The sequence below is a fragment of the Oryza sativa genome, chromosome 7 (genome assembly GCF_034140825.1).
Source record: "Oryza sativa Japonica Group chromosome 7, ASM3414082v1".
In the NCBI taxonomy this organism is placed as follows: domain Eukaryota; kingdom Viridiplantae; phylum Streptophyta; class Magnoliopsida; order Poales; family Poaceae; genus Oryza; species Oryza sativa.
In genome coordinates this window covers 2,374,234-2,446,322 of record NC_089041.1, presented here as the reverse complement: position 1 = coordinate 2,446,322, position 72,089 = coordinate 2,374,234, and the positions used below count along the sequence as shown (strand labels likewise).

At 40.6% G+C, this 72,089-nt stretch overlaps 1 protein-coding gene and 3 long non-coding RNA genes across 4 annotated transcripts; all 4 read right to left on the bottom strand.

Annotated features, from left to right (window-relative positions):
- Positions 1-33,815: 33,815 nt before the first annotated feature.
- LOC4342394 (uncharacterized) lies at positions 33,816-34,576 on the bottom strand. The gene is made up of 3 exons (XR_001547442.3): positions 34,401-34,576; positions 34,239-34,298; positions 33,816-34,144 (listed from the first exon to the last, which is right to left on the bottom strand). It is a non-coding gene; the product is annotated as an uncharacterized lncRNA (long non-coding RNA).
- Positions 34,577-35,687: 1,111 nt separating this feature from the next.
- Positions 35,688-39,422, bottom strand: LOC136357366 (uncharacterized). The gene is made up of 4 exons (XR_010742688.1): positions 39,194-39,422; positions 38,546-38,847; positions 37,508-37,599; positions 35,688-37,327 (listed from the first exon to the last, which is right to left on the bottom strand). It is a non-coding gene; the product is annotated as an uncharacterized lncRNA (long non-coding RNA).
- Positions 39,423-43,946: 4,524 nt separating this feature from the next.
- On the bottom strand, positions 43,947-45,118 carry LOC4342393 (uncharacterized). The gene is made up of 3 exons (XM_015790745.3): positions 44,924-45,118; positions 44,424-44,491; positions 43,947-44,310 (listed from the first exon to the last, which is right to left on the bottom strand). Exons 1-3 carry the CDS (start codon positions 45,017-45,019, stop codon positions 44,205-44,207), a joined length of 270 nt encoding a protein of 89 aa, XP_015646231.1. The 5' UTR covers positions 45,020-45,118; the 3' UTR covers positions 43,947-44,204.
- A 1,943-nt stretch (positions 45,119-47,061) lies between these two features.
- LOC112939719 (uncharacterized) lies at positions 47,062-56,781 on the bottom strand. The gene is made up of 5 exons (XR_003243575.2): positions 56,633-56,781; positions 56,433-56,510; positions 55,341-55,560; positions 54,736-54,822; positions 47,062-47,388 (listed from the first exon to the last, which is right to left on the bottom strand). It is a non-coding gene; the product is annotated as an uncharacterized lncRNA (long non-coding RNA).
- Positions 56,782-72,089: the final 15,308 nt, after the last annotated feature.

The following is a 72,089-nucleotide window of genomic DNA, read 5'->3' as shown; positions in this document are numbered from 1 at the left end:
GAAATAAACTTTGATTTTTTTATTACTTTACACTTAACCTTTAGTTAATTAGTTTTGAATAGCGATAAGTTTTTTCAATAAACCCTACAAATTTGGTATTAATTGTGCAAATATTTTACGTGTATTTTTTTAGAGATATGGAAAGTCGGGAATGGATGTATCATTGGCCAAGGTTTTTGTCTCCATATAGAAACAAAGTGTCTAAATTTATTGGTATTGCCAAGACACACGCTGAGAAGAACAATATGAGGAAGATAATTTGTCCATGCGCTGACAGTAAGAATGAAATAGCCTGGAACTTTGACAATGCTTTTAACGTGAAGGAGTACTTAGTAACTCGTGGATTTATGGACAAGTACGAAATATGGACATGTCATGGCGAAGAACAAGTGGACGGGCCTGAAAATGTAGTTCCGACACAAGTTGAAGACATGGTGCATGACGATGGTTCTATTGTGGACAAAATCGACCTAGAGGAAATGTTACGTCATGCAGAACCCGAGGTGCTGATGGGGTCGGCTAGAGGGTTAAATAACTTTGAAGCTTTACAGAAGGCAGCAAAGGAAGTTTTGTATGATGAGTCGAAGGGCTGTGACAGTGAGTTCACAACACTCCGGTCAGTTCTTGAACTTATGAGGTTAAAGGCGAGACATGGATGGTCTGATACCAATTTCGACAGTTTGTTAGAACTTCTGCAGAAAATGCTCCTGAGGCCTAACTCACTACCATCCAGCACATATCAAGCAAAGAAACTCATATGCCCCCTTTCACTTGGTGTGGAAAAGATTCATGCGTGCGTAAATCACTGCATACTATACAAGAAAGAATACGCTTCTTTAGATGAATGTCCAATAAGCGGTGCTAGCCGGTACAAATTGAATAGCAATACTGGCCTAGAACCGTCTGACACAACTGAGGGACGACAGAGAAAAATCCCGCAGCTTGTGATGTGGTACCTTCTTGTCAAAGACCGCATTAAACGGATATACTCAAATCTGCGAGATGCGGAACTAATACGCTGGCATGAAGAAGGGCGCAAAAAGGATGGGATGATTCAACACCCGACAGATGCTCGTCAGTGGATAAACTTTGATGCTCAGTACAGAGAGTTTGCTAAAGACCCACGGAACATTAGATTTGCCCTGAGTACTGATGGAGTTAATCCTTTTGGAGACATGAGCAGCTCATATAGTACTTGGCCAGTGCTTCTCACCATGTATAATCTTCCTACCTGGCTCTGTCAAAAGCGAAAATACGTACTACTCTGTATCCTCATACAGGGACCCCGTCAGCCTGTTTTTCTTTTATGTTAGAGGTTTGAAACTATGGCCGATAGTACTAAAGGGACTGAAGAGAAAGGTTTAGTGGAGCAAGAGCAGTCCCTTACTATTGTGGTTGCTCCGGAACCAACGGTCCCACCAGAAGATAGTTCCGGCAGCGACGTAGCTCACGAAGACGATGAGTACTCATCACCAAGCGATCCTTGTCCAAGCCCAAGCCCGAAGAGAAGGAAAAAGGGCGACGGTGAAGAAGGCGACAAAGACTACATTCCCCCTAAAGAAGGGGTAAGTAAACATAATATGTAAACTGTTCACCGTGATAACTATTAGCCCGAGCTAATTTGAAACTGTCATGTATACCTTCTCGTAGGAAACGGCGCCACGGCGATCAAAACGGCAGTTCCGTCGCAAATTGACGAGGTACCAGCTAACACAACCGGCTCAAAGAAAAGCGAACGGTCAGCTAAGGCGAAGAAAAGGAAGGGCGAGAGAAGCGTGAATAGAAAGGATGAAGGGTTCCATGTTGTTACCCATGTTTCGCCAAAAGGAGAGCCGCTCGCCTCTAAGACGGCACGTGCGAAATTCAGTTCACAGTGTGGCATAATAGTAAGGGAAAAGATCCCCATCACGGTGAAGGACTGGGATCATGTATCGAATGGGGATAAGGAAGTCCTATGGAAAGAGTTGAAGAAAATCTTCCAGTTCCCGGATGGATCAGAGGCAGCAGTGAGGAATTGTGCACTGCAAACAATGGCCAAGTCTTGGCGTGGTTGGAAAACCACCTTGAACACAAAATTTGTCAAGACGGGACGCACACCATTTTCGACGTATGACAACATAACCCCGAATCAGTGGGATGACTTTCTGATGTTGAAGAACTCCCCGAAAGAAATTCAAAGGAGCCAAAGTATGCAGAGTTGGCCAAGAAGAACAAATTTCCTCATCGCTTAGGCTCCGCGGGATACGCACCAAAGGTGGAGCAATGGACAAAAGAGGAGGAGAAAATGAGGAAGAAGGGGCAACCGGTACCAATGGAGGAATGGACACAGAGATCAAGGAACTGGGTAAGAGCTAGAACTCCTAAGATCACGAATGAAGGAAAAGTATTGTTTGAAGATCCGGAGCTGTAGAGCGTTGCTGATAAAATAGAGAATTTATCTAGTTCACAGAAGAAAGGATTTTTCAAGCCTAAGAGGGAGAAAGATGTGCTAAGTACGGCGCTGGGTACTCCTGAGCATGGGGGAAGGGTTCGAGGTGTGTCGAGAAAAATGAGTTGGAAGGAAGGGTTCAAACATGACCCCCACAAGAAGCGTGAAGCGTACAATGATAAACTTAGAGACGAAGGGGCTGCGGAGTTTGAAAGGCAAATGATGGATTTCTGCGTCAAGCACATGATTTTGCCTCGCCTCGAAACCAAAGAACCTGAACCAGATTACCCCTTCGATGACCTCAAGGAGAATACGCCCTGCAGATTGCACGTTCCCATTGGACGCTCCGGGAAAACTCTTGAGGCCGCTACAACCATTGCTATCCCTGGGAGAACATACAACGAAGAGTTCATACCCAATGCGTATGCCAAGGTGCAGCCGCAAGTGGTCCACGAAGGGTTTGAGTCCTACGACATTGACTTCCTGACTGCAGATGGTGTATCCGTACTTGGGGATGCGGTCGATCTTGTAATTCTCTGGCACAATAATGACATATCCTTTGGATTGGGCACCGATGCCACGGAAAAACCTTTGGTGCCAAAACCGGGGTTGGGAAAACCTCTGAGACCTCCTAAGAGGAAGGTGACTGATAAGGCGGAGGAACCCGAGATGCAAAAGGATAATCTAGTGCCGGAAGTGCCACCGGAGATTGTAGTGCCAGAGGCAGCCATGGAGATTCCAGTGCCGGAAATGCCCATGGAGATTACAGTGGCAGAACCAGAGGTGCAATTTGTGGCATCAGTCGGGTCAGAAATAGAAGAAGTACCAGGATTGGAATGGGACGGTACAGAGCCAGAAATATTTGAAGACCCTTCTCCTGCGAAAGACCCCGAGGTGCAAGAGACCACTGTCCCTAAGAAGGCCACTACCAGTTCTGAGGTGCCTAGAGTGCTTAGGAGCCACGACTCCAAGTCCAAAGATGAGAACAAGGAGAAGTTCATGGTAACCGTCTTCAGAGGGGGTAAGGAACGTGCCAAGCTCAGAGATGATGACCCCTAGAAGACCGCTGAACTAGCCGGGCCAACATACTTCACAACCGATGATTGCCCGGAAAAGTACCAACATGGGAAAGCACTCTTGCCTGAATGGGCACTGAATGAAGGACCATGAGAGATGAAAAGGTTACATACCTTCTACATGGAGGCCAGCAAGAAAGGCTTGGGCAATATAACAGCTCGATTACCGGCAGATTGTTTCGGCGAAGAAGGTTATGTATGGCTAGATTTCTCAGATCTCCACGCCATATGTCGTCGGGATAAGATGGACGTCAACTATGTCGGTGTTTGGTGCATGTGAGTATGAGTTTTAATTAATTATATGAAAAATATGTACAATACAAATCCATGTGATTGTTACTAACAAACTTCTTCTGTAGGATGCAATACATGGATGCTAAGAAGAAAAAAGAACCTATCGGCTTCTTGGATCCAACTCGGATCTGCCAAACACAACATACCGTGAGGCTAGCACCAGAGTCTGACCAGCTGAAGGGCATGAATCCAAAAGAGATAGCTGAATACAAGAAAGGCTTGCACAAGGAGAAATTGATTACTGTCGCACAGTACATTGGACAAGCCTTCTTGCACTTTCAAAATAAGAGAGTCGTCATGGCCGCTTATAATTTTAAGTAAGTCCGGTACATTTATCTTCTACACATATGTCTTATTTTAGCTGGTACTAACTAACTATGCTGTTGTTAATATGTAGCGATCATTATATCTGTTTACTCATCCACCCTAAAGACGGAACCGTGGTAGTCTTGGACCCTCTCGATTACAGACACCAGTCATACAAAGAATTTCTAGCAATCTTACAGTAGTAAGTGATTATGACTCTTGCATTTTTATATGAATGTATTATAAATAAATATCCTCCTTAATGTGAAACGGTACGACATCCATACAGTGCGTACCAGTATTACAAGTTCAAGGATGGAGAACAGACCCGAACTAGGGAGAAGCTGCTAGTACGTACCTATTGGCCGGTAATACTCCACTCACTTAATGTATACCAATTATTTCACTAATTGCAAATTTTAACTATTTTTTTATGATATGTCCTGAAGTGTCACAAGCAACCGTGAGGAACGGTCCTTTGCGGGTATTACGCTTGCGAATTCCTTAGAGTTAACGGGAGGTACAAGACTAATGCGGAGGATGTAAGTCTCTATACTATATGCTAGACAGCTTCACATATTTATGATACTAATATATTGTTTATCTTCAATGCATGCAGTTGCCAAGATTAGAACGTCGAACAAGCTTTGACGATACAGGCATCAAAAATGTCCAGCGTGATCTGTGGCACTTCATCCACCATGAGTGCTGCCATGTGAAAGGAGATTTCTTCGACCCAGAGGGTGCCCTAGCCACAAGTGACGAATTCAAGGATCTTCGGGAGTGGAACAGTGCTATGCCATAATGTATTAACTGGATGGCGTATTTGAAGTGACAATGTAAAAAAATATTGTAATATATATATTTTGGCAACACTTTTAAGTAATGTAATATATGTACATTTATCAGTGCCAAATGCTTGATAATCTTCCAATATATGTACATAATAATCTACCTGCAAGAATTTCTATTAAATAATTTAAAAGTAATTTACGGGCAAATTATTATTAAATTTCAATATTTTCTACCTATCTTCGCATGCTGAAGTTTTTTTTTTTTGCAAGCGGCCGATTCCTATTTTCGCAGGCGGATCAGACTAGCCAACGTCCGCCTGCGAAAATTATCTTCGCAGGCGGATGGCCGCCCCGCCTGCGAAGATCGGCGATCTTCACAGTCGTTGGCTTACAGGTGGACGGCCGCCCCACCTGCGAAGACCCTTTTCGGCCGCTTGCGATAATGCTTTTACTAGTAGTGTGCGATCCTTTACCCAATGGAGCTTCTGCTGAACCTGGATGGACAAACTCTCCCATGTCTTGTGCCCTGTAACGTCTTCAAGCAACTCTGATAAGCTGGAGTAAGTCATCAACAGGATCTGTGCTACGAAGAAAAGTGTATGGAGCACCATGTCCTTGGCGCCTGCTCTCTGGTGGTACTTCATCATATAAGCACTGTAAGCACAATTCAGAAAACGTGTTATAACTTTGTCTCAGTGTTAGTAGGCAAGCAGCTAAAGCAAATGATTTGCATCAGTAATAGAATCACCTGTGTTGTTCCAAGGCCTCCACAATCTTACCCACTGCTGCTCCCAGAGCTTCACCTTGATTGACTTTGCCATTGACATCCATCACTCCCGCGGCGCGCAGCTCCTCGGCAAATCGGTTGGTGGCGGAGGACGGGAGGGGACGCTGAGGAGGCATCAGCCGCACAGAACCATCGCCAAACAAGAGCTTGTGCACCCTTTTCAGGGCAGCAACGACAGCCATCCTCTCCGGGGATGTCGTCGGCCCCAGCAGCAGCCGCACAAGCCGCTCGCCGGCAAGCGCGGCGCCGGCGCGATCCAGAAATCGAGTCTTGGCCGCGTCCTTCACGCCGGCGACCGCCGACGTGGACTTGGCTCTGTACACGACGAAGGTCGCCGCCTGGAGCAGACCGCCGGGCACCTCCGAAGCGGTCCACCTGCTCCTGCCGCCGAGGCTGCCAGGCATGGCCCGGAAGGGGACGACCCAGACCGCAGCCGCTCCCCTGCTGCCGCCGGCGGAGAGAGCGGACGGCAGGGTCCAGCGGTCGGCGACGAGGCCGCCGGCGCCGGGGTGGTCGGTGGTGGCGGTGAAAAGAGAGCTCTTTATCTTGACTTGGACGGGAATCGGCTCGCCGAGGACGCCGACCTTGCCGCGGAACGGCACGCCGTTCACCGCCGTCGCCTGGAACAGCGCGCCGCCGCCAGCTGCCTCCGAAGCGGTCCTCCTGCCGCCGTGGTGCTCGACGACGACGACATCCTTCCCCTTGCCAGGCATGGCCCAGAACAGGACGACCCCGACCGCAGCCGCTCCACTGCTGCCGCCGGCGGAGGGAGCGGTCGGCAGGGTCCAGCGGTCGGCGACGAGGCCGCCGGCGCCGGGGTGGTCGGCGGCGGCGGAACGGGCGGACGCTGCCCCGGCCGTTGCGATGGTGCGCGCAAACGACGGCACTGCCGCCGTGTTGCTGGCCTTGGCCAACACGCGGATCATTCTTCGTCGTCGTCGTCGGCGGCGGCGGCGGCGGCGGCGGAGGATTGGGAAAACCCTAAGTAGATAGTTTGGCGTGTAGCGTAGCCTGCCGGCGTGGGAGAGGAGGGAAGTGTTTTGGCGTGGGAGGTGGGAGACAGTGGGATGGACAGGTGGGAGACAGTGGATGGACTGATGGGTGTTTGGATGGGATGTACTCTCTCCGTTCTAAAATATAAGTATTTTTAAACTCTAACACGGTTTTTGAGATATTATTTTTGACCAAAAATATCTACAATAATAAAATGTTTTAAATAAAAAGATATGTATATTATGATAGTTTGTTTAATGATAAATCTAATAACATCAATTTTACATGATTAATCTTTTTTATTTTTTTGTCATTAATGATTAAAGTTAAAAATATTTGACTTGTCACTATGCTAAAACTGCTTATATTTTGGAACGGAGGAGGGAGTAATTAATTAAGTAAATCAACATCTATATTACTATTTTTCTATATAAAAGTTAAAATACATCATTTGAACGTACCAGCAACAACCAAACAACCACGAAACATTAATATTTTAGTGTCATCTTAAATCATTCTACGCAATACAGATTCATCTAACGTTCTATTAAGTCACCATGTGTCACATTTTAAAACTAGAAAAAATTCTTAGAAATTCGAGCATCATTAGTTTCTACTTAAATCGATAGCCTATTATTTTCAAGCACTATAAACATATCATGTCTTGAAAAATAGGGGGAAAATGAGAAATCTGAGAAAAAGGACACCTGATTATTGGATTTCACTTAAATCATTCACGAAAATAGAAATAGAAAGTCACCTTCACCTCCCTCGCTCATATGCCCACAACACTACCCACCCCTCTCTCTTTTGGCCCGAACTCTACGCTCTTCATTAATCATAAGCTATCAAAGTGAAATAGTCAATAGTTATAAGATACATGTGCGATGTCTGATCTAACTTTTATTGTATTATAATGAAAAAAAAATGCAAGCATATGCCTATATTTTGTTATATAAGAAATATGAAATTTGGGAACAATGACCCGTGCACTATCAATAATTATCAACACAAATTACGTCTTTATACATCAAAGTATAAAACAGTATTTTTTTTTTGACGGACAACATCCCTGCCCTTTTTACATGTCATCCAAAGATAAAATAACTATGAAATAATTCAGCAACATAGGATGCACCATCATATATTATTCTGTAAACATAAAAACTAAATTAAATATACAATGCCTAAGAAAAATATATCAAATAAAAAAATCGGTGGGACATATACCATTGGCCTTTTACATGTCATCCGAATTGCCATAAAAGAATTATAAAATAATTCAATAATACAAGTTGAGCCACCATACGTTGTTTTGCAAACATGAATTAAATTAAGAAATGAAACTTTAACTCAAATATAAATAGTCCAAATCACTTCATAAAAAATCCAGTGGCTTTAGTTATAGAAAACAAATCGAATTACTTTATGTTTTTTAAAATTAATGTGGTCAAATAATTCGAGTAGCCTAAGCGCTCTAAATCATCTAATAGATTTTTTAAGGTACCATCTAATTGATTTTAGATGGTGTTTAATGCACTTTGGTATATCCGTAGATATTCAAGCATGTATTCATAATAAATCACATTAAAAAAATGTGTGCACAATTATATTTAGCCCTCCGATTGTATTCACGCTAGGCTATAGAGAGCCTCGCACACTCTACATAAAACGTCCACATATAGGTTATTTCCCACACTATGCAATCACTCAACAAACTCATGCATTCAGATAGGTTACATTCAATTAATAGTGAGAACCTATATCGGTCTTACATGCTTATACAAAAGGTAGCCCATTTATTTTTCAAAAAAATGACATAAAATGTGTAACGCACCGTCACTATTTAACATATCACAAAGTTTAAACTTAAAATAAGAATTGTATAAAACAAAACAGAAAATAGAAAAAAAAGGGCCAATATGAACTGCATTAATTGAACTAATTGGAGAAAATCTTATTATTTCTTTTGATTCATACTTGCACTTAAATTGAAACAACCATTGCCATAACCATTGCATCATTTTTTTTAATTAAGTGCTTAGATATTAATATTTTTTCTCTATCCTACACCATGGTATTATGATTTTCTCCACATATTATTGCAAGTATAAGCAAAAATATTAAGGTTACAGTATATAGTTGATTTAGAAGTTATATTCATAACTATTAAATTTAATTTTTAAGGGTCAAGCTGATTAGATTTTTCTTTTTAAAAGTACAATGGATCACACATATCATAGGGAATCGAGACCTAGGATGTATGTATATATCCTCTGTCTTATTCATATATAAGTAGTAATTAAAGTGCATCAATATAAACCAAATAAAAGGAGGGCTAGCTAAATGGTATAAATAAAACACATTTGTTAGCAATAATAGTCTTTTAAGATTTGATAGAGAAAACATAGCTCCTAAACATTCATTTTTTTTAAAAAAAAACACCTACTTTTTAATTTACATTTAATTTGTTAGATATGTTTTCTGAACAAACTAAGTCTGTTATATTTTAAGTGATGAAGAAGATTACATATAATTGCTTAAAGAATGATTAAATATTATACCGAAAAAGCTAACAAACAGATTAAAATTTTATCTAAGCAACACATTCTACAATACATGCCCGCGCAAATGCGTGGGCTACATTCCTAGTTTATTAAAACTGGGATACATTACCTATACGTATAAATGTATCCCTCATCTATTTATAAACTTGTCGATCTTCTTGGCTGAGCACATATTTTGAACATCCTTTTTTTTTCTCCCAGTGGAGCTCGCGTCCAAGGATTTCTGTACACATCCACATGATACCGGGCATCACATATTCACATCGATGTGGAGATTGCTGCTCCCCCCCCCCCTCCTCCGTCAAACAGAATCCTGTCACTATTGGAGAAACCATTTGTAGTGCCGGTTGGGAACCCCCTGTAGTCCTGGTTTTCTAACCGGGACTAAAGATGCACATCTTTAGTCCCGGGTGAAATAACCGGGAGTAAAGTTGACTAAAGAGAGGGTAGCGCCGTCCCGGTTGGTCCCCTTTTCTTTTCTTTTTTCATTGTTTCTTTGCTACTTGCTAGGGTTAATCAAACCCCAAATCCCCAAATCAATGTAACATCCCAAATCATTCACATCATAAATCCTAAGTTACTTATACACACAAATCAAATACATCACAAATCTTAAAAAATTTACACACAAATCAAATACATCACAGATCAATTATACATCTATAAATCACAAATTATCAAAAAAAAGAAAGAAAAAAAACGACAGAGGAGAACTAGCGCGCTGTCGCCCGCCATGGATGCTGCTCGCCACGGCCAGCGCCTGCCACCTGCGGCCCCGCCGGCGCCGCCACGCGCTGCCCCGCCAGTCGCCGCCGGGCGCGGCCCCGCCAGCTGCCGCTGCGCGCTACCCCGCAGGCCGCTTGCCCGCCGCCGCCGGCCGCCGGATGGGAGGAAAGGGGAGGAGAGGAGGAAGGGAGGAGGAGAAGGGAGGGGAGGGGAGGAGAAAGGGGAGGAGATCCGAGGGGTAGGAGGTGAGGGGATGATTTGATCTTATCTAAATATCTCGGTGAGGAGTAAAGTCTCGTCTGGGACTTAACCGATCAGAGATGGGAGAGAAATATTTACTCCCTCCAACCGGGACTAAAGATAGATTTTTAATCCCGGTTGGTATTATCAACCGGGATTAAAGATCTAACCAACCGGGACTAAAGTGGTGATCTTTACTCCACTAAAGATCCTCGACCTCCTGACAAGCCTCTGATAGGGGATGAATCGAGACTAAAAATAATATTTAGTTAATGTGGAAAACAACCAACCTAGCAAAGATCACTCTTCCCAGTAGTGTGTGCTTGCTTTCCCTCTCCTCGATCCCCGTCACCTGGGCATGCATCGCGACTGATGGAGTGCATCGCCAGAAGCTAGCTAGCCCACGCGCTGGCTGCTTCTTCCTGGGTTAAGCCACAACTTGCAAACCATGGCTCACGGTTATGGCGCTCGTGGAGACGTGGTTGCTCATGGCCGCAGTTGGGGGCAACAGCGGCGAGGCTCGTGCACGGCCATGGAAGCACATGGGGATAATATGACGGTGGTGCACTGCATGGAACGGAGTTTACTGGTAGTGACTGACTTGTATGGTTCTTGGCGTGCGTGGAGTGAGCATATCTAGTGCTATATATACACCGTACGTACATTTCCGAGCACATACGGTCTGCATGCGATGGACGGACCGGGTACGTACTACTGTTACACTCCACCATTTCTGATTCTGAGCAAAACTCCTGCTCTGTGCGGTATACAGCATAGGATTAATTAGAACATTGAGAGGATAGGTGAACTATTAGCGTATAATTAATAGAGTATCAATTATTTCAAATTCAAAATATATTAGTTTGAAATTTTAAAATAACTTTCCTACAGAAAATATTGGTAAAACACAAAACGTTTAGTTTTTTTCTCGATCAGTTGTTGCCGAACGCAGCCGGATTATCTGATTTTTTTTTCAGCTTGTAGCTATTTGAAGGTACTACTATGAACATGCCCTCATATTCGAGAGGAATGAGGAGTACTATGAGATATTTCAAAACATGGCCAATATGTAATGGATATATACAATGGCGAATCTAAGATGAAAATAGAGATGGTGCTAATGCATAGAGCTAAAAATATAACTCAGTACTAGAAATCATATTTCCTGAAAAATATGAACTTAAAAATATCCATGTTTCATTTTGGAAAAACATGTATGCTCAGTTGAATTAAACCCTCCAATTAATGTGCCCTAATCAGATACAAACCAAGAGCTCCTTGTAGATGGTAATATCTGTGTTGTCTTGTCCTCGCCAGTTTGGTAATTGAATTGGTAATTGTCCTCACCGGTTTGGTAATTGAATTGGGCTTGGTATAGCATTTAGCAATTAATAAACACTGGATAACAGATTGAGCACTAATCAAACCGCAGAGCTATAGGCAAGTTTTCTTCCTCTCTAGTCGCTGCAGGCCCCAACATGTATACTCTAACTGTCCCAGTGTCTTCTACTAGCTTTGAACTTATTGGGAGAACACTTGGGGCTAGAAGCTGGAGCTAGGGCTTGCGCTCCAACAAGCCCAACAGTGAATCCGCCCCTGGATATATACATAGCAAAAAGAAACTTTTGGAAAAAGACAAAAAAACAACTCTCTTGATAGTATGTTGTGATGCACATTTGATCAATGTATGCTTTTAACTTGTTATTTTTAGGGTATTTTAAAAATATATATACAAGTTAGATAACCTATATAAAAATTCTAGATATGTTAGTGAATAAAGTTCATTTGTATTTCTAGTACACCGTATTAATAGAGAGCAACTAGTGTGGATCAAGTACAAAGCTAAAAATACAAGATTACAACCCTGGAGGGTCGTAACCAGGAAAAAAGAAAAAATATACCACCACCCACACACCGACAACGCCAACACATAACCCGGGAGAAGACTAGCACCGGACCGGCCGCCGCTAAGCGTGACCGACCGCCGCTAGACCAACAAAGGTACACAGACGAGATCGCCCCCTAGGGGATGCTAAAACGACGTCTTCAAAAAGAGAAGCGACGGAAAAACCACCGCCGCCGTCCGTCGGGGCTCAAAGAAGCCAAAGACTAGGCTTTCGCCCGGCAACCACCCTTAGGGGGTGAGACAGCACGACAACGCCCTCAGGATTTTCACCCGCCGCTCACCACCTGCGAATCCACGGCTGACGCACCGATGCTCCATCACCACTCAAGCTCTACTGACATGTGGGACCCCTACACCGATGTCTTCCGCTGGTCAGCCTTCGAGCGCCGAAGACCACGCACACCCACTGGCAACTCCTCCTCACACCGAGGTCACCTCCTCCACCACCGGCCGCGCCTCTCGCGCTAAGCCGGCCTCCTTCACCGGACGCGCCTCTTGCGCCGATCTAGCCTCCCTCCATCAGCCGCGCCTCTCACGCCAAGCCGGCCTCCATCTCCGCCGCCCGCGCCTCTCGCGCCGAGCCGGCCTCCGCTACCATCGGCTGCGCCACTCTGCGCCAAGCCGGTCTCCGACCCCTCCTCCAAACGATACCGCACTGACCAGATGCAACCGTCTGCCACACCCTCAGCTAGCCGTCCGAGGCCGCCATGCCTCCGGTGACCGCAGTCACCGCCACCGCAGCCGCTGCTGCCGAACACACCACCGTGCCTCCTCCCACCGTGCCACAGCAGTCACCGGTCAGCCGCTGACACCACCGCTGCGCCGAGCTCCGAGGCCTCAGCCTCCGCACCGTCAGCCACAGCCGCCGCCACCACGTGTGTTGCCGCGGCTGCCTCAAACCACAACCGCGGCAGCCACCGGCACCGCCGCCGTCGAGCCTCGCGCCGCCGTCGCCGCCATGTTGCCGTTGTCGCTCGCCCCGCTGCCGCCCGGCCCGGCGGCGCGAGCTCCGTCTCCCGCGCACATGTCCTCGCCGCGGCAGCTGCCGCCAGCAGCCGTGCAAGCGTCGTCACCGCCGCCTCCGCTGCCAACGCCGCGCCGTTGCCGCCGCCTTGTCGCGCCGGTGCTGCCGCCCTTCACGCGCCGCCGCGCCACGGCCTTGTCCGCCACCAACCACACACCCTCCGGCCGGATCCGGCCAGGAGATGGCCAGATCCGACGAAGGTGGCGCCGGATCCGCCGTCTCCTCGCTGGGATGGGCCGCCGCCGTCGCTCCCCCAACCGCCGCTGTTCGCCACCTCTCCATGCTTGAGAGGGGTCGCCGCCCTGGAGGGAGCCCCGTCACCGCCATCATGGCTCGCCCGCCGGCTTTCCAGCGGCGGCGAGGTGGGGGAGGGGGGAGAGGGAAGGCAGTGGTGCTGCTAGGGCTTTCGCCCCCCGTGTCACCAGTGCGGGGGCAACGCGGGGGGGGGGGGGGTGGTCCACTAGATAGTGCTACAGTACATGTCCATGTCCCATGTCACTACTCTTTTCGAAAATTATGGAATTTATTACTTTTAATTTTCTTAAAAAAAAGGAAGAGGGGAGACCAAGTAGGAGGGGAGGGAGGAGGCACGTACCCACGTACACAATATAAAACTACAATTAGGTATTTGGGTAAAGAGGATAGAGAGGTGAGGTATATGGGGCCTTTATTTTAAAAAAAATAAATAGGTTCATCAATTTATTAGAGTGCCACGTAATAATTTAGTAGTATGTGGGAGGGTGACACAGTCGTTTTATCCAATCAAAACATCACACACTATCACATCAGCTGTAAACACAGTACTCCTCCCTTAAGCACTTCCTTCGTTTTCAAAATAAACAAACTTAATGGGACACATTCTGTAACGAATCTAAATATATTATCTTAATAACTAATTTGTTGTACTAAGATGTATCATATATATCGTATCAAATTGTTTATTTTAGCTTAGAATGAATGGAGTAACTAATGCGTTTATTACAGATGGCTCTCACACAACGCCGATTCGACCGTTCGACTCAATATTCCTTACGGGCTTGTCCCAGAGGATAAACCAGTGCATTCTCCATAAAAGTGGCCAGCTAGCTCTAGCCAAAAAGCATTACGAACTATGTTGATTTTTCATGCTACGAAAAATGATAGTCATGTCATCTGTAGTAGACAGTGTAGCTAGTATCTACAATAGAAGTACTGTTACACAAAAATTCAATACGTTTTATTCAGCGAGACAGAATGAATACTACGCAACTAGGCTCTCCTTATCTACTTGTAATTAAGCTCATGAGCCACATGTAAATTTTGAAACTTAAATTTTAGAGTGATTTTTTTGTCGAAGTATATTTTTTAGATTTAAAATAGAAAGGTTGTTTTGTTTATTTCTCTAAGGTTTATATATTACGCATTTCCACCAAATCAGAGCAGACAAATATTTAGACTCGATCTAAGGGTTCTTAATTAAAAACTATTGATTATTCAGGACCGTTAGATATTAGTCTATACTAGTAACGGTTAATGGGCTCTTCCCATTCGAGCGGTACGTAGATTTGCTCGCATGCAAAGATTGATCTACCCATACGATTATGCTAGCCGCATGCAGAAAAATGTATTTCATAGATATTTTTTTTGCATGCGGGATGCCAACCGCATAAGAAAACTGGTTTTGTCCGTCTACAGAAATAGTTTATGTACGTAGTTGTGCTAGTTCTTAAATGAGTTTTTTTTTAGCACTGAGAGATTAAATAATCCTAAACGATTCTATTAAAAACCATAGAGGTTAGAGGTTAGGCCTCAGGGGTTACCTGGCTATTAGCGGTTTTTTTTTACAGTAGCAGTGAAGGTGCTAGAGAAAATAGAGAAACGTCTTACCAATTTCGCAAAACAATATATATACTATATATATATATATATATATATATATATATATATATATATATATATATATGTTCTTTTCTAGAAAAGGAGTTTAAATATTTGAGGTTTAGCTAGAGGCCCACGACCAACCGTAATTTGGACAACCGGCGTCAATCACAGGATCTCATATTTTCGCTCATGGTTATACTTATCAGCTAAAATTTGATTTTTCAACATTAAATTTGATGCTGATTTTGGAGTTTTTTTTATTCAAGTTTATTTTTCAGTCTTTGCTTTTAGATCGCTAAGAACACATATATAAAAGTTTAGCCATAAATTTACTTTTCATTTGTAAATATGTTGTTTAGTTTATTTCATGAATAAACGAAACAATGGGACCTCATAGTGCCTCGCTCAGCACCCAAGACAGCCATAGTATTCCGTATTTTGGATTGACAATTACAGTTACAGCAAAGCATGATAATATGATACTCCCTCCCTCCCTCCGTATTTTAATGTACGACGCCATTAACTTTTTAATAAACGTTTGACCTTTCGTCTTATAAAAAAATTTATGTAATCATCATTTATTTTATTGTGACTTGATTTATCATCAAATATTCTTTATGCATGACATAAATATTTTTATATTTATACAAAAGTTTTAAATAAAACGAATGGTCAAACGTTGGTTAAAAATTTAACGGCGTCATACATTAAAATACGGATGAAGTATATCAACATCAAGTATTAGATTGGTTCTGTATGTAACGGAGAAAGTACTGTACTATAGTGGTAGTAGATAAACTTGTCAACACTTGATGCAAGGATACAGTATAAGCGATTGGACTCGAGAGGGTGCAGAAAAACAACGCAGACACAACACTTGTTAACCAGACCAGCTACAGACTGATAGACCGACTGGCTACGGATATTTGTCCTAGGATTAATCCGATACATGCCAATATACCATTGCATAATCGTTATATTATAAAAATACTATTACTATCCGTAATATTTGCTACTCCTACATGTTACTGAATTTTTTGTAAAATTAAGACCGAGTTTAGTTCCAAACTTTTTCTTCAAACTTCTAACTTTTCCATCACATCAAAACTCTCCTACACACAAACTTCCAACTTTTCAGTCACATCGTTCCAATTTCAACCAAACTTTTAATTTTAGCGTGAACTAAACACACCCTAAAAACAATACCATCACAATCATATTTTCTATCATCACCGTTAGATTCACATCCTCTCCTCTCTCTGCGCCCGAGCCTTATCAACATCTATGGCTTTTTCGACTTTCACGTCATCGTTGACCACCAAGAAGCACCGGTATGCTCTACGAGCTGCTCCACTCCAACTCGTGCCCGCCACGGTAGCCGTGCCGCATCCGCCTTCATTAGACTTCTACTTCAAATAAAATTATAATATTTAAAAGTAGCATGCGAGTCAATATGACATGATTAATTGAATTTAACTTTGTAAACTTAAAAATAGATTTATTACTTGATTTTTTTCTAAAATAAACTTTTCTATACTTTTTTAATATTCACCATTTAGCGGTCCGGAGAACACATTCACTAGCAAAGTGGTTAAGCTGAATACCAGAACACAATAGAATTAACCCAGCCTTGAAAGAAATTAAAGGATGTACTTATATATTCAGCTAATATAGACAATAATATACATTGATATTATTGATTCTAAAGAAAATATGGCCAGATAAATACAGACTACTCCTGCAGCTGATTAAATTGTAGTAAATTTTAAAATTTGCCGTGGTCTATATATATAATTAGTTCATGTTATCTCCAAACAAACGATCGTCTTTTAAATTTAAAATGTACAGCAGTTACTAGAAGTTTCACAAGCTAGCATGTTCCATGTCAGTGTGTGAATAAAAAAAACGAAACTTTAGCTGGTAAAACAACATGGTTGTGTTTAGTTCCACATCAAAATTAGAAATTTGACTGAAATTGGAAGTTTGAAGAAAAAAGTTAAAAGTTGGTGTGAGTAGTAAAATTTTGATGTGATGAAAAAGTTAGAAGTTTGAAAAAAAGTTAGAAGCTAAACAACTTCGAAAAAGGTTTATTGGTAAACATTTTTATATAGGAGTATGTATCTCACTGCACCATTGCTTCGTCGGGGGTGTCGCACGGTGCGAGACTGCGAGCTAGAACAGTCTCCTGTCAATTTTGTAGGTCTCCTGTCAATTTTGTAGAGTACTGTACACCTAGTACATCACATGTCACTCACTAGCAAGACGTGCGATATAGGAGTAGGAGTACTAATTTTTCAACAATAGTATCATGATCACGTAGAGTAGTATGGTACTCCCATCGTCAAATAATATAATAAGGGATTTTAAGTTTTTGCTTACACTGTTTGACCACTCGTCTTATTCAAAAAAATTTAAAATTATTATTTATTTTTTTTGACTTACTTTATTATCCAAAGTATTTTAAGCACAACTTTTCGTTTTTTATATTTGTACAAATTTTTTAAATAAGACGAGTGGTCAAATAATACAAACAAAAACTCAAAATCCCTTATATTATGGGACGGAGGGAGTATTTAAGAGAGATTAAGATAAATATCAACTCAGCGCGTATACATGATTAATTAAGTTTTAATTATTATAAATTTAAAAACAGATGTATTTAATATTTTAAGACAACTTCTATACATAAATTATTTTTTAAAATAGTTTGTAAAACGTGCTGATGGAAATTGAATAAGATAATCATCTTAATCAGGAAACGTGTTAACAGAACTCCAGTAGTATATAATAATGTACTGTAACTGTTTGAGAGAAGTTTATAATTTGGGCTCTGTTTAGATTTAAACTTTGAACTAAAAACGTCACATCGAACTTTTCTACACACACAAACTTCCAATTTTTCAGTCACATCGTTCTAATTTCAATTAAACTTCTAATTTTAACGTGAAACTAAACACACCCTTGATAGTATTTTAATTCATCAACATGAGCCTGGCCCCCTAGCTTGTCCATCCGTCCATAAAGTGCAACCATAGAATAGCCTATTTTCATTTTTATCCGCGTAGTACTAGCATGTGGAATTGCTACGCTTCATTCAGAAGAACCCCTGATGAACTACTACTCCTATACCATACCAACCATGCATGGGACAGACAATTTAAGCTACAGTATTACATGGATACTAATTTATTGGTTTAAAATCTTATTACTCTACGACCATAAATATTCAGCTAATATAGACAATAATATACATTGATATTAGTGATTTTAAAGCAAATATGGCCAGATAAATACAGACTACTCCTACAGCTGATTAAATTGTAGTAAATTTTAAAATTGGCCGTGGCCGGTCTATGGTCCTGTTCGGCTGCCCAGGCTACCGCACTCACTGTGCGTAGCTGCCGTCGCAGCCGCAGCCATCGCAGTCGGCCTGCCAAACAGACCCTATTTCTAAGTTCATGTTAGCTCCAAACAAACGATAGTCTTTTAAATTTTTAACGTACAGTAGTTACTCGAAATTTCACAAGCTAGCATGTTCTATGATAGTGTATGCTAACAGGAAAAAAACGAAACTTTAGCTGATAAAGCAATGGCTTAACAACTTAGAAAAAGGTTTATTGGTAAAAAAATTATATAGGAGTATGTATCTTAGCAATTTAATAACCAATATTATAAAAAGAAGCTTTAATTGAAAAAAATCAAAAAATACATTTTAAAATTAGTAAGCGGCTCAAAAGAAACTACTCCTATAGTGGGGATTGTAGGATCGAACAGTAAGAACTAAGCCAACCAGAGGGGGGGTGAATGGTTGGAACACCCAAAAACCTAAACTTTTAGCGGAAATAAAAGTTACCCTCAAATTCGACTAGATCGGTCTAACCGAAGATGATCCACCGGTCTGACCGCCCTGATGTCGTCGGTCTGACCGGTGTAGATCGATCGGTCCGACCGCCTGAAGATGCCTGTCGCGCCTGGAGTCGCTGCCGGTCTGACCGCCCTTAAGCCACCGGTCTGACCGCCGCTTGTCGCCGGTCTGACTGCCGGTGAGATGCCGGTTAGACCACAGAAACCCGGTGAAACACAAATCGAAGAACTCTTAAAGTGGATGACGACTTTATTGATTATCTCTGTGTTTACAAAGTACATCAACAACACTCTTTACAAAAATCTCGAGAAAACTCGAAACCCTAACTAAACTATCAACTCAATTGCTCTCAAAAGCGATACCGGGAAGCCTCACGCTCCCTCTCTATTTATACATAAGGTAGGCAGCCTAAAGCCACGAACCAAACTCATACTAGAAGTCCAAATCCCCATAGGAAACCTTCTCATGCAAGAAACAAACTTTACATAACCACTCATACCAAATTTGGACTCCTTCCAAATTCGACTCCGCATCCTATACGCACACAACACCTCCATCGTATGCCATATGGAATCTTCACCAACCACGTGCATCAACTCTAGCCTAAGTATCCCGCATGATATCTGACCACCACGGACGTCGTCTTATCCCCAAGCCGACTCCCGGTCCATCACCGCAAATACTCTCTCGAGACATCGAGTTACCTACACATGGAACAAACAAAGAAACCATATTCCGAGACCAAGCTATCTCCAACTTGACTCAATATTAGCAAACAACAGTATTACATACGCATAGTATCCATCTAGAAGACATAATCATGAAATAATCACGGATATCCAAACAAACAATCCGAAACCGAAACCGACATAGTGTCGTCCGGTCAGACCGCGCAATACACGCCGGTCTGACCGGCAACCACTGCCCGGTCTGACCGGTCCACATAAAATAACAACACCTGCAATTCATCTGTAAATCCAATCATCTCCAAAACCACTTCATAAATAAATTCCAAATAATAAAACCGATAATCTTCAATGCCAATTGTTCATCACAGAAAAATAATCAAAAACATCTTTGATTTTACAGGGATAAGAGCATCCGAGCATGGAGATTCTTACTCTCCCTATCCATATAGGGGATTATTTCTAATTTAGCACTCATTAAGGAAGAGAAAAAAGTGCATCTATAGACATCTGGAAGTACACATTGGCACATTCAATGAACTAATTAATGTACTTATTTGGAGAATATACTGTTGCTTTTGGTAGGTTGGGAATGAACTTAAAACATCTGACCAAGTTAACATTAATGAGTTTACAAAAGCATATATTCTACCGTATCCGCATTATTGACGCCACTTACAAACATGACAGTTTGAAACTCAAATTTTAAATATGCCACCAAAACTAAACAACAGTACTATAAATAGGCCTGGTTTAGATCCTAATTTTTTTTTACCAAAAACGTCACATCAAATGTTTGGACACATGCATGGGGCATTAAATGTGGGAAAAAAAACAATCGCACAGTTTGCATGTAAATTGCGAGACGAATGTTTTGAGCCTAATTACGCCATGATTTGACATTGCGAAGCTACAGTAAATATTTGATAATGACGGATTAATTAAGCTTAATAAATTCGTCTCGCAGTTTACAGGCAGAATATGTAATTTGTTTTGTTATTAGTCTATATTTAATACTTTAAATGTGCGTCCGTATACTTCAAAAACTTTACACCCAAAGAACTAAACACACCCATAATCATGAGCTTATTTGCCCTAACCTTTCTCCTCCTTGCTCCCTAGTTCTAGCACTCCTATTCAAATTATACAATTAGCAGCAATCCTATTTCTAAGTTCTGTAGCATAATAACGACCCATCTATTTTCGAGACAGAAGTTCCAGGTAGTCCCCGTTCCTCGATTCGGAAGGAAATTCCCGGAACCAGGAACACACCCATGTGGCATAGGGGTGCAGTGCAAACAGTACAAACACGCCTATAGCTAGCTCTAGCTGTGGCTCTGGGCGTGGCCAGGCTGCAGCCTGCAGCTGCTTCAGCTTCAGAAATACAGTATGTCTCTCACACCTGCACACCCTGCACGTATTGTTGTTTTTCGGCCTGCAGCTTTCCGCTCTTTCCTCTTTCGGTAATTTGTTCTCCCTCATCCTCCTCATCGGCCACTACGTCGGGATATATATGATGGGCCCGACCTGGCATGTTTTCTTCATCGAATTTGAATGTTTTTTCAGATTAAGGCTGAGTTTAGTTACAGATTTTTTCTTCAAACTTTTAATTTTTTCATCACATTAAAACTTTCCTACACACACATAAATTTTCAATTTTTCAATTACATCGTTTCAATTTTAACCAAACTTTTAATTTTGACGTAAACTAAACACACCCTAAAGCAACCGATTTTTTTTTCATAAATCCTGGTACTGCCATTATGTAATTAGATAGGCAACTTATTAGGATATTTTTTACAATAGAAATGGTACGATGTTTTAGTATCTCATCAGGAACTCTAGAACTATTCTCAAAATGTATGAGTTATCCCCTAAATTCTTAAACCCGACATTCTACCAACAGAACTCTTCATACTAGACGAATTACCTAACATTCAAAGTAGTATTGGTCCTAGCTGCCACCTGCACGATGACAATTTGGTCACATGGCAATCTAGTCAACAAACTAAAAAAATATATTTTTTAAAAAAATTTATGGCTGGCCCACTCCCTAAGAAACATATACTCTCTCCGTCCTACTCACTAAGACGTGATCAAACATAACTAAGTCTTTAAAACTAATATTTAACTTCAGATTTCTTATATACTACAATATTTATAGCAACAAAATCATAATCATATAAAAGTAAATTTAAATAATAATCCAATGATATTGTTTTCATTAAATAAAATCTAATTTATAATAAAATATTTACTAACCAAATATTTTAAAAGTTGAATTTTAAAATATGTATACGGAGTGGGAACGGAGCAATATTATATACTTCCTCTGTCCCATAATATAAGGGATTTTAAGTTTTTACATGCAACGTTTGACCACTCGTCTTATTTAAAAAATTTTGAGATTATTATTTATTTTATTTGTAACTTACTTTATTATCCACAGTACTTTAAACACAACTTTTTGTTTTTTATATTTGTAAAAAAAAATTAAATAAGACGAGTGATCAAACGATACGAGCGAAAACTTAAAATCGCTGAGACAGAGGGAGTAAGTCATAGCTGAATTGTATTCGTGGACATTCCATCCAGCTACTCCGATGCGAGTATTTACAGTAGCAAACATTAATTGCGCTGCTTGCCGATGGGATTGATCAAATTAAATGCACCTGGTATATGCAGGGAGCGATTGCGAGTCAAAATTATATTTTGATTGAAAATGAAACGATATGATGGAAAAGTTGAAAGTTTATATGTGTTGAAAAGTTTTGATGTGATAAAAATGTTAAAAGTTTGAAGTAAATTTTTGGAACTAAACACGGTGTACATTGAACGGAGTATGGTTCTTGGCGTGCGTGAAGTGAGCATATCTACTGCTATAGATAAACCGTACATATCCGAGTACATACAGTCTGCATGCAATGGACGGACCGGGTACGTACTACTGTTACACTCCACCATTTCTGTGCAGAACCAATGGAGGAAGTCGCCCTCCTGCTCCTGCTCTGTGTGTACTGTACGTGTGGGTGTGGCCACCAACAACTCACCCTGGCCTCGCCGGTCTGGAGGCAGTCGAGACTCTGGAGTGTGGACTGTCTCGCTATGCATGCGGCTGTTCAGACAAAAGTTCTGGTGTCACATCAAATATACGACACACTATTATTAAACATAGTTTAATAATAAAAATAAATTAGAGATAAATTTATTAAGCCTAATTGATTTTTATTAGCAAATATTTACTGTAGCACCATATTATCAAATCATAATGTAATTAGGCTAAACTATTATAATCCTCCCGAACACATGCCCACTTAGTAAAAGCTGTAAAAAAAAAAGACATTCAAGGAAGCTCAATTTTCACACCTTTACACTGCAAAATTTGTAAAAATATCACTAATTTGTGAAAACATAAAATTTGCCATTTTTAGTACAGTGACAGAAGTGCTATGGCACACCTTAAACATAGAAAATTTCCATTTTCTATGATTAATAAACACAGCAAAAATAATACACAATGCATGACAACCAATTCAACAACTGCGCACATTAACAATCAATATTTTTCTCTATAATTAAAATGAACAGAAAAGGCAGAATACCAGATTCCACATAAAGGTCCATTTCTTGAACTTCTAAAGAATGAATTAAATGCTATAGAAATGTAACAATTCTATTATATCAGTATTGTGATAACGTTTTCTGCTATTTTCAGAAAAAACAAACAGGTAAATTGATTTTGGTTTTTATCTGATCTTTCTCTAATAGGAAACTTGAAGATGGTGACATTGTAAATGTCGACGTAACTGTATATTACAAAGGAGTTCATGGTAAGTTCTCTGCAGCCTGGTATTGTATTTCGCTGCTGAAAGTTGTTGGTTTTTTTGACACAGTATATAACTAAACTGCAGGTGATTTGAACGAGACATATTTTGTTGGAAATGTTGATGAAGCTTCCAAGCAGCTTGTCCGTTGTACCTATGAGTGCTTGGATAAAGCTATTGCAATAGGTGATTCCTTCAGTTTCAGTCTAGTGTTAGTAGCAATCTACCTTGCTTTATGCCTTGGTTATGTTTCTCTTCAGTTATTATTTCTAAACTCCAAACATATGATTGCTCATTTATCTGAAGTTTTTGTTACATTTATTGGAACATCAAGGCAAGTATCTGCACAGGACCACAGGTATACATACCAAATATCAAATATGAGTATTCGTCATAAAATAGAAGAATTAAGGCCTAACTGGATCCTGGCGTCCTGCAATGACAGCACACATGGGAAAATTTATCAAACCTAGGAACCACATGTCAGTGAGCAAAAAGTTAATATGCTTTTCAGAGTGCTAGCAGAAGGTAAACACCAACATTTTTTTTGGCAATATGCTAAATATTCTGATTCGGAATAACCTAATAAATACCATGAAGAAAAACATTAGTGCTCATTCCACTACAAGTCATCGTCCAAACCTGTACATGGTCCAGGGCGGCATCATGCCCAGTAGGTTGCCTCTTCTTTCAAATATGAAAAAAAAAAGCCTTTCAGCAGCTCGTTACAATGAATGCAGCAATCCCAGATCAAATAATTCTGATTAGCCATAACAATAAATGAATGTCAGTTAATTCCTCTAATGACACAAAGATCAGATAAGGTGCTCATAAGACTCCTTCCTAGCTACCTTTCCATGAATTTGGGCTAAAAACATACTGTAAATCCAGTATCAGTTTCATGATTACATTGTAAAATCAAACGCAAGATGATCTGGTGCAGCAGAGGGAGGAGATACTCAGGCGCATCACAACGGTGAGGAAGCTGTTGGCGACTTGGCGGTGATAACGGCTGCGGTGAAACCATATTGATTAGTTAGTCTTAATAAATTTGTCTCGCGGTTTAGAGGCGGATTCTGTAATTTGTTTATTATTAGACTACATTTAATACTTCAAATATGTGTCCGTATATCTGATGTGGCACGCCAAAACTTTACACCCCTGGATCTAAACACAGCCTAAGATCTCGTAGATAGCAAAGCAAATACTCTCTCCCTATCTCTGTTTCAGGTTAGATGTCTTGACTTTGGTCACTTTAAGTTTGACCAAGTTTATAGAAAAATAGTAATAATAAATTTATTATAAAAATATATTTAATTATTAATTTAATAAAACTAATTTGGATCAGAGCATGTTGCGATGCAGGCGGCCTAGCTAGCTTGTATGACGATTGCGTGGGTCTGAAACTAGTACTACTTCGGCTAGCACAGCTCGATCGTCGGGTCTTGTCAGAGCGCGCGCGCCCGGCTCATACTTATCCATGGATAACAACCCGCTTTTCTAAAAAAACTAGCCGAGAAGTTTTAAGGTGCGTACAACTTGGAACCTGAAAAATGAAAATAGAAGTTTTAATTAGAATTGGGTTGCTATAATATAGAAGCAAATAAGTATTCATCTTGTAGTGCTCTTCCTCAAATCACTGTCAAGATCACCATTTTCTTATTCACTACTCTCTCCGTTTCAGGATATATATAAGACATTTTAATTTTGGTCAAAGTCAAACCACTTTAAATTTGACTAATTTTGTAGAAAAAAATAGTAATATTTACAACACAAATATAGCTTCACTAAATCTATAATTAAATAAATGTTCATAATATTTTTGTTTTGGGTTAAAAATATTACTCCCTCCATCCACAAAAGTTACACATATTTCACATTTGAGCTTTTCCAAATAAGTTGTTCATATTTGTAGTATTTATGCATTCAAGAGTTAAATGAAGAGATAAATTAAATGTTTGATTAGAATCTAAGGAGTAATCTAAATACTCATTGATTGCATGCTTACATTCACTCCTTGATTTTGTAACATCCAAGATAATTTAATTTTTCCTTGATCTTGATGACAAAGTAATAGGTGCAACTTTTGTGGATAGAGGGAGTACTTTTTTTTTATAAAATTAGTCAAACTTAGATTAGTTTGACTTTGACCAAAGTTAAAATGTCTTGTAACAACGGAGAGAGTATCATTCATTTTAAGATGTAAACATTATCCCTTGATGATTTAATCCAAATGAACCTGCTGCTACTCCCCACATAGAGTTTCACTCATTCATTCAAGCCTTCCAATAAACAAGTGGCATGAACATGGATTTCAATAATTTTCTCTCAAGATATGTATGAATGGAAAGCATAAATCAATAGTAATTAAGAATGGCATGACGACATTAGCAATATAAGCTAAATTAAACTATTATATCAGTCGATAACCTCAACCGCAAGATCCAGTATGATCCGGTACAATATTGCAAACAAAAGCCAATAGATGTTTACTGACCATTCAGCTAGGTGGTGACTAGTGACTAGTGAGAGGGACAAGTCATGTTGGCTCTGCAACCAAATTGTGCTTGTTCTCCATGGCCCTGCAGACCAAAAACATACTTACAGCTTATTAACGGACATGCACCTAGAAGCCAATCAGGATGAATATACTCAAGCATAATGTGCTACCAAGAACATGCTCATTTGAATTTCAAAGATTAAATTTCCAATCATGAAACAAATTAATTAACATGGTATAAATCACAAATGATTGATACATCCAGGACTCATTAATACCTGATTGGAAAACTGAACTATTATGACATTGTGAACTGAACTGAAAAGCTACAAATATACTTACTGTAACTATTCCATGGAAAAGAGCACATCTCATATAAAAATTTGGTAAATTGCACTAAGAAAAATCAGTACTGAATTGCATGAATATTGATAGGGAATCAAAAGGTGGAAAATTCTAGAAACATGCCGTTCTTAAAAATAACACTTAGGTGCACACAACTGCTACCATTGAAATCTCACAGATTGATGCAGAAAAATTTAGCTCGAACACACTTGATGTCTTGATGCAGCACGATTGGAAGAGTTTGGGCCCAAATTTGATTTACGTAATGATCCATTGGAGAAAACACTGACAAACCGCCCCCCCCCCCCCCCCCCGGCCGCCTACTAAATCCTTAACTCCTCCTCGCCTTTCTCTAATGTGCAGACTCTTTCTCTGTATTACTAATCTGAACTATTATGTTTTGATTGTGATGAGATTTGGCCTATAGGTTGCGAGCAGAGGGGAAGCAGGGAACACAGAACTACACAAGTTCCTATCTATCCCCATGAGGTGCAGTTGTTTAAGAATTGAATGTTTGCAGAGCTTGAGCAATCGTTTTCACGCTTCAAAGATTTATCTTTAACTGTTCTGGATAATTTATTTCCTTAGAGCAATCAGAGCACATATTGTTCATTCAACCCAAAATTTACGCTGTAACACTACAAACTGGCACATAGGCATATTAAAATTCATTTCTGAATTTGGCCACTATGCTTTGTTAATGTTTAGGGCTAAATTTGAATATGCTCAAATGTATAATATTTTTTATGTGAGGGAGTGAAGCAATTTTTACAAGCTTATAGTGATTAATAGGCTGATAGCGCTAGAATTGGCAATGCTGAACAGTTTACGATTAGTTTTCCAATTGTCCTGGTGTTAAGTGCTTATGCACATAAGGTTCAATAATACTGTGATAACATGAAACTGGAAGTCTAACAAACGTGGCATTGAGTATATGGATAGGATCATATTGTATCTGGTTTGTTATGGTAGGATAGGATTAGTTTCCATATCTATCTTTTTGAGTTTAGTTAAAATCCAATCCATGTAACCTATATGCATCGGCCCTCTGAGGCTCAATACAGCGTGGCCTAATATTCGCAGTATTCCTCTCTCCCTATACTATACTATTCATTGGCGTCATCTTCCTCAATGACTGTCGCGATTGCATCACTGTCATCGTCTTTAGCATGTCCTCGTGCACCTCACTCTACGGTGTCCCATGCGCACCTTGCAGCTGGGCTACCTCGACATCATCGGCTCCCTGACTTCGGCTACATCGATGACAGCTACTCTACGCACGGCTTCATCGACCACGGGTCTCTCACACCCTTCGTTTCGGCTACATCGACTATGGCACAAAGGGCTATCATCCGTATTGAGCATTCTTGCTGGTTTCTTCTTCAGTCCAAGTGCCCGCGCTGCTCACTCTTGGACTGCGGGGGGATGTTAGAGTATATGGATAGGATTGTATCGTATCCGGTTTGTTATGGTTGGATAGGATTAGTTTCCATATCTATCTCTTTCAGTATACTTAAGATCCAATCCATGTAACCTATATATACCTGTTAACAGTGAAATTTGGTAAGCCCCTAAGAGAATTATCACATCGCCAATAGTCCGATTCCTGCTATATTCGGTTAAGGAAATTAATCTATTAAAGAAAGCTTATCCAGAAGTGACCGAGTTCAAGAAGGATGCGGCATGGCAGTTTATCTATTAATTAGGAGTAGTTTGTTAGTTTCCTTTTATCTTTAGGAAATTGTGTTTAGTGTCCTATAAAGACTTTATGTTTTCCTTTTTATCTTTAGGAAAGTTTCTTTCTTGTCCTACAAGGACTAGTATCTCCCCATGGGTATAAATATGTACACCCTGGGTCATTGTAAAATATCTCTCGATCAATACTACTCTCAGCGCCGTTGGTGTTGTTCAAGGATGCATCGCTTCGATCTCTTGGATTGCTCTGGTTTGGTCGATATATTTGCCTACATGATATCTTAGTCCTATCTCTAATTGCATTGTGTTTAGAGACGTATCAGTTTAGTTGGAACTGTCTCGGTTAGGTCTGATCTTCTGTCTTAACCGAAATATCTCTACAATCACAATGCTGTTCTAGATAGATTTGTTATATCCATCACATTAGACAGATCTATCGGCTCATCGAGTATTAGATTATCATATGCATTCTCGTGCTCTATCGGTTAGGTTCGACCTACTAGATTGTTGTTGATAATATAAATCTTGTTAAGCCGATAGGTTCATGCTAATGTTTTATCGGGGTGTTAGCCGATAAGTTATCTGGACGTTGCATCGGCTTACAAGGATTGCATACATATTGGATTTAGCCGATCGCAACAAAGATTTTACTGTTTATCTAATCGTGTGGATTTTGTGACATCGGACCTCCAGCCGATGTATGCTTTAACCTTCGGATCAGTGCTTACTCGAGCATGTCATTGTTAGCCGATTGGTTTCTATTGGATTATCTTGTTGCTTTCTTGCATTATCACCAGGCGATTGTCTTCATATTGTTATTTACATCAAGCGTCAGAATCTACATCAGAATTATAGCCGATAGCTCAAAACCCTATCGCTATCGGCTGGTATCGGCATCGGCTGTAATTAATCTATCGGCTTGTCAGCCGATCGGCTCATTGATCTGCTATTTGTATATCTTATCAGTTGCAGGGTCAAACTGACTAGCACGCCCGCATCTCATCAACCTTTGGACCTGCACTTGATCTAAGCAGATCTCCCGGGCCAGTGTGTATTTTTCGCGTCAACAATACCGGCCCCTGAGGCTCAATATAACGTGGTCTAATATTCGCTGTATTTCTCTCTCCCTACACTGTTCAACATGAATGTTCTATGTTTCTGATTTAAAAATGCTTTCTTCAGAACTCTTTCAGGGGTTCAGGTAAAAGAATAATTAATGCAAATGCAGATCTGATCTATGTATAGGAAATATATGTTAAAGCTGAAGTGTTTCATCCAACATTAATCATGAAAATATTTTATTCAACAGTTCATCTAGCATCCGACTAGCTTAGTAGCTTGTCATGGCTAAAATATATTATGTTTCAAAACAACACCTTTTATATTATTTCTCAACTGTGTGAAGTCATTGTTGCTTTTTATTCCTAGAAAAAAGCTTGCCTTATTTCTCGAATAGTTAGTTTTTCTTCTTTTTCCCCCTTTGTTTACCCATGCTGTTTTTCTTCTAGACCATATACTATTTGTCCTGGCTAGGGAAAAGAAACAAAAGAATGAAGACCATACTATTTATATCTTAGATACTTTTATTTTGGATTTAACTAAATCTACAGTGAACTCCTTTATTTGATGTCCTGTATATATGTACTTTTTTTTGTCAATTTCTATGGTCTAATATCTTCATCTTGGTGAGGTGCAGGTACCATTACACATTCATCAAGGTTTTGTAAGAAGTAACCAGGCCAAATGTACATGCAAGTATATGATTAGTTTAACTTGGGAAAAATATTGTTCAGTGTTCATCTCATGAATGGATCAAGTGACAAATATTGATCGTCCCAGAGTCATATAGACATTGTATTTCTTATAGAATCTTGCTATAGATTTCTTGTTATAGATTGATGTAAAAATATTATTTACTGGTTTCCTATGTAATACAACTTGTCATGTTGATTCTATGTTATTTTGGGGGAAAGGTACGAATCCCTGAACTATCACGGTCGACCGAATTTCCCCCCTGAACCTAAAAACCAGACATCACTTACCCCGAACTTAATACCGGACGAATTACCCCCCTCGACCCAATTCAGAGCGGTTTTGTCCTATGTGGCGTACACGTGGCAACCCAATCAGCATTTTCCCTTTTTTTAAAACATGGTGGGTCCCACCTTTCATACTCTATCATGTCATCCTTTTCCTCTTCCCCTCTTCCCCTCTCTCTCTCTCTGGCGTCGACACTCCTTAGGCGCGGCCGCGCGGACGGTCGGCGCGCGAGGGCTGGCGACGGGCGGTGTCGAGTTGGCGGCCGCACGGTCTCAGCTCGAACGGCGCAGGGGTCGGCGCGCGTGGACGCAGATCGAGCGGCGCGCGAGGGCCGGCGATGGGCGGCGTCGAGGTGGCGGCCGCACGGGCACAGGTCGAGCTGCACGGGCGGTCGGCGCGCGAGGGTCGGTGACGTGCGGCATCGAGGTGCTCCGCGACGACCTCGTCCGCCTCTTCCCCCGCCGCGCTGGTGCGTGCCACGCTCGCCACCACACGTCGCTTCCGCGCCTCCTCGGCTTCCTCTTCGTCGTCCCGGGCCGCAAGCCGCCGCCTCCACATCTGCCTCCGGCCTCGTTCCTCCCCGGCGGCGGCTGGGCCTCCACCTAGTGGGAGCTCCTCCTGCCGCGACGGGGTTCTCCTCCTCCTGCTCCGCAACCACGAAGCCACGAAGAAGCTTGCCGTCGCCGACCCCGCACACCGCCCGCCCCCGCGCCGTCGCCATCCTCCTTTCCCCGCACCACAGTCCACCACGAGCTCCGGCTGCCTCCTCCGCGGGCGGCCAAAGGGGAGAAGAGGGCGGCAGCGGCTGGATTTGGGGGAACCGGCTCTTCTCCGCCTCCACCTCCGCCCCCAGCTGCGCGAGCGAGCTCCGCCGCTGGTCGTCCGAGTACGCGCACGAGAGAGACAGCAAGGGGGCTGGGAGAGGTTGGGTTAAAGAGAGGGATGACAGGTGGGCCAGGGATTTTTTTTTTGCTGACTAGTCAGCCACGTTGGCGCCACGTGTGCTAGCTCAAGTCAAAACCGCTCAGAACAGTGTTCAGGGGGGGGAGTCGTTAGTCCGGTATATATAGTTTAGGGTGTAAAATGTCTGATACTTGAGTTTAGGGGGATAATTCGGTCGACCGCGATAGTTGGGGGGGATTCGTACTTTTTCCTTATTGTGGACATGTGATGCTTATCAAAGACTATAAAAGTATGTTTGTACATTTCTGAAAATTATAAACGTGTTACTGCTGGAGGTAGATTCGTTGATTTTGTGTTACTCGTGTCTATATTTGTATGTGTTACCGATGAAAGGGCATGTAGCCTAGTGGTTATAGTGACCTGAGTAGTACCCCAAGGTCCTGAGTTCCTTATTTCAATGGCCGTATATATCCGGTTGGATGTAGAGGCCGGGTAAAAAAATACCCTTCTCTAAAAAAAAAAAATATTTGTATGTGTTACCGGCTCTAAGCGATTGTGTGTTACTGCTGCCTATATATGTGTTGCTGCCTCTAAGATAGGTCTTACAGGACTCATGGGAAGCTGCACGAGCTATGCTCAAAAAGGTGTTACTAGTGTATCTGGTAACACTAGGTATGTGACATGATTGTAACACATATTTCTTGTATGTCGGAACACTAGTTTTGTGCTACTGTAGTGTACATAAGTAACATGGGCTATAAGATCACTTAAAATTTGTGTTACCGAGAACCACAACAGGTTTTTGAGGTTGTAGTAGCACATAGCTGTGTTACTAAAGCCTTGATCTGACGTAGTGAAAGTATACCACCATATTTTCATCCAAACGGAACAGTAGACCACAATATTTCCATTTCATCCTCAACAACACATCAAACCAATCGAGCAAAACAGGAATTCATGCATCTTTATCCAAAGCAAACATCAATTTGGATGGAGGCGATCACTGATATCATTTTGTTAATTTGTGATAGCACCAAGACCAGAAACTTTAATATATGTGATTTGTGAACGAAGATAAGTGCCAAAAGAAGAGATCACCTTTCCCCTGGACAGCAAAATATATTACATCCAAAATAAAGTCACCAGAATAATGGTGTGGATGTAGTAGTGAATACACATTCATATGCTTTCTTAGATATAGCATGAAAAGAAAAGGACAAATGGTTTGAAAATCTAAATTTTGCACTGGAAAATATAAGTGAATTTGACAATTGGCAGAACAGTGAAGCACTTTATTCAATCATCCAGATCCATTTCACCCCCAATCCAATCATTTTGCTTTTCTATCAACCTACCAAACGGTCACAGTGCAAGGCTTCATAATGGCACATCGTCATATCGACCACATTTTTTAAATTTCATAGTGGTACCCTGTTCAACGATGCTATGTCCTGGCTCCTGATTCTGAACATTTATCTAAACCCTCTTACATTGACTGCTGCCATTTCAACAATGCCATGTCCTGACTACTGATCTGAAAATTTGTCTAAACTATCTTACATTGACTGATGGGATCTTACATGAAAAAAGATCTGCAAATGAAAGCTCTTTAAAGGAAATAGGAAGTGAAACAACTCTAGCCAAAGGTGACCCAACAAATCTACGTTCCAAAATTGTGTACATTCTATCAAATACTACCTGATTACAGTCTGCGAGAGATCTGATATCGAGTCAAACAGTACAAAAGTAACAAAATCTGCGAGAAATCTGATATGGAGTCTAACAATGCAAAAGAAATGAAATCCTGTAGAAGAACATGACTCCCATACATATCAAAATTTGAAATGAGCTAGTAGTATAACGCTGGTGGTGGACAATCAAAAAGTTTATTGCTCATAAAGTGTTCACCATCTGTACGTAAATAGATCCAGAAAGCACATGGTTTCCAATTCCTTTAGCATGAGCAAATTAATTTCAGCAAACAATCTATATGTACCACTCTTTAAGATCTTCAGAAGATTCAAGGGAATTAAATCGCTCACCACTGTCTCGCTGCTTGAATCTGATCCAGTCAATCTTAATAAAAACATAAAGTACCTAGGTGGCCATGGCTGGGGGTTAACGGCGAGTCAAAGACGTAGGTCAGCTCTCGAGGGCGATCTAGACCTTCTCGGCACTATCAGCAGTTTCGGTGACGGAGACCAGCACTCCAGCAGCGCATACGGTCTCGCCATGGATGAAAAGGATGCAAGCAAGCCATACAGCAGGTTCATCATGGCCAAAAAGGACAGTATGTTCATGGCCAAACAATTCAACATGTTGATCAGAATATCGTATGATTTAAACAGGTTCATCGTAATCTTCAGGACCTTTAGGCCATACATAACAAGTGCATCATCAAGCCATTCATTACAACAAAGGCCACTAGTTCGAAACCATCGTCTAGTAATTTGTTACCTTCTCAATTCAAAGTTCCTCGCCCCAAGTGCCTTGCTAAAGCTCAAATTTGCCACAATAAGGTGCTATTACAAGGCATATATATCGCATAGATGCTAGAAAGTTCTTATTCCACAAGAGCTGCCACAATATAATCAGAGTGCTGTCACGCTATCACATAACATAAAAGGAGCCAGATACGTAGATGCTACATCGATAGTTGTTAGCTCCCCTGACTTCGTCCAGCTTGGAGGCGAGACCAAATGCCACTCTTAATATATTTCTTACAGATTTGCCATTGGAGAGAATTTCTGTTAACAATTTGCCAATTTCACTACTGTGGTGAGACATATCAGCTTGCCATCATGGTGGGATGTGGAATGACAAGCGTGCCCTGGCCCAGATAGGCAATGCTATTTGCAGCTTCATACTTGATTAAAAAAACACAAGCAAGCCATAGCAGGTTCATCATGGCCAAAAAGTACACAAACAAGCCACAACAGGTTCATCGTGGCCAAAGTAAAGACAAATTCAACATGTTGATCAGAACATAGTAAGATTTGAACAGGTTCATCATCCATACAAAATAATTAGACATGTTCATCAGCACATACTAGGCCATACATAACAGGTTCATCTTCAGGACCTTTAGAAGATACATAACAGGTGCTTCATCAAGCCATACATAACAGGTTCATTGTTGAACCCGATCAATTTGCCAAGTTCTTGGAAACATCGTTGACAAGATACCAAAAGATGCCATACCCAACTAAATTACCAATTGCTTGAGAAATCATCATGTTCCGCGCAAACCTGTCTTGATGTGCACGAATCCGTTCCAAGAGTAGCCTTGAAAAGAGAAAAAAAATAAAGGAAAAGACATGAGTCAACAAACAAAGGAAAAACAAAGGAAATTAACTAAGCATAAGCATCTGCATCGTACATTTCCTGAAAATCGAGAGAACTTTTTTCAACAGGTTTTGGAGGTGGCAGAGAGCTTACGCTGCAGTTGCATATATGAGGAAATAGAAGAATAGTTAGTAAAACGTTGCAAGGATTGTAGATGTCAAACAGCTCGATATTAGGGGAAAGAGTTGAATTGGACCTTAGGAGCGGTGGAGACGGGGCGAGACGGCGGAGGAGTCCAGCGGGGAGCGGCCGCCGGGATCCTCAGCTTGGAGGCGAGAGCACGAAGCGCCATGCCGATTGCCGATCTGGAGGAGGAGGAGAAGGAGGAGGAGGCGGCGGCGGCTAGGGTTTGATCGCTTGATCGGTCCTCACAAACTGGGAGAGACGCCTCCCCTTCCTTTTTATTTTAGGCGCACGCGAAGCGGAACCGCTGCTCTCTGGGCTTGGCCCATGCATGGCCTCGATGCAGCGTCAACCCAAGGAAAAAGTCCACTTTGAATCCCTTATTGATGTAGAAATCGATGGTTTATACATACGAATTCCACAACCAACCATAAAAATTTGTTTTTCCAGATTTTGAGTTTTTTTTTTGAAAAAATCATTAGTTTTGACTTAGACACCAAGAACTTTTGTTAGAATAGGTGTCGAATATACTAATTCTATTAGGAGTTAACTTGAAGTTGGAATATGTGTAGGATAGAGTTAGAGTTTCACTCTGTCATAGGCTCTCTCTTAAATATTTTTTTAGATAATGGAAATTTATAAAACCCGGCTTCTACACCAATGGAGGCTCTCTCTTAAACATAGAAAAGGATACCACAAATATAACCATGGCGATTACAATGTAGCAGTGATAATTAAGGCCATGTACTCGTAGAGACTTGGTGCTATATTGGTTGGGGAGGAGCACCCATTATCACAACCCTGGAGATGTAGGCTTCGGTTGAATTTCGTTAACAAATATCGTGTGTTCATGTGTCATCATATGCGCTTGTTTTTGGTGATCAATAACCAGAGCCAGCCCCGAGGGGCCCCCATTCCTAGGGGGCCCATCTATTTGCGCAAAGAATAGTAGGTTTAGCGATCTTCCGCCGAGCGATGCGAGGAGAAAACACTTCTAATTGAGCACAGGGGTAAGCGGTGATGGCAGGATGGAGTACTCTCTATGTCCAATTGAGCTTTATTTTCACAATAAATTTATCTTGGGTTAAAAATGTTATTATTTTTCTCTACAAACTTGGTTAAAGTTAAAGCAGTTTGACTTTAACCAAACTCAAAATGTCTTATAACATAAAACGGAGGGAGTATATGGAAAGCAAAATAAAAAAATTCATATTATTTGATAAAATTAATTAAAAACCATCAACAATTATATATAAGCAGAATAGTAGTAAGAGTTGGGAACAATTGTTTTAAGAAAATGGCCATTATAAACTAAAGAGATGATGATTCACTGCTGAAGCTAATTGACCAAGATGAAACATGCAAAATCAGACGTAATTTTGCTGTTCTTTGTAAGGAATAATTTCGCTTTCATCAGTCCACCGCATCAACACTAATATTATTGCAGAAATGCACCTCATTTAGTGAATCAGAGGTCTCATAAACAACATAGGAGTGTGTACTAATTAAGTTTCAACAGAAAATGCCAAAATGTGAAGTTATACATGCATGCAACAATGAACAATGTATCTTCACTGAGAACAATTCTTGAACCAGCAGTTTCTTGAAACGTCAATTCAGAATTTTCTCAATCTTCTCAACATGTACAAAACAAGGCCAAGATGGCTAACAAATACAAAGTCAGTAAACTTGCACGAGAGAGGTTCCCTTTGTCTATCCCAGCCTACAACAATATACAAGCTTGAATTTGTAGTACTTACACATAACAAATGACAACCTTATTGCGTAGTATATGTACAAGGTGGCCTGAACCAATATTTCGGGTCAAACTTTGATGGGGTGTTTCCACCTCTCTATTCTCTGAACCTAAAACTAAACTAATCTATCTAGTAGTATACCCGTGCTAATGCTACGGTGGCATTTGGTAATACAAATGTTGTACATCCACGTCATTGAAAAAATGCTTTTCATTGTTCGCCTAATACAAAATGTTGTACATAAAAAACTCGGAGTCCATTTACAAATAAAATGAATCGCTGAAAACAGGAGTACTTATACCAAACTTTAGCTAAGCATCACAATATAAAAACCAAGGTAATGCTGATTTTCATCGAACTTTATTCTTTTTGTTGAATATACAACTCAATAAATAGGTCAGCCTCTTTCTACTATGAGGTGGTTTGGTCCTCCATGCACCAAGAAATAAGTATATATGGTTCAAAAATTAAAGAGTAAATTTTATAAAACTACAGATACTTTACATGATCTATCACAAAACTACAGATTTTAGAACTAGTTTCACAAAACTACAGATTTAATGTCTTCATTTATCACAAAACTACAGGTATTTTGAACACTATATTACAAAACTACAAATTTAATAACTTGTTTCACAGAACTACAGGTTTAATATCTTCATTTTTCACAAAACTACATGTTTAATATCTTCATTTATCACAAAACTACAGATTTAGTGTCTCCATTCTCATAAAACTACACGTTTTAACAATGCTAAAACATTTAGTTTTGTGAGAATGGAGACACTAAATCTGTAGTTTTGTGATAAATGAAGACACTAAATGTGTAGCACTGTGATAAACGAATACACTAAATTTATATTTTTGTGAAACAGTTCTTAAATCTGTAGTTTTGTGATAGATTGAACAATGTAACTGTAGTTTTGTGATAAATGAAGACACTAAATCTGTAGTTTTGTGAAATAAGCTCTTAAATCTGTAGTTTTGTGATAAATTGTGCAAAATACCTGTAGTTTTGTGAAATTTACTCAAAATTAAACATGGACATTTTCTTCTTGTGATGTTATGAAGCAATCTGATATATACAGTGTCCTTCCTCCAACCATAGCAGGTGCTCATGTTTTGTTCTTGCAGTCCATTTCAAGATCAGAGTAGAAATTACCTCTAGTTATTATAAGCCCACCCAATTTCAGGCTTCCACTTATAGGAAGATATACGTACCCTCAAGATCACCCAGCAATTTCTGAATTTGAAAGAGTGTGAAAAATAAACCTTTTAATCATTGAAAAGGCAAAAGAGTATAGAGCAAAATACACTATCTGTAAGGAATTTTGGGCATATTAAAGAATTAAGGGCTATCTGAATTAAGGGCATAGTAAAGATTAAAGAAGCAACGATATGCAATTTCGTAAGGAAAACATACTTAGCTTAGCATATTTATGGAGATCTTTTATCGCATCAAAGCTTGAAAGAGAAAAAAAAGCATTACTGGGAATGTTTAGTTCCAAAAATACCCTGCATTAAAAAAAGTTCCATAAGCATCTGGCTGCAGATTCTTAACATGATTTAAACTGTGTGCAAAGGAGAATTGTATTAAAATTGGCAGCAACACAAATTAATACACTTCGCTAATATACCAGTATCAAGTTATTTTAAATGCTTACCATTATACAATTGACTTTTTTCAACAGAAAAAACTATGTGGAGTGTACAGTGTTTTCTCATTTTAATTTCAGATATGAAAACTAAGAAAGACTATCACTCATTGTCAACCGCAGTTCATTAATAACAGAAAATTGAGCACGTGACCAGTTAGAATCTGTAATCTTGTACCCAAATTAAAACACTGCTAAACAGCTAAAGTAGCTCCAAGTGTCCCAATCAGTTGAGACTGCAAAACTTTTAGTAAAATACAGGTGCATAATAAACATAACTGCCTTTTCTGTCCTCTATAATTTCTAACCGGAAAATACAGTGTAAGCCACCATCGCACTTAGCTAAACGGTTTATAGGTGAACTTAACAGCAATTTCAACATAAATGCCCATGTGAAACATCTAATGGAGCTCAGCTGGTCATCAATAGAAATTTCAGACATTACACAGTAAAATATTTTAAGCACCTAAATCCGCGAAAATTAGGCAAATGTCCTTCTATTTCAGTTTTTTATCCTGAACTTTATTTCCGGAGAATTTGACAATGAGGCAAACTTCGTTCTTTTAACCTCGTTCCGATGCAAATGAAGGTACAAAATCATTCATTTGTTGAATTGCAGACTGCAGTGCTCACTTTGCATCAATATTATGCAAAGAATATCTTACTAACAGAAATGCTATCGTGAACTATTCCAAAACATGCATAAAACTAACATAGCTATAAGCCACCTCCGTTACCAAACAAAGAAGACAATATTAAGCAGAACATTCATTTTAGTGCAGAAAAAATAAGGTAGAAAATTGTACCTCTCATGCCTCAAAGATCATCTTGTTGTGAGGCATCATCATATTTCTTGAGCACCTGGTATGCAATGGCACTTTCTGTCTTCTCGTTGTCACATCTCATTTTGCTCAATTTTTGTCAAGAACTTGGAAAATATGATAATGATGACACCATGCATGGTATAGCCCCTTAGGCATAACAAAAGCCAGTATCTGATCGAACTGGAAGATGTTGATCAAAAACCTTTTGGGACAGCAGTAGAATGCAATTCCATCATTGATCTGCTCTATTTCTGTTGCTGAAAGTAAGCCAAATATGCCCAGGTCTACACAAACAAAAATTCACAATGTAACTGCTTATATAACCAAGAATATAAACTGCAAATTAGTAAAGAACGACATGTTGCGTCAAAAAAAAAAAAGAACGACATGAATTTTATTCAGATGACGACCATTATTACAGATCACAGAAATCTCCATTAGAAATTTGCTGACATGAAAGTGCCTCATTGAAGAAACAATTTGTATTTTATATGCACAATGCCATGTAAAAATAATCCAGATGAAAGATAGTAGTAACACAGATACCACTCAATTCATTTTTTTTTTGGCAACCCTCCATTCAATTTTCCAAAAGTATCCATGGAAATTTTTTGAGAGAGACCAACAGACCTGGAGAATTGGAAAACGGGAACGAGCGAGATCGGTGGCGGCGGGGATTCGATCGGTGGTGGCGCAGCGCGAGCATGGGTGTTCCGGCGGAGGCGCTGAGACCGGCGAGGCAGACGTCGCTGGCGATGTGGGTGGGCGAGATCGGCACGGGCGACAGAGCGGACGAGAATGAGCAGCGGCGGTGGGCGACGATTAGGGTTAGGGACATGCGGAGAGGACGGAGGCAGGCAATGCGGCGGGGTGCCGTTAGGGGAAAGATTAGGGAGAGAGATCATGGATTAGGGGGAGAAGGTGGAAGCAACCTGAGTCGTTGGATCCGATCCTAACCAATCAATGAGGAATAAGATGTAAGACGCAGTTGGTGGATTAGTATAGGGTACTATTAATTTGCCCGCGCTAACACTACGGTAATATTTAGTTATATTTTGACAATGAAGTATATAATGTTATATTAAGATTCACATGGAAAGAACACATAGAGTTATCTTAACTAATAATTGCATAGCCATGTGTGTAAAATAACATTCCAACTTTTGTATATTTAGAAATCATCTAAATCCTAATAATACCCGATATATTTAAGAAATTATTGTATAAACACAAATTCAACAGACAATATTACACATCAAATTCTTTTTAGTTGACTTGTAGCATCGGCTTATATTTAGGATTATTTACTTGGACCTCATGTAAAAAAAATACATGAGCCGACATAATTTTATTTGAAGCAGCCATGATCAATTAAGAAAAGCAGATAATTTTTCTGCGAATTTGCCAACCAACGACATGAAAACAACAATACGATCAATACCAGCATAATTTCAATCACGAGTTGATTTTGGAGAAAAACAAATATGTCCTTAGTTTTTCCCATAATATGGATCCGTTCCCGCAATCAAATCTTTTGGAAGTAAAAAGGGTTTCATTTAATAACATGTTTATCCTCATATACCAAATTTGAGCCACCATAGTCGTGGGCTTACATTGAAGAAAAATATTTTTACTGCTTTAGCAGAGTTGCATAGAAGATGAAATAATGCTAACAGCTCTTACTACCTTGATAAGGACAACCTTCACACAATATCAGACGCATGACTCATTGACGATTATCAAAAGATCATGTTGTTTTCACCATTGATTTCATGGAAGTCATGGAACATATATATGATCTCTTGACGGTTGACACCATCTGGCAGCTGGTCTCACACACATGAATCTGTATTCATGTTGATTGTAGGAAGGAGTAAATGAAATAATGTAGCTTGAATAACTTTCACTCAATCTCATTGATAATGTTTCACACAGATGTGAGACTACTTTTACTTTTAAAAATATATGCCCGTGCCAACACTATGAAAATATTTGGTAAAATAAAGCAAACAACAAAAGACGGCGATATATCTAGGGAGATATTTGTTAATTTATTTGGCAAGTATGCAAGAGCCATACACCCTAAATAAGTCTAAGCTCATGTTTGTGTTGACATTGTGCTGATTGCACTATAGCTTATACCTTATCAAAATGTAAGCTTGGTGTCAACAAAGACATAACCATAGTGTATAGCGCTTAACTTTATCTTGCCAATCCTTTAGAAGCCCACCGATCAGCCGATTCTGAAAATGTGAACACTTAAAAACCACATGCTTAGCCTAAAATTATTTCACTGAATCTGTGAGTTCCCCAGCTAGAAATTCAATTACCTGTGCTGGTGTTCTTCAGCTTCATGGATCGATTCTTGAGAATCCAAGGTCTCATGATCTTGAAGCTCCCTGTAAAGCATGGCAATTGTAGGCCCAAACCTGCACAAAGCAAATCTTGATCAATTAGACAAAATTCACTTAAAAATCAACATTACCAGTTCTTGGAAAATCAAATGACACCATAATCTAAATGAATGCTCAACAGATCTATGAAGTACAATTACAATAAAATGACATCATGGTCAAATGTTCATGTCCTAAACATTGATCTACTATTGCCTGGGATCTGTGAAGTACAATTATAATTCAGCAACAACTCGTGGTTCTTAAGCCTCCAGTCGACTCGCCATATTGCAGAACAGGAAATTCAGGTAGGATGCTGTAAAACACACTCCAATCATTTTCAAAAGAGTGACTTAGATCAGTCTAATAATCAAAAACTCACAGGTGACGTAGACATAAATTAATAGGCAAGCACCATTGTTGATTATTTTCTGAAACCAGCATGCTCGATCTGAGGAAAAATAAAATTATCTACAAGAATCAGAGAATTCGAAATTTCTAAAAAAAAAATGTCTATATTGTGTACAACAAATCTGCTAACCAATGGTCATTTTCAGGCTATTTTGATCATTTTTTGATCGGAATAAATAAAGTGAATGAAGATGGATCTACAAAACAAATGTGACACCACATACCTCTAAATTGACATATATGTCACAGATCCACAACCATTTCCATTTTATATCACAAAATCCAAGAGAAAAAGAAAAAGAGAAATGGGGCTTACCTTCAGTGATGGGATCTGAAGAAGTAGAGATATGTCGCGGCCAGTAGCGGGATTCCAAACAATGTCACTTGGCAGAGGAGGCCGGGCAGTAAATGAAATAGAATCGAATGCACTTATTTTTCCTGTAAGCAAGAAAAAAAGGCTCAGGTAAAACAAATAGAACTTATGAGAAGAATTCTTAAATTGCAAGATACGGTAAATTATGATATAGGATAAATCAATCTGAGTTTTTGGTGGGATGTAGAACTCATTCAGTCTGTCAGTCATAGTAATTTCCTCAATCTTCCTATGAGATATATCATAAAGGAAAATAATTTATTTGGGAAAGGAGATGCCAAAAAGCAACTTCTGCACCTTCCCACCCTGCAGGATTCTAAGATGAAATTTCATTAGTTCTCCAGCTTCTATTTGAACGTTCGATAATTTCAAGGAATTTGATAACACTTAGATTAGTATTTCTGGGGGTAGATAAGAGCACAACACCTCAACCTGGCTAGCGAGTTTTTTCACTGGGAAGCTGTGCAGGGACTGAATGCAAGTATGAAAACGTGGCATTGACATCTAGTAATATTATCTGCGATTTTTCTTCACCTGATGAAAATAAATACTACTCACTTGCAATGACTCGTTTTGATTGTTCAGTCACTATAACTATCAATATAGACTGCATAATAGATTTGCAAATAAACCACGGGCTAATAATAATGAGTAGGCTCTGTACTTGCAAATGCACATGTCATTCTGAAACAAGCGTTGGAAACCAAACACAAACAGCACTAATTCCTGCACCAAGTTGACTGGAACAATCGGATCAATCAATCAATGTCGTGATTATCAGGGAGAGAGGGAGGGAGGAATCCGCACCTGGGCTAATACGGTGATGGCAGCGGCAGCGCCATCAACCCCACTCCGATGTTATTCCCAAGCTGGATCAGGGGATGAGGCTGCGACTAGCAATGGAGTGCTTCGGAGAGGCCCCTGCCCACAAGGAAAATATAGTCGGTGTGGCTACACTCTGGATCGGGGACGGCAGTGGCGTGCTCCTACTCCACGCTGCTCGTGCATGCGACGGAGATGAGGAAGAAGACAGCAGTCGCTGTCAAAGAAGATAGTGATGGCAAGCAGGAAATGGAGAGCCCTCCTGGAGCCCCCGCGCACTCTCACACTCTGAAACACTGCCGCATGTGGAAGAAGACGTGGGCGTGGGCGTGGACGATGGGCGGTGGCGGGGGCGGTGATGGCGGCGGCTGAAAGAGATGGCCGAGGTAGAGCGCGGTGAGAGGAGGGAGCGCGTGAATGAAGAGGAGACGGAAAGGAAACGGAGGGAGGTGGGAGCTACGTGGTGTTGGATCTGATTGAGACGATCCTCACCGATTCCAACCGGACACGGAAATTAGAATTGTCCATTAGCGCGTAATTAACTAAGTATTATTTAATTTTTTTAAAAAAAGTATCAATATGTTTTTTAAGCAACTTTCATATAGAAACTTTTTTTTAAAAAAACACATCGTTTAGTAGTTTGAAAAGCGTGCGCACGAAAAACAAGGAAGATGAGTTGGAAACCTGGGGTAAGAACAAAGGGCATTCGGGAGAGAAGTCAGAGAACCCAACAAAGAAAACTACAGATTAAGCGAGATTTTCAGCCATTGTAAAGATATTTAATGGTCTAAACTGGCATGATGCTACAGTATAGTTGCTAGGTCTCCAGTCTTGATAAAATTGTTGTGAACTTGATGAGCTGAAATTCCTATATAATTTTATGCCATTTTTCAAGATTCCAAAAAAAAATAGAGAGATTTGAGATACAGGTATGATACTCAATGAACCCTATGACTCCATGTGCTGTTCAAAAATGTGATAAACACAAACCTCTCGTTCGTTCTATCAAAAATAATAGGGGGTGACGCCACGTAAATTTCGGCTGCCAGCTCCGGCAACTCGTCTCCGGTGGCCACGAACATACACGCAGCGACCGCACGCCGGTTTTACAGGAAGAAACACCCTGGAACCATGGTGATCCTGTGCCATGGAGCACGCAGCAACGGTGTGGGTCACCGTCGACCGGGAAAGCTCCGACGGATGCCGCATCGTTCGTCGTTCGCAGGCGCTACAGCGTGGCGGCCACGGGTGACAGTCGAGGAATAGCAGCCACGAGTGACAGTCGAGGAATAGCACAACCGCACAAATTAATCTGATACCCATTTCATCTCAAATTAACCGGATCACCACAACGCCAGCAAGGCACGCAAGCAAAACAGAGACATATAAATCCTGCGACTTTCCAAGATGTTTCTGCTCAAGGCCACATGGATAACATTCGTACTCATACATGCAAACATTACTCATACATGCCATTGAGAGTACGTGTGCAGTACTTTGGTGGCATATGGATACATAAATAGAGTGACAATCAGAGTACTAAGTACGTACTCATACATGCAATTGAGTGTTCAGTACTTAGGTGGTATATGGATACATAAATAGAGTGACAATCAGAGTACTAAGTTTGCTCCTCCTTAGCTTAGGTGTAGTGGTAGCGATAGAATAAATAAACTGAAGTGTTGAACCCAAGGAAGTTGCCAAGGGCTTGATACCATCGCAGCTTCCTGTAGAACTTCTCGACCTTCCTGTCGTTGAGAAGCCAAAGGTTTGTGAGTTAAAACATGTGTGCTTGGGAAAATTAAAACGGCAAATTTGATTCTAACTAATGCTGAACTAGAACAAAGAATCTGCGTCGTACCTGCTATTATCAGAAATTGGAGTCCCTTCTTTAGCGGCAGCGCGTGCAGTAGTTCCGCCAACCTTATCCTAAAGTTGGATGCATGATAGAGAGAAAAATCAGACGGGTGGTGTAATATCAGGCGCAAATCAACTACTACTAATGATTAATAAACCACTGCAAGGAACACTGTGTAGGTACTGATCTAACATTAAATTGAAGCACCGGTTTAATCATAAAACTAACGATAACAGCCAGGATAGCGACTATCATATGCAGAAGATTAGGGGCTTTAGATAGATAGTATGTCAAAAAAAAATGTTTTGTTCAGCTCAAAGTTAAATATAAAAAAGCCCCAATTTATTCATGTACGAAAACTGGTAGATGATGGTGAGATAGAAGATAAGGCGAACTAAATCACGCAAGAAGGATGGTGATTGAACGGGAAATAGATGAACAGATCGCATCAGAAACAAGCAGCAAAAGCGAGGAAGAGGGGAGGGGAACGAATCGAATTGAACCTGAGAGGCGGCGGAGAAGGATCGAAACGGCGGAAGAGCCCGGCGGGAAGCAGCCGCGGGGACCCTCAGCTTGGAGACCAGAGCGCGCATCGCCATGCCGACGGCCGGATCTGGAGGCGGACGCGGAGGCGGCGGCGGCGGCGGCTAGGGTTTGCTTGGTCGGTTCCTCTTCACAGACTCACCGAATCGTATCGTATCGTACCTTACTTCCTTCCCTCCCTTATAAAACGGAATAAATCCATCCGATACCGAGCTGGTATTGGTTTGGGAAACCGACCTTCTCTCTGGCCCATGGGCTCTCCCCTGTCCCCATGGTATAACTCTAAGCGCACCTGCAATGGTTATCTATAGGCTCTCTACAAGAGATTCATGTCAGCATATTTTCCTACTTGGAAGAGATTAAATGAAGAGAGCGAGTAAAACTATCTACTAACTTGGAGATAGTCTATAGAGAAAAACGAGGCAATGGATGAGAGAGCTATAGATACCCATGTAGACATACTATTGAGGTGGTTTACTATTAATCTATTCTATTGCTGAGTTGTACATGTTTTATAAAGAGCACCTTACTTTACCATTACGGGTGCTCTAACCGGCCATTATTAACTTTTATCAATTAATTAAAATTTTAATTACAATTATACAATCCTACTTTAATCCTATTGTTTAAACACAAACATATCTATCTATCTATATTACTAAGAGCAAGTATAATAGAGTACTATAGAAAGGCTAAATGCTAGTGGATGAGAGAGGAGAGGAGAGATAAGAAGCGGGCTGTAAATTTACAGCCAGTTTAAGCATAGGAACCAAGAAAATATGTGAGACAGACAGGTGAACTATATATTTATTATAGTGAAGAGTTAACCACTATATAAGTGAGCTGAGAGATAGACTATAAGGATCTATACAATAAGCAACTGGTTGTATTATTAGCCTTGCTCTAAGGCTGGCGGGTCACCCCGCAAGCTAATTGGTCCTGAGCCGGCCTCCTTTATTATGCTGACACGTGTCACTAGGCTTATGGAGAAAATGGCGTACTTTTACGCATGCAAATACTGAGTTAACGTCACTAGGCTTAGGGCCTTATTTAGTTCTAGGTGAAAAGTTTTGTTTAGTTCTAGGTGAAAAGTTTTGACTTGTCACTTTGGATATATGGACGCGTAACACCCACTCCACATAAGCCTAAAAAGCTACTCTAACGTAGCTTTTGGCTTAATAGTGTAAGGCTGCGTTCGTTAGGAGTAGTTCCCAACTCCTCCTCGTTTTCCGAGCGCACGCTTTTCAAACTACTAAACGGTGTATTTTTTGCAAAAAGTTTATATATAAAAGTTGCTTTAAAAAATCATATAATCTATTTTTGAAAAAAAAATTAGCTAAAACTTAATTAATCACGTGCTAAACGCTGCTTCGTTTTACGTGCCGGAGAGTGAGGGTTCCCAACCCTCACTCCCGAACAGAGCCTAAGAGTGGCTTATAGCTTAAAAAAGCCAAATGAAAAAGCTGGCAGTATGTTTAGGCTTAGACTTTTCAGCTTAAAAGACAAACTTACAAGCCTAGACAAAGATGGCCCTAATTAGAATTCAAAAAATGTAAAAAAAAAAAAAGTTGCCTCCCTGGCCATCCTCACCTAAGAACTGAACCATCTCAAAAAAGCTTCCACAAACAAATGGCAGCTCCTTCAGCTGAAACTGTAGTCTACTTCCTCGTTACAACAAAAATGTCAGATTTCTCTAGAAGGGCACAACAATGCTAGTTAGAAAAAGAGAGAAAAATATAGGTGCCTATTATTGATGTATGTTCTCTGGACTAGTTTTGTTTTAGTAAAAAAGGACTACATATCATCCCTTGAGAATTTTATTAGAAGTCCTGGGTATGCATGCATGTGCAGAACTTCGATATTATAGTTTTTAACAACTTATATAAGTTTATGCAGTAGCGCTTTTTTGTTGAGAAGGAAACAAAAAACTGGAACTCGCCAAAAAAGAATGTCAGATAGAGACCAACAGGTTCACATCCTGCAAGCTCTTCAGGAAATTTAGAAAGAAACCATTGACACAATCAGGAGCTCCATTCACAGGAAAAAAAAAAGAGCTCCAAAATTATGAATAGTCAGCACAATCTCAAAAACAAAGTTCTTTTTCTCAATACAACTGAGAACTTTGTTTTCATTCCTCCGACAAATACTTGTTCATGCATCAATCATCTCATACATGGAGCAACATAAAAACTTATCTACAGCCTCAACACGCAAGCCCCATCTAAAAGAACTAGTATATTTCTATCTTGATACGTAAGTACAGATACATATACATGTATGTGCTTGCATGGAAGCAAAATCGATTGAAACAAAAACTGGAGATTCAAAAAGTCATTACCAGCATGGACTTGGATTCAGCTTGCAGGATCTACAGTATCTCCTTATCAGGGTTAGTACCTCGCCTGCACATTCATCTCCATGGACTCTGAATCCAGAAAAACAGAAAGCAGAAAGCAATGGTAGAGATCAGCGGCAAAACCTCCCAATCCTTCCCGAATCAAAAATAGCTGAATAAAGATTAGAAAAACTGAAAGAAATGATGGGCCACGCCATCGCGCCGCCATCTATTCCCGCCTCCAGATCAATGCCGCCGCCGCCGTTGATTCCGATGCCCCCACCATCTCACGTGATGCCGCCATCGCACCCCGTCGATTCACGACTCCAAATCAATGTCGCCGACGGCGCCTTCACGCCGATCGCGCCATGACTCACACACCGCTGACGCCCCACCATCGCGCCACCGTCGAATCACGCCTCCAGATCGATGCCAACCTTGCGGTGACTCGCAACTGTTGGTGCTAAATATTTCCTAAGCAGGGGATCAGAGAAGAGGAGCAGAGAAGCTTGTGCTAGTTTTAACTGGTTTCTTTACTTGCTTGCTTGAGGGCTGAACAGTACACTTGCTTGTACGTTGGGCAGCACACCATCATCAGTCTATACACATGCACTGGCTTTCTATTTATAGGCTTGATAAACCGACATGTAGGAAGCTTCAGGACCTAGCTAGAGACTTATAGTACTACTACATTGTCAAACTTCACTGGTACTAGTACTACTGTAAAATCACATCATGCATGTCTACACACTACACTGTTCTAGAAAATTTACAGAGCAAGGACTTCAACCTTGACTTTAGTTTCACGAGTAGTAGAGAGGGTTAGAGAGTAGGCTGGTATGTTCTAGAAATAAATTAACTCCAACAAACTCCCCCTTAATTTATTTCTTGCAAACTCCGATGAGCTCTCTGTCGCGGATAAATTTTTCTTTGGATAAAGCCTTGGTAAATATATCTGCCAACTGCTCATCAGTTCGGCAAAATTCCAATTTAACTTCCTAGCGATCAACTGCTTCCCGGATATAATGATACTTGATAGCAATATGTTTTGTCCTGTCATGACTGACTGGATTTTCGCTGATCGCAATTGCAGACTTACTGTCGCAATAAATTGTAGTAGGTTGATATTGCTTCTCGCCCAGATCTTCCATAATTCTCCTCAACCAAACAACTTGTGAAACAGCTTTTGATGCTGCTACATATTCTGCTTCGGCTGAAGATAAAGCGACAATATTTTGTTTTTTTGTAGACCAGGAGCACATACCTGAACCAAGTGAGAAAGCGTAGCCTGATGTGCTCTTCATATCGTCAAGACATCCAGCCCAGTCACTGTCCGTGTAGCCAATTAATTTTGATTCTTTAACTGGCTTATACCATATACCATAATCTGCGGTCCCTTTGATATACCGCAAAACTCTCTTTGCAGCGGTAAAATTTAATTGACTTGGGCTAGACATATATCTTGATAATAAACTTGCCGCAAACATAATATCCGGTCGTGTTGCGGTCAAATATAATAAACTTCCAACTAAGCTTCTGTAAATTGTTGGATCTGCCTTATCAGCTCCATCTCTAGCCTTTTGCTTTTCATTTGACAACAAGGGGGTTGTAACTGACTTGCAGTTATCCATCTTAAATTTCTTCAGAATATTTTCAGCATATTTCCTTTGTGATATAAATATTCCTTCATCACTTTGATGCACTTCCATACCGAGAAAATAGTGGAGCAAGCCCAGATCACTCATTTCATATGTATGCATCATATCTTTTTTAAAGTCTTGCATCATCTTCTCACTATTGCCAGTATATATCAAATCGTCAACATAGAGTGAGACGATTAGGATATCCGTACCTGTTTTGTTGACATATAGAGTAGGCTCACTTATGCTCTTGGCAAATCCTTTCTGAATAAAGTACTTGTCAATTTGACTATACCACGCTCTAGGCGCTTGCTTTAATCCATATAAAGCCTTCTTGAGTCTGAATACCTTATTTTCTCCCCCTTGGACTGAAAACCCTTCAGGTTGTTCAACATAGATTTCTTCATCAAGATAACCATTTAAGAAAGCCGATTTAACATCAAGTTGATATATCTTCCACCTCTTTTGAGCTGCTAGAGCAATTATGGTACGAATTGTCTCTAGCCTGGCAACAGGAGCATATGTCTCATAATAATCAATCCCAGGCTTTTGCTTAAAGCCTTTTGCCACAAGTCTTGCCTTGTATTTCTGAACTGAGCCATCTGGATTTAATTTTGTCTTATAAACCCACTTAACTCCAATAACTTCTCTGTCCCTAGGACGATCAACCAACTCCCATGTATTATTTTTCTCAATCATATGAATCTCATCTTCCATGGCCTTTATCCAATTATCATGTTTTTCTGCTTCTTGGAAACTTTGTGGCTCAACAACTGAATAATTGCAAAATTCATGTTGTTCTGACCCTCTTTGTTGAGAAGTAGATTCTAATAATTCAACCATACTTCTTACCCGTCTTGGAGCTGATTCCGGTGTAGAAATTTGCTCTTCACTGCTCGGGCTTGAATCTGAACTAGCACTTGAGCTTGACATTGGACTTGATGGCTGTGGACTTGGAGTATGATCTTCCACTTCATGAGTGCCATGCATATGTGGTTGGCCTAGTGTGATGGTAGTGGTTGGCAATAATGGAGTACTAGAGGCTTCTGGAGACTTCCAGTTCCATGTAGCACTCTCATCAAAAATCACATCTCTGCTAATGATAATTTTCTTTTTCTCCAAATTATAAAGTCTATAGCCTTTGATACCATCAGCATAGCCAACAAATATGCACCGATCACTTTTATTATCAAATTTTACTCTCTTTTGTGCTGGCACTTGAGCATAGCAAATGCAACCAAATACTCTCATATGACCAATGACAGGCTTTTTACCATACCAAGCTTCAAAAGGTGTACGGTTTGGTACTGCCTTGGTAGGACTTCTATTTAAAATATAAACTGCAGTATTAACTGCTTCAGCCCAGAAAGATTTAGGCATACCTTTGTCTTGGAGCATAGAATTGGCCATATCATTGATCGTCCGATTTTTCCGTTCTGCAACTCCATTTTGTTGCGCACTATAGCCTGTCGTCAGCTGTCTTCGGATGCCAGCATTTTCACAATATTTCTCAAATTCTTTTGAGATATATTCTCCTCCTTGATCACTGCGCAATACTTTAATTTTTCGATTACTCTGATTTTCCACCATGACCTTGAATTTTTTGAATGTCTCCAGGGCTGCAGATTTTTCTTTTAGAAAATATACCCAGATCATTCTTGTATAATCATCAATAAATGTGATAAAGTACCAATTTCCTCCTTCTGACATTGTTGGCACTTTACCAACTATATCAGTGTGCACTAGTTCGAATGGTGCACTTGCTCTCCAAGCTCCACTGTGTGGGAAAGAAGCCCGGATTTGTTTTCCAAATACACAACCTTCACATGGGTCAGACTTGAGAGTAATAAATGGAAGGCCTTGAACCATACCTTTTGTCCTGAGTAGCTTCAATGCTCTGTAATTAAGATGACCCATTCTTTTGTGCCATAAATCGGAAATATCAACTTCACTTCTGAGAGCCATTTGAGTTGTATGATTCATCCTTAATAGAAAATTTCTATTCTTCTCCATATTTATTTTAGCGACCAGACGATTATTTTTACGGTCCAATATTTTGCAAGAAAAATCTTCAAAATAAACCGCGTACCCGTGTTCTAGAAGCTGCCCAATACTTAGCAAATTTTGCTTTAAATCGGGTACCAACAAAACATCTTTTATAAATTTTGGACCGTCTGCTGTTTGAACAGCAACCGTACCTTTGCCTTCACTTTGGGCTATAGAGCCATTTCCCATGTGGATCTTTGCATGATACGATGAATCCATTTCTCGAAATAAATTTGGATCAGCGGCCATATGGTTTGTACAACCACTGTCAATAACCCAAACATCATCTTTTTCTTCTTGAGCAGTATGGCAAGAGAAAACCATTTCTTCAGATTTTTCCTTTTCTTGTGAAAAATTAGCCCGATTAATTTCTCGAGTTCTGCAATATTTTGCAATATGGCCCTTTCTTTTGCACTTGTTGCAGGTCATTTTCTTCCAACACATATCTGTAGTATGACTAGATTTTTGGCAAATGTCACACCACAAATTTGAACTGGACGTACCTTTTTCTCTTCTCTCTTGACCATCTTCCTTCTGCCTGGAAAAGCCATTTTTCTGAAAATAACCACGGTCTCGCATTGGAAATCCATTTTTTTGAAAATTTCCGCGAAACCTTGAGTTTTGAGGCCTGAAGCTCAACTTTGACTGAAATGCATTTTCAATAGAGCTCCCTTCGCGCTGAAGCTTTCTTTCTTCGTGAGATTCCAACGAGCTCATTAGTTGCTGAATTGTGAGAGTCGACAAGTCTTTCGACTCCTCAATAGCAGCAACAATGTACTCGTATTTTTCAGGCAGACTGATTAAAATTTTCTCCACAACCTTCTGGTCGTTTATATCTTCACCATAGAGGCGCATCTGATTAACGATCTCAATAACTCTTGAGAAATAGTCTTTTACCTTCTCTGACTCCTTCATTAGCAAATTCTGAAATTGTCTTCTCAAGGTTTGAAGCTTCACCGCAAGTACCTTCTGAGATCCTTGAAACTCCTCCTTCAACTTGTCCCATGCTTCCTTGGATTTCTTGGCGCCAATAATACGCGGAAATAGACTTTCCGCAACTCCTTGTTGGATCAAGAACAAGGCCTTGGCGTCCGACATCCGATCCTCTGCCAAAGACTTTTTCTGTTCCGCCGTAAGAGTTTCTCCAGCGGAATACTCTTGATAGCCATTCTCAACAATATCCCACAATCCTTGAGATAGCAGCAGCGTCCGCATCTTGATGCTCCATATATCATAATTTTCTCCTGCAAATACAGGAACCATAGACTGCGCCATTGTGGCGCCCGAACTTGAAGCCATACTTGTAGCTTCAATTGACAATACCGATACGCCGTGCTACTCCGTCACGCCCTACTCGAACCTGGGCGCTCTGATACCAGTTGTTGGTGCTAAATATTTCCTAAGCAGGGGATCAGAGAAGAGGAGCAGAGAAGCTTGTGCTAGTTTTAACTGGTTTCTTTACTTGCTTGCTTGAGGGCTGAACAGTACACTTGCTTGTACGTTGGGCAGCACACCATCATCAGTCTATACACATGCACTGGCTTTCTATTTATAGGCTTGATAAACCGACATGTAGGAAGCTTCAGGACCTAGCTAGAGACTTGTAGTACTACTACATTGTCAAACTTCACTGGTACTAGTACTACTGTAAAATCACATCATGCATGTCTACACACTACACTGTTCTAGAAAATTTACAGAGCAAGGACTTCAACCTTGACTTTAGTTTCACGAGTAGTAGAGAGGGTTAGAGAGTAGGCTGGTATGTTCTAGAAATAAATTAACTCCAACAGCAACACCACCGACAGAGTGGGATCCGCTCTGATCTGCCGCGCCAGCCCTCCTCATTGATTCATCACGCGTCCCAGCCAACGGGTCCTCACTGATGATCTGCAGGCCCTAGCCAATGGTCCTCACCGTGCGCTTTGCTCGGACCAAGACGGGTCACCGCATCCCCGTCCGTCCCACGACGCTCCTCCGATCCCTCTCTGTGAAGGTCTCCATCGGCGTTGGCGTCTGTTCCTGCGCTCCGCCTCAAGTCCAACGCCCATGTCTCCTACAACGAGCATGGTCGGTATGGTTTGCTTTGATGCTGCGTGCTTGGGTTATTGATGGCTTTATACGGTTGTGGCCGGTGGGTGCAGCGCTGAGGAGGATCGAGGTGAGGGGGTGGAGGTGGTGAAGCTGACACAGCTTCTAGGGCTCCAGGGGCTCGACTCGCTAATCATTCCCGACAGTGAGAGCACTGCCATGGCCATGTTCGCCAACTACCCAACCCGGTGTCTTGGTAGGCTATTCTGCTGTGTCTTCTCGTTGCATAAAGCTATATCTCATATTCTGGTTATAATCTCTGAAATTGAAATGGAATGGATGCTGGAACCTTTGGAGTCATGCATGATGTTCATTGGGAGGAATATAAAATGGATTAAAGTGATAATTTCTTTTTGGTTAGATTTTTGTCCAGTCCCATGAAAGGGGTCAATTAGCCATTAGGCCTCTAAATGCTTGATTGGACAAACTAATTTTCTGAAAAAAAATGGTTAGTAATGCATTCTGAACTTCTGATCAGACTGAAGAAACACTGTCTTATTTGAATAAGACAACTCTTCCACCTCAAACGTTGGCCGCCTTCCAGTCAGTTGATAATTATTCTTCCTCATCCTATCAGGTACTGTCCTGTATAGTTGTTCTTTCACTGCTTTTGCCATTGCATGTATTGGAAGAGGGAATTTCATGATGAATGACATGATGGAAATCTCAAGCATTTGAGCATCTAATGCATTTTTTTTTTTGTTCTGTTCAGTAAGATATCCAGTCGGGCTCATTAATTTGGGAGTTCAATACTGGTTGAACTGATTAATTTGAGATTATAAGAGTTTGTCAGGGAAAAAATAGTATTTTTTTTACAGAACTATTATAGAAGAGCATGAACACTAAACTTTTCTAAAAAATGGTCCGACTCAAGCTTTTCTGCTTGCACTGGTTTTTTAGCTTCTTATTCATAACAATAGATAGCAACCTAGATTTTAGGATGATAGTACTTGAGGATACCATATACGGATATATAGCATGTTTGGTGCCTATTGAACATGTCCATGGTAACATGCTTCTTGTGTGCTCTATTGATTTGTCTCCAATGGGCCACTAAGCTTTTCTTATGTTTTCGGCTTTTCGCTGCTTTGGTAACTTTAGTTTGGATCAATACTTCAGTTAGCATATGAGTAACTTTTTCATACTTTTGAGTTAACGAAATGTGCAGATCCGTTCATATTTTCAGTGTAACAGGAAGGATTTATACTCTGCTGATGACTGCTTGGAAGATTACACTTGCCCTAGCTGCTGGGTGTACAGCAGTATTAAAGCAGCTAGAGCAGGCTTCCTATGTCTGAAAATATGTTTTAAACAATGGCATGTTTAGAGCTTGGTGGGATATGTATAGAAATCTAACTACATTCAGGATTCTTGAAGAAATCGAACTACTGGTCTGGACCCTGAAGATGGTGCTCCGTTATCTTTCACGGATGTACTAAACAAGTTCGTTTAGAATGTTAGTTGCCATCATGACATCATCGTCATCTACAGTGATAGTGGAAGCAAGTCGCTGAAATACATCTTCCATATTGCATCATTCACACAGACTGATGATGCAAAAGAGCACAAAACCAAACAACAAAGCAAGAAAAGCTCAAAACCTCAACAATCATTAATTAGTCAACTCATTGCAACTGATATTGTAAAGCTGCGTATTTACCTTTGGGTAATCTTCGCTAGGAAATAGAGTTGGAGGGAGATGTTGGGGCATGAATGGAACATCTTGTGGCCTTTAATAGTATCCGGCCTATCAGATTTCACGGATGTAATTAGATTCTGTAGAGGGATGCACAGAAATAGTAATATGCTAATATCTGACTGTCAACCTAGCTGCAACAATGTTGGATTTTACATTGATTGATTGAAGTGTGACGGTTTTAATAGGATGTTGGGTAAGATATACAAGTTTCGTAAAACAAAATTTCCCATTTAGTAAAGTAGCAGAAAAATAGTAAATAACTTATGTTGTCTATTAATAATAGAGGATGGTATGTTCTTTCTCTGTCAACTTGTCGAATGATCCTTCAACGGATGTCTGTTTAATAAAACACATGATTTACCTACACATGTAACTCTCTTGTTAATATAAACTTGATCCTATTTTGTGTGTCCTTTGAAGGTACTCAAAATGATTTTCTTAACATAAGAAGGTACAGCAGCCGTACCTTATAGCCATTTAGTTGATAGAAATAATAAGTTAGAACGTTACATGATTAAGGGGAAAATGAGAAAAAGAAAAGGAGATATAGAGGTGAGGTTACATACATTGATAGTAATGAATTCATCAAGCCAACATAACCTGGAATGCAGCATGATCACTACCACAATGCACATAATCGCATTTTACCCTTGGATGCAGCCTCTCAATTCATCAGGATACAATGGAGACCAAAGGTACATAAATTACAGCCAATAAAATAGCCTGTAAGATCTGTGACTGAATTTCTCAGAGGAATTCTTCAACCATGAGTTTAATCTAAGGCGTCTGATAGAAAGGCAGCCAAACTATAGATCAGAAAGATTGGCCTCAGAAATTTCACCAGGAAAAAAAATATATTCATGTACAAGTTTGAGAAAAAGGTTAGAAAACTACTGATACAATTCATTGAGAAAAAGGTTAGATGGCTACAATGAAACAAATATTCTACCAGTGATTTCAAAGATATATATATTTCAACTAAAAGTTTATGTTATTAGCTAATCCAAAGAAAACACTGGAAATTCACATTAGAATTCAGTTACTGCAGGAGTAAGGATGCTGATTCTCTAAATAATCTAAATGATCAAGCTTACTCGCATCCAGCACTTGGCACTCAGCACCTAAGTCCTCTAAATTTAAAAGCGCTCCAGATAGTACTGTGATGCAATCCTTTTAAGTCTGTATTTCAGGGGGAAAAAATTGTTTTGGGACAGGGCAGTCAAGATTGTTTAATCTATTTTTTAGTACAGTTTTATGGGAATGGGTGGGTAGTTGACTAATCCATCCATTTCAATAAGTGGACCTTCACATTCAGAAATTACATGGGTTTGAGAAAGTTCTAAAAATATGGCTTTGATAAATTCAGAGATAAAAAAAAATCTTACACAACTGCAAAAAATAGTTTCATCATGTGTATATATGAAATACATGAATTTCTCAAGTGATTCCTACTACAGTGCATTTCGTTGTCAAGATTAAATTAGCCAAAACCAAGTTAAACTAAGACATGTCACATTGTCACCTTGTTTTCCTGTACAGAACAGAAACCAAATTCCACTTTGGTTGGGAGCTAACTACACGAACTATTGGTACATAGAAAGTTTGCCCAGAATTGAAGACTGATCAGTGGAAGTAATAGATGAAGAAGAGGTCCTCACCAGACACAGGATGACAGGAATGTGTGAATTTTCTTCCCAGCACTGACAAGCATGAAGCACACCTCTAGTGATCAACCCCTGCAAGCCATGGAGCAGAATCGAAACTACCCTTCCGTAAGGAAAAACTACAAACACCTGGAGTGCAAACGCGAGAGAACTATCCTTGCAAGACAAGCACGGTAATGGATTCATTGACCTACCAGTTCTTTTCCAGTAGATGCCCAATCGCAATGCAGATGCATTGTAGCACAACCAAGATGTTGGTTGTGGCGATTTTGACATGGTCCAGACAACTGTGCCCATCGAATTTGGGAACAAGGACACCCCGCAGCCAAAAGCACCCCTGCACATAAAACTGTCCCCTTTTTTATTCCAAATCCTATATAAACTACTGTAACAAACACAAAGGGAACACGCACGTCCTAATACAGATGAATGCATCTCACCAAGCTTCACCCTCCAATGCACATATAGTCCCCTGGTTTGCTTTCACTGCTGACAAAAAGAAACAAAAAAAAAGGTATGAAGAATCAAACACAGGGAAACAATATGAGCAATCTGATTATCTGAAGGGATCCATGCCATAGGGAAAGAGGTCATTTTCCCATCCAATCTGCATGATAAACAACCGCGAGAACACAGATTTCTTACCTCAGCCTGCGGATGAACCCTGATGAATGCCACCGACGGCACAATTGGTAGCGAATCACCCATCCTGATCTGCTTCTGGGCATCCATGTTCACCAGCCGCCTCGCTCCGTCGCCGTCACCTCCGGCGTCCCCATCCTTCCCCCCCAGCGCTGCCGAAGTGACGTGCGGCGGCACCGCTTGAGCTCTCACGTGGCGTGATCCCGCGCTGCCGCCAGCGCCGGCAAGGAGGACATGGAGGCGACGTAGAGGATTGCGCGGCGCCGTGGAGTGAGGATTGCACGGTGCTAGGGTTTGGCTGCTCATTGGAAAGAGGAGGAGGCGTCGCGGCGTGTGAGGGAGGGGATGAGAGGAGGAAGGGAATGCGTCGTCCCCAAGACTAGAGATGACAATGGAGACCCGATCACCGATTCCCCGCGGTGATTTCACACATTAGGGGACGGGGATGATTGATATCTACCACCCATGGTGAATCTAATGGTCCAGAACCTATCACTATCGGGGATGGCGGGGGCGGAGACGGTGCTCCATTCACCGTCCCCATCCCCCGAGGTGACCAGCATTTACTGTAGCTAGGGAGCTATTTTAGACTTTATAATCGTTTTGGTCCATAAAATTGAAGCCCAACAACAAAAGTGTGTGTGTGTCTATATATATATATATATATATATATATATATATATATATATATATATATATATATATATATATATATATATATATATATATATATATATATATATATATATATATATATATATATATATATATATATATATATATATATATATATATATATATATATATATATATATATATATATATATATATATATATATATATATATATATATATATATATATATATATATATATATAGTTTCTAACCCTAGTCAGCCCTTCCATTCCCCAATCCCCACTCCACCACACAGCACACACCATTAGAGTCCTCCACTCCACAGCGCCGCCGCTGACGCTGCCGCTGCTCTAGACGCGCGTGCCGTGCGCCACCGCGTCCCCTTGCGTGGGCGGGGTCCCGACGCCTTTGGCCGACGCCGTGCCGCCGGTCGCCTCCAACCATCGACGAGCGCGCCGTCTCCAGCCCTCGTCGCATCGCTGGCCGCCTCCAGACGCCGTCACGCCGCCGGCCACCTCCAGTCGTCGACCCGTTGTCGCGTGGCTTGCTGCCTCCAACCGTCGTCACGCCGCCCGCCGCCTCCAGCCATTGATGAGCACGCTGCCTCCAGCCTTCTTCATGCTGTCGCCTGCCTCTAGCCACGAAGCTAGGTCAGCACAATGCTACAATCCCAAATGAAGCAAAGATGAATGATCCTATGATTTGTTGATTTGTTGAGTGAAATATTTTGGATATATATTGATATGGTGTAATGGTGATTTGTGATACTGTGGCCTACAGTTGTTGAGTGAATTATTTAGAAAAATATTGATGAGATATGTACTCTTGATTTGGAGATGGATTTGTTGTTTAAGCGGGGATGGGATAACTGCGGGGATAAATTCACCGCACGGGGATTGGAGATGGGTAAAATGTAGCCCCATCGTTGTTGACGGTGACAGGGACGGTGAAATTTTATCACCGTGGGGACGGGGACGCAGACGTAACCCCCGACAGTGAATTCCCCGTTGCCATCTCTACCAAGACCCCAACGCGTGATCCCGGAAGAGCGAAGGACGACCCGTCTTGGTCATGATGGGCGAGGTTGTTGTTCCGTGCTGGTTCTTACTATTTCTTTATTGGGAGAATTTGAACCATACCACACAAATTTTACAAAATTTGTAATATGCCACCCTGAACCACATGTCATTGACAAACCCTTTATTTTACTGGAGTAGTATTTACCTTTTTCTTAACTGAGAAGTAGTACTACTAAATCTACCAATTAATGTAGTCAAACACACCGTAAAATTACACTGTCAACGTGGCATGTCCGTTGCTCGCCTATGCCGCTGGCCTTGAAGAGGTACATGAGTTGCTCTAAGAGCATGTACAATAGCAGGCTATAAACCAGCTATAAATATATTTTAAAAAGATAAAAAAAAGAGAGAGAAAAGCAGCGGGCTACAGACCTGTAGCTAGCTGCAGCACGGACTCCAAGACAGGTAGGATTAGATATTAATAGTATAGTAAGCAACTATTATATGAAATAGCTATTACATTAGCTATAGATGATTTGTAGCTATTAGTTGGCTATACTATTAAACTTGCTCTAAAGTCCACATCCTGCCTTGCTCTTGCACAAATATCAGAGGATCAAGCGGCTGAAAAATCGGCTATAATAAGGTCAAAATTCTGTCGACATAATTTTTAGCTTAAACCAAAAAAATAGCAGAAAAATAAAGAAAATAAACATTATTGATCAAAAGAAGCCCAACAAGAAAGCCTAGCAGGCTGGCTCCCTCAAATTCAAACCCAATTTGCATGGTTGCCTAATTTGTGCATTAGCCGTGCTGTGATTGATGCTAATCGATATATACTTGGTTAGTAGATTGTACTGCATATGTTTTTTCACAAAGTATATCACAATAAATCAAGGAAATTGCTAAAAACCATGTCGCGAGTTCTAATTCAATAAGCGTTTCATATTATAAGACTTTCTAGCATTACCCACATTCATATATATGTTAATAAATCTAGACATATATGTGTGTCTAGATTCATTAACATTTATATGAATATAGATAATGCCAGAAAGTCTTATAACCTGAAACGAAGGTAGTACCATGTTATTGATCATACGTACCAAATATTGTGTTCGTGTTGTAAAACAGTTTTTTTTACCCTTTTTCATTCCGAATACCCAATCTCAAAATCCTAGGCCCGCCCCTGGGTCCGAGAGTTCCACGCCTATATTGATCCCAAGTAATCCAACAACTCCGTTGTATGCATTTTACTTCGTTGGTTGAATGTGAGATTGTGTAGTAATACTACATAGTATTACGGTGTTGGAGAGGCTATGGCGCTCTGCCAATTGTACCTACCATGGCTAGCACCACCGACCAATCTACTGCTATGGGGCCAGTGCCATTGCCGTACGTTCAACCACGCCTCGCCGCCGGCAACGTGCCGGCGGTGAACCCCAGCCTGCTGGAAGAGTACAAGAGCATTATCTCCTCGCTCCCTAGCAACCCCAAGATGCGCCTCAATTGCTACCAAAGTGTGGGTGCAGAGGACGTGGGTGCCCGGGATCATCGCCATCCAGCGCCGCGGCGAAGTCGTCCTCGCGAGCCCGCCCAAGTGCGGCACCACGTGGCTCAAGGCCCTCGCCTTCGCCACCATGGCGCGGCGCGCGCACCCACGCCGGCCGCCGCCGACGGTGTGCAGCATCCGCTCCTCCGCCTCAACCCGCACGACCGGCGACCGTGTCCTGTTCATGGAGTAGCTTTTCGCCGCTGGGTTGGGGAGCAAGATCATGGACGCGCTGCCATAGCCTAGACTCATGGCCACAAGCCACGCACATGCACTACTCGATTCTCCCAGCCTACATCAGCGACAACCCCGACTGCAAAATCATCTACATATACAGGCTAACAGCCACTATATATACATTAGAATAACATCGTCTAATCATCAGTGACTGGCTATATACTAATACCCGATTGAGATAACTTAATTTTATCGGACAGTAACTAAAGCCTGTCACCGATGAGTATTTTTTCATTTTTCATATAAAATGTTTATATTTGTAAGTTGAGCTATAGCAAAATAATTAACTGCACTATAATAATTCATTTTATGAGTCAAAATAATTTTATGGGTAGTAAATGATTTCAAATGAAAAAATTGTCAACAATAAAGTTGTATAACTTATCAAGATTTACAACTTTTAGTTTGGTCATTTTTCTATATAACATTTAATTTGAATTTAAAAATATAACAACTTCAAACAATATTTTCAAATACTAAATAATTTCAACTGAAAAGTCATCAACAACAGAGTTATATATCTCATCAATATCTATAACTTTTAGTTTGGTCATTTTTCTATATAACATTTTTTAAACAGTTTGAATTTGAATTTAAAAATATGATAACTTCAAACAACATTTTCAAATATTAAATGATTTCAGCTGAAAAAGTAATCAACAACAAAATTGTATAACTCATCAAGATCTAAAACTTTTATTTTTGTCATTTCTTCATCCGATAAAATGTTCATAACATTGTTCACAAATTTTACATATATGTGTTATAGTTTATAAAACCAGATAAGAAATATGTCAATTTTGTGAATAATGTTACTATCACTTTATCGGATGAAGAAATGACCAAAATAAAAGTTTTAGATCTTGATGAGTTATTCTACTCTGTTGTTGATAACTTTTTCAGTTGAAATCATTTAATATTTGAAAATGTTGTTTGAAGTTGTGATATTTTCAAATTCAAATTCAAACTGTTCAAAAAATGTTATATAGAAAAATGACAAAAATAAAAGTTATAGATCTTGATGAGTTATACAACTTTGTTGTTGATGACTTTTTCTGTTGAAGTCGTTCACTAACAAAAAATTCTATTTGAATTTCTCAAACTTTGAATTTCAAATTTCAAATTGTTCAAATTGAGTCAGATGGAGAAATGACCAAAATAAAAATTTTGCACCTCGATGAGTTCTACAACTTTGGTTATGATGACTTTTCCATTTAAAATCATTTATTAACCTCAATTTTTGTTCGAAGTTGTCAAATTTTGAAAATTCAAAATTTGAATTGTTCAAATGAACTTATTTGTATAAAGGACCGATACAATAGTTGTAGATCTCGATGAGTTATACAATTTTGTTGTTTGTGATTTTTGCATTTGACACACAAAAATGGCCTAAAATTAAATTTAAAGTTCTCATAAATTGAAAATAAAAAATACCACATAAATTGAATATAAACATTTCATATGGAAAATGGAAAAAATACTCATCGGTGACGGGCATTATTTAATGCCCGATAGAAATAGGTCATCTCAATCGGGCATTAGTATAGGGCCCATCACTGATGACTCATCTGTGATGGGCTTTATTTTTGACAGATCTTAATGAGTTCTATAACTTTGTTTTTGACAGCTTTTTCATATGAGTTTATTTAGTATTATAAAATTCAATTCGAAATTCATTTTTCCTAGAAGTCTGATTTGCCTCCTTTTGATGATAATACTTGCTAAATATATATTTGATCCAATTAACTCGGTTTTGCTAGTGAAATATGTGAATTGATGTGAAATATGTGATCAAAATGGATGTTATGTGAATGTGGTTGTGTTAAATATATTGATGGTTGTGTATGTGAATGAATGTATATGAATGGGGAATGTTGGGGTGTGACATCCTGGCCCAGGGCTTAATAGGATTAATAGAATAATCATACCAACAAGTTATAACTACTTTTTCGGAAGCCGATTTCCAAAGAACTTTAATGTTAAGCATGCTTGGCCTGAAAAAAAAAGACTGGCCTGGGAGAGGCGGGACGGCATGGCATGGCTAACAAAGGCCTAAGGCTAGCCAAAAAATAAATTTTTTTTTATTATACTCATCTGTGATGGGCTATAGTTAATGGTCATCTGTGACGGGCTATAGTTTAGGCCCGATTGAGATAAGTGTCATCTGTGACGTGCTCTAGTCTAGGTCCGATTGAGGTTAGTAGTCATCTGTGACGGGTGATAGTCGTGGCCCGATTGAGATAGGTCATTCGTGATGGGCTATAGTTTGACCGGTCGTCTGGGTCAAAGTTATCGGGCTTTAATTGAGGCCCGATTGAGATAGCTTCATGACGGCCGTTTGCCCGATTGAGTGGGGGTTGCCTCCCGATTGAGATGGTGGTTACCGTTCTAAGTCGTTGATACAAGGCCTTCCAGTAACTAGGATTATTATTATTATTGCTAATAAAAAATTTCGAGCAATATGTTCTGGCTTTGTATCATTCGTATATGTATTTCCAATATGTACTATTCAACTCCAATCGAACAAGCTATTTTTTTTGACAAATTGACCCTTTTATAAAACTTATTTCAAGAATAACCTACATCAAAAACTAATTCTAAAAATAAGCCGTGACCTCAGCGCCAACCATTGAGCTCGCCGTCATTGTAGCTGGCGCTGACCTCTATTCCGGAATATAAAAGGTGCGCAGAGCTAACAGACAATGAAGGAGCACTAGCCTGCTGGTATATTGCATTTCCTCTCGCGTGAAGGCACTGAGTTTGAATAACAGTTCCCGCAGTTCTATGATAGTTTATTCTTTTTTTTTCTGTCTCTACCTTGTTCTATTGTTTTTCTTTTAAAATATTACAAGTTTTCTTATTTTAATTTAACGAGCCACTCAGTCACGCGTTTGCGCGACCATATTATGTGTAAAAGATATCAAGATTTTTTTCCTTGTAATTATAGTGGTCTTTTTCCTGATTGTTACAAATAAAGTAGTCCGTAAGTTACATACTGCAGTATCGTAATATGTATTCCTATTTTTTTTCACAACAACCGTTCATGTTTATTTTACTTATTTGACGTCTCAAAATTGATCTTAATTAGTGCAGCCCATTAAATTATGCCAATTAATTGCCATGAAAACCAATAGCCCATTGTTTATTTTTTATGGAGTAATCTTTTTCTTGCTTGCCACATGTCTGAGAGGAGACGCTAGAAGGATCGGGAGGGAAGTGCCTAGTGCTTTTTTGGATGTGTCATGTGTGGATGTTATCAGCAAAAAAGAATGTTTAACACCGTTGATTTTTTAAGCATGTGTTTGACCATTCGTCTTATTCAAAAATATTTAAATTTAAGTAATTATTTATTCTTTTCATATCATTTGATTCATTGTTAAATATACTTTCATATACACATATAGTTTTACATATTTCACAAATTTTTTGAATAAGACGAACGGTCAAACATGTGCTAAAAAGTTAACGGTGTCAAATATTTTGAAACGGAGGGAGTAGTATATATGTTATAGTATATCGGTTACAACTTCAGTTCTTCTCTAACGGTTTCAGGTTGCAACCTATTATACATGCATGGAACTAAAGCAAACAATACAAACTCAATTCGACTCCAAACAGCACCCCAAATAGTCATGGTATACATACCTCGAGTAGTTTGAACAGATTGAAAAACAATTAAAGAGAGCGCAATTTCTATGGCAAAAAAATTGTTAGCTTCCCATACATTTGTTTCAGGGCACACTGATAACATTCAAAGGGTTGTTACATGCAGAGTGGGGGCACATAGATACCATAAATAAAGTGCTACTACAAGAGATGCCACATAATTACTCAAAGTGCATTACCTATTATTAATTAACACTGCTCCTTTTAGTCCTGCTCGCTACATTTGTTTCAGGGCACACTGATAACATTCAAAGTGTTGTTACATGCAGAGAGGGGGCAGATAGATATCATAAATAAAGTGCTACTACAAGAGATGCCACATAATTACTCAAAGTGCTATTAATTAATTAATATTAATTAACACTACTCCTCTTAGTCCTGCTCGCTGGAAGAGCCGAAAAGATAAGATGATGTGTTGAATGCGATGAAATTGAAAATGACTTGATAAAACAAAATCTTCCTCTCGAACCTGTCCTCGCGTTCACAAGCATTTTTCCAGTAGAGGCTTGGAGGGAGAGGAAAAAAATAAAGAGAAGTCATTAGTCAGCAAGTTTTATTTTAGAGTTAAACATGTATGTTGGGCAAGTTAAAAGGACGAAATTGATGTCAAAATAGAACATGAATCTGCACCGTACTCGTCATAAAGTTGTGGAGAGCGTTCTTTGACGGCTGCAAGCTTATCCTGCAGTTGCATATAAGATGGAAGAGAAAAATTCAGATGGCGATGCAATGGTAAGCGAAAATCAACCAGAGTACCAGAAATAATTAATGAACTGCTGGAAGCAAAGACACTATATACATGCGCTGGTAATCAAGTAAGGTGTGAATCTAACATCAAATTGGAAGGACTGGCTTGATCAATCTAGCTAAAAAACAGCCAGCGAGGCGAGTATCATACGCGTAAGAAGACTAGGTGAGAAACAGAGGCTAGCTACTATATAAGATTAGGCCGAGTTTAGTTCTCAACTTTTCCATCACATCAAAAATTTCCTACGCACATAAACTTCCAAGTTTTCCGTCACATCATTCCAATTTCAACCAAACTTCCAATTTTGACGTGAACTAAACACACCCTTAGGGACCAAAAGGAAATGCTACTCTTCTACTTGTTATTGGTAAATAATAATGAAGAAAAACAGGCAAAGGGAAATAACAGGGTCGATTTGCTCATCTCGGGGGGCAAATAAAGAAGATTTAATTCCGACACAGAGACACGCATATAAGGTAGTACTATATATAGAGAGAGAGGTAGTAGCAAAGAAACTAGATAATTTGAAGGAAACAAAGGGTCTAAAGGTTCATCGGCACGGGCAAGGGCAAGGCACACATAGGTAAACGGTGAATCGGAAGAGTAAAAAATGTAGAAGCAGGTGTAAAATCACGAGGTGTCGCATCGCACATGAACATGAGAACCTGAGTCCGTATCGGTAGAGGAGGGGGAACGAATTGGATTGAATCTCACCTGAGAGGCGGTGGATGAAGAGCGAAACGGTGGGAGAGTCCGGCGGGAAGCGGCCGCCGGGATCCTCAGCTTGGGGAGCAGAGCGCGCATGGCCATGGCGACACGGTCGGATGGCTAGGGTTTGCTCGATGGGTATCTCGGTGGAGTCGTGTGTCCTCTTTCGAGCCGCTTCACAGGGGGATCCGTTCTTTTTGTTGCGCTTTTTTTAGGATCCTTTTATTTGTTGTAAACAATATCGGAATCCTATCAAACAAAAAACAATATTGGGGTGTCAAAAAAAAAACAATATCGGAATCCGATTCTCATCTGGCCCATGGGCCCCTTTCCCCTGTCTGGGCCGCCAATGTTGGGCCGTGAGGAGGAGCGGACGCCGTGGTGAGATATGTATTTATGAGAGTAAACTTCACAAAACTACATGTATTTTGCACAATTTATCACAAAACTATTTAAGAGCTTGTTTCACAAAATTAGAGATTTAATGTCTCCCTTTATCACAAAACTATATGTACTTTATACAATCTATCACAAAACTATAGATTTAAGAACTTGTTTCACAAAACTATAAATTCAGTGTATTCACAAAACTATAAACTATACATTTAATGTCTTCATTTATCACAAAACTACATATTTAGTGTCTTCAAATGCTAAAACCTATAGTTTTGTGATAATAAAAACACTAAACCTGTAGTTTTGTGACAAATGAAGATATTAAATCTATAATTTTGTGAAACAAGTTCTTAAATATGCAGTTTGTGATATATATTGTACAAAGTATCTGTAGTTTTGTGATTAAAAAAACACTAAATCTCTACTTTTGTGAAATAAGTTTTTAAATCTATAGTTTTATGATAGATTATGCAAAGTATCTACAGTTTTATAAAATTTACTCAAGTTTGGCAAGAAACTAAGGTGGTATTTGTTTCACAGGGGCTATTTTTAGTCCCGTAATATCGGATGTTGGGACACTAATTAGAAAAATGTGAAACAATTTTGAAAAAATAATGTTTGATCAAATCACTAGATAAAATGTTTCAGTTCTTAAAAAATGTGAAACACAGTCAAATCACTAGATAAAATAATTTTGATCAACATATGCAACAAATGGTTTAAGTCATCGAAACGCTTAAAAAATAGAGAAACACTATCAGATCACTGGATGAAACAATTTAGTTCAACACATGAAACAAATGATTTAAGCTACAGAAACATCAACAAAGATCTGAGAAAAAATCAAAGAAAAAATGAAACACCTTTGGAAACCCGTAGAAGCACTTTGATCTAACTAATGAAACATCCATATACATGGATTATTACATGAAAACACACAAAAAAAACATCTATGAGGGGAGCTTGAGGGGGTTCAGGAATGCAGCTCACCGAGAAGAAGATCTCCCTCGCCTTCTCGACGGCGCGCTGGTACTCGCCCCCGTACACCTCCCTTGAATCGCCGCCTTCAGCTTGTACAGTAGGCCGCGGCAATGACGAAGCCTCTTCCCCATTATCGGTCTCATGCTTGAGCGCGCGGCACTGAAGCAGGTCTGAGCATGAAACTCCGACGAGCGGTAGAGGCGACCATGCACTACTACAGGATTGATTTTCTTGGACGCCAGCCCCGTTAGTTTCCAGGCGGGGCATAAGTGGCTCCGGCTGGAAAAATCCGTGGACCGACGCCGGGCTGTCGGCCGCACGCATTATCCCGTTCACGGGATAATCCGACCGCATGCGATGATCGTCGGGCTATATAGCCACCAACCCGACACAAGCCCATTTTTTTCGGCGTTCTCTCTCTTCTAAACATACACAAATTAGGGGGGGGAGGTTTTTGACCTCAAATCTATGATTGGGTTCCATATAAAAGGTGTAGAGCTTGTTCTCCTTCTTTTTCTTCCATTTTTGTCAGTTTTCATCGGTGCAATGCGAAGAAATTTGCACTTTTTTAAATGGAATAGTATAGGCACTTTTTTTTTTGATTTTTTAGCTAACTAGAAAAATACCCGTGCGTTGCAACGGGAAACTTTTAGCTAGATTTTGCGCCACGCTAGCTTTAGCCTGGTAGTGGAGCGAAAAAAATTATATGAAAAAAGATTACTATCTCGTATGTTATGCATTTCAATTGGGCCACAATCATTTTGTTATACACGTGTGAAACGTGGATGGCGCTCTTTATGCGTATGCCCTACTTGTGACAAAAAAAAAGTTATTTCTTAAGTATGTACACTTATAGGGGTATTATTGGTCCATTCGTTTTTATTAAGATCTAGATTTTTTCTCGTATTCTATTAGCACACTTTTCAAACTACTAACCCATGCATTTTGCGCAAAAACTTTGTATATAAAAGTTGCCTTAAAATATTAGATAAATTTATTTCTTAACCTGTCGTAATGGAGTAGGTGACATTGATCGATGGGACATATAAAAGCTATAAAATAGAACCCAATGAAGATTAGATTCGATTTTTATAAAATCCTAGTGAAAGGATGGGCTGACCGTAAATGAGTAAGGTGTAGGTGTTTTACTGAATTTTTAAAACAATATTAAGGACTTGTTCGGTTTAGAGAAAAACCAAAGTTTTTGGATTTCTATGGATTAATTCCCATGAGTGCCATTCGGTTCGTACGAATGTATTTATAGGAAAACCAAATGAAATTTTTCTTTCTTATAAATTGTAGAGAGAAAAACATAGAAAATATCTATCCACTCAAATCTCTTGAAAAATACCTATGGATTAGAGTGTGCATGTATGAATAGACCCTAAAAGTTATTACTTATTATGCATTTAATTTGTCTGAAACTTTTACAATTTCTTTCACAATTTATGAATTTTATATCAGGAAATATTAAAAATGAAGAAGCGATCATCAATATATTAAAAAAGGAAAAGAAAACAATGAGCTGTCGCTCTGACCAAGTGACGAGCTCCCCGCCACCCACTCGGCCCTGGCCATATGCCCTACCCGGCTAAGCCAGGTGTCCTTTCTTCCGTCGGCTCCACAGGTGGCCGGCAACCACCTAGGAGTTGAGCGAAGACCTCGGGTTCTTAGGCTTGACAGTCCATATTACCTGTGGTATTGCCACACCCGGAGGTTGGTGACCTCCCGGCCACTCACTCGGCCCTGGCCATGCCCTACTTGGCTAAGTTAGGTGTCCCTTTTTCTGTCGGCCCCGCAGGTGACTGGCAACCACCTAGGGGTTGAGCGAAGGCTTTAGGTTTTTGGGCTTGACGGTCCTCGTTACCTGAAGTATGGCCGCGCTCGGAGGCTTACGACCTCCAGGCCACCCATCCGACCCTGGTCAGACCTTACCGGCTGAGCCAGGTGTCCCCCCTTCTGTCGGCTTCGGAAATGGTTTGCGGCCATCTAGGAGTCGAGCGATCGAAGACCTCGGGTTCTTGGGCTTGACGGTCCTTCTTTTCTTTGGTACTGCCATGCCCGGAGGCCTGTAACCTCCTAGCCCCTCACTTGGCCCTGGCCACGCCCTACCCGGCTGAGCAGGAGTCCTTTTTCTGTCGGCCCCGCAGGTGGCTTGCAACCACCTAGGGGGTTGAACAAAGACCTCGGGTTCTTGGGCTTGACGGTCGTTGTTACCGATGGTACTGCCACGCCCAAAGGCTTAAAACCTCCCGGCCACCTACTCCCGGTTGGCCCCGCAGGTGGCTGGCAACCACCTAGGGGTTGAGCGAAGACCTCAGGCACTTGGGCTTGATAGTCCTTGTTGTCTGTGGTACTGCTACGCCCGGAGGCTCAAAACCTGCCGGCGACCTAGTCGGCCCTGGCCATGTCTTGGCCGGCTAAGCCAGGTGTACCTTACCTGCTTGCCCCATGGCTCAAAACCATCCAGTGGCACAGTGGAAGACTATAGACTTGATTCGCTGCAAAAGTGCAAGACAACTCCACCTCGCGATGACCCCAGTCATCCCGGCATGGAGTCAGGAGGCTACCCGGCTTCTCTTTTCCAAGAAGATAAGTGTACTTTTTACCCCAAGTTACAATGAATTAACCTCATTCTACCTCGGCGTAAGGGGGCTACTGGGCATAGCTACTGACCCGTATTTTCTGAAGATCGAGCATGAGGCCCATGTCCGGGTGGGCGTACCCGAGACCTCGAGCCATACCTACCGTGGAGGGCTGCCTTACTTGGCTACCACATTGTTGCCGCCTGAAGGCTTACATCTCCACGCCGGCCACCTACGCCGCCGCCAGGTGACGTCGTCTCCACGCAGCAACCGCGCGGTCTCGCTCAAGTAATCAGCGATATCGCTCAAGCAAACAACAATACCGGTGCCTTGCGATTTAATTACGATTAATTATCCTGATTAGCGATTAATTAATTAATTAATCTCTAATCCGGATAATTAATCACTAATTATTATTAGTTAATTGTTAATTAAGTAATTAATTACTAATCAAATGAAGCCCATTGTACAATGTCGCTGGTTTCTTAGACCTAATAATTAATCGCTAATCCAGATAATTAATCACAGTAGTCTCGCTCTTCCATTCCGCGAGACCGTGCGATACCACATGCGACGTCATTCCCACGTCATTTTTGCGCAACGGTACGTTGTGCGAGACCGACGGTATATTTCTGCAAAAGTGTTTGCATCCCGAATATTCCTGAGAAAAAATTAAATGAACAGTATATTTTCAAATTTAAATCGTTTTTCTGTCTGCTGACCGAGGCTACTGTGTGGTAAAAATTGTTATTCTCCTCTCCCAGAGTGCAGAATCCGATCCTGGCCGTTCTTTGCCATTTTAGTTTGATGTGCCAATTTAATTATTTATTCAATGTGTTTAAAAACCTTTTGCCTCAGACAAAACTCTAGGTTTGTCAGGCTTCTCCATTTCTCAATCTTATCAAGATATTCAAGAGTGCATTTGTTTGCTGACAACAGGGTTGGCAAGCTTCGTTTTCTTCTGTTCCAGGCCTTGGCCCTAGCTCTTAATCTTCTTAGTTTATGGTTGAATTTCGTGATTGCTCTCATTGGTCTTGTACCTTGAACCCAGCTTTCTTCCACTCAGCTGACAAAATCTGGTAATTGTAGCCAGAAATTTTCCAAACGAAAAATATCGGAATGTGTTTGAGTTGTTTGAGCACTCGGCCAGAATAGGGATATGATCCGAAGTTGTCGCCACTAGGGCTCTGGCAGATGAGGTTGCGAACGATTGGTTCCAGCTTGTGTCGACAAGAATCCTGTCAAGCTTCACCAGTGTGGGATTTCTTCTTTTGTTAGACCAAGTGAAACTTCTGTTGGGAATGTCAATGTCTACAAGGCCTTCTTCATTTATCCAACAGTTGAAACCCACCATTCCTCTTGTGTTTAAGTTGTCGTTGTTTTCCTCAAAAGGGTATCTGTAGATATTAAAATTCCCAATGCAGCACCATAGCTCTTTGTTTGCAATTCTGAGCGTTGAAAGTTGATTAAAGAAGATTAGCTTTTCATCTTCCGAATGGGGGGCGTATACATTAGTGACCCAGAACTTGGTTTGGTCTGTTCTCGAGTGGAAAGTGCAGGAGATGGAGTCGCTGTTTTCGTGAACCAGAGTGGTTGGCAGCTCTCTGGAGTCCCAAGCTGTTAGCAAGCCCCCAGCTGAGCCGAGAGCAGGCTGCCAATGAAAATCTCGTAGGAAAACAGGAAGAAGAGCTGGCATTGTGAATCTGTCTATGGATGCAAGCTTGGTCTCTTGCAAGCAAACTATGTCTGGCCTATGTTCAATCAGAGTGGACAGAAGTAGAGATTTTTTTTCTTTTTGTCTCCTAAGCCTATGATATTCCAGGATAGAATTCTCATGCTGAGAGATTAGGCGACGGAAGAACCAAAACAGAACAGAGGATCCAAAAACAGGAAAAGAGCCAGAGGAGCAAAATATCCCCCTCGAAAACGCAATGAAAAACAAGTTGTCGCCAAAACCTAAGCCGCGGTTTAGGAGAAGACAAGGAAAAAGGATTGGGATGGAGGGCACAGGCGGGGAGACGTGAAACGAGTAAAAGGACGAGGCGATAACGGGAAGACAGTGAACAGCGGGAAAGAAAACGATTGGAAGTAAAGAAACTGCTGGTACTCGGCTTACAACATTCAGGGAAGGAAAAAGTACACCGAAGGTCACTCAACTTGTCATCCAGTTACAAAATCGTCCCTCAACCGCAAAACCAGATATACGAGGTCCTTTAACTATATAAAATCGGTCACAATAGGTCTCTAGGTGGGTTTTGATCCCGATTTTATCCTACGTGGCTGCTGAGTCAGCATGAGACCCACATGTCAGAATACCACGTCAATCTCTCTCCCTTCATTCTCTCTCTCTTCTCTTCTCATCCGACGCCGCGAGAAGGGCGGCAGGCGGCGGCGGCGGCATGGCGGCGGAGAAGCGGCGCGCGGGCGGCTGGGGAGCAGCTGGGCAGCTGGCGCGTGCATCTGCCCATGGCGAGGGGATAG

Coding starts and splice junctions, on each gene's coding strand:
- LOC4342393 (XM_015790745.3), bottom strand. CDS start 45,019: ATGGCGATGCGCGCTCTGGTCTCCAAGCTGAGGGTCCCCGCGGCTGCT. Junction 44,492..44,923: donor CCTTCTCCGCCGCCTCTCAG/GTTCAATTCGAT, acceptor ATCCAACTTTAG/GATAAGGTTGGCGGAACTAC. Junction 44,311..44,423: donor CCAATTTCTGATAATAGCAG/GTACGACGCAGA, acceptor TCTCAACGACAG/GAAGGTCGAGAAGTTCTACA.